The sequence below is a fragment of the Capsicum annuum genome, chromosome 7 (assembly GCF_002878395.1).
Source record: "Capsicum annuum cultivar UCD-10X-F1 chromosome 7, UCD10Xv1.1, whole genome shotgun sequence".
Lineage (NCBI taxonomy): Eukaryota > Viridiplantae > Streptophyta > Magnoliopsida > Solanales > Solanaceae > Capsicum > Capsicum annuum.
The window spans coordinates 100,912,728-100,984,816 of NC_061117.1; the positions used below are offsets into that span (position 1 = coordinate 100,912,728).

At 35.2% G+C, this 72,089-nt stretch overlaps 1 protein-coding gene across 1 annotated transcript; it reads left to right on the plus strand.

Moving 5' to 3' along the window:
- The first annotated feature begins 25,632 nt into the window (after positions 1-25,632).
- Positions 25,633-33,638, plus strand: LOC124885752. Its single transcript, XM_047394002.1, has 3 exons — positions 25,633-25,755; positions 26,977-27,136; positions 33,427-33,638. The coding sequence occupies exons 1-3, from the start codon at positions 25,633-25,635 to the stop codon at positions 33,636-33,638; spliced, it is 495 nt and encodes a 164-aa protein (XP_047249958.1).
- The last annotated feature ends 38,451 nt before the right edge of the window (positions 33,639-72,089 follow it).

The window sequence follows — 72,089 nt, forward strand, 5'->3', positions numbered from 1 at the left end:
GTAGGGGCGTGTTCTAGGGTTTCAAAGCTAACTCCAGACCTTCTCTTACCTATTTTGAATGTCTTTACTAGTTTATTGAGACAAATATTCTTATTTCCGTATTTCTGAGTTGTACTAGATGCTCTTAAACTTAAGACACCAAATTTTGGAATTTTATGTATTTCTTCAGATTTATGTTTAATTTATCCCATATTTGGCCTAACTTCTTTCGTGAAGTCTCGCATTATATTTAATGTTGTTAAGTGTTGGATCTCTTCCTTATTTATTTGCATTTCCTTTGTCTTGATGATCGGCTTACTTATCAAGAATAGACTGCAATTAATGTCTTCATGACCTAGTTTATAAATCATGACACGAGTGCAATAGTCAATGACAATATAATCAAGGTAAGTGAAATATCTGAATTCAGCCAAGTAAAAGAATAATAACTGATCGTCTCAAGAATAACATAACAACCCTTACAATATCATAACCACGTAGAGCAGAATGAATTTTAAAAGAGTGCTAGTGTCGAGGATCCGTGCTAGCACTGACCTAATATATGTTTATTTTATTTCAATTTATGTGACATAAATAGAATTTAGATAATCAATTATATTTTAAATATATTTTTAGATATTTTATGTTGTTAACTGTTGTAATTTAGAATATCTTTTATATAATTTTCAAATAATATATGTTATTCTCCTAGTTCAAACTTTTGTAGCATTGATACTAAATTATATTTTAAAAATAATTTAAGTTTTTAATTATTGTAATTTATAATACTTTTTTTCTATTTTAATTTACGTGGCACTGATATAATTACTAGAGTCAACCAAATATTTAATATTTTCAAAAAAAATAAGTTATTAATTATTGTGATTAATATATTTTTTTATGTATACGAAAGATTAATTATTTTTTAGATATTTTAAGTTGTTAAGTATTGTAATTTATAATACTTTTTATGTAATTTTTAGATAATATATGTTACTCTTCTTGTCCAAAATTTTGTGGCATAGATTAAGATTAATTATTTTTTAGATATTTTAAGTTGTGAAGTATTGTAATTTATAATACTTTTTATGTAATTTTTAGATAATATATGTTACTCTTCTTGTCCAAACTTTTTTGGCATTGATTATGTCTATTTAATCTTTTTTTAGTTAAATATTATTAATTTTTTAATATTTAATGACTTATAATAATTAAGTAGTAGTGATATATGAAAATTACGGTTGAAGCAACTAAAATAGACATGTCATAAATGTCTATTTTACTTTTTTTTTATTAAATATTATCAATTTTTCTAATATGTAAATGACATATAATTATTAATTAGGGTGATTTAGTAAAACCACGAGGCAAGCAGGTGAAAGGTCGACAAGCAAGAATGTATAAATGTCTATCTTAAATTTTTTATTAAATATTATTAATTTTTTAATTTATAAATAATATATAATAATTAATTAGATGTGATAAAATAAAATCACGAAATAAGTAGATAATTAATGATGATACAATAATTAATGTAGACGGAATAGAGTGTCCTTGAGCGGCTCCACTCCACTTCTTATATGGGAGTAAATCATAGATTGCCTCGAGAATTATTTCACTCAGTTAATTAAATTTAGCAGTTGACCTTTTTCATGTAAATTAATCCAAAAGGACCGTAAGTAATTTGTTAAATCCTGACCTTTTTCATGTAAATTAATCCAAAAGGACCGTAAGTAATTTGTTAAATCCTGGAAAAGACGTCTTTATCTTTTGTTCTCCTATATAAAATGTCTTTTCCTCCTACAACTCATGATGCCTTGTTTATCTGCATCTCTCAGCTAATATCAAGAATACATCACCAATCTTTATCTCTTGACTAAATTAGAAGTCGGTCATCTACATGAACTCAATGCCTCTATTTATAGAATTAAAGTACAATAAATTCCACCTAATTTGATACGCATAAAGCCTATAAGAATTTTAATAGTAAATAAAATTGCTAAGTACCCAACTTATTTAATATAATTAAATTAATGAAATAACATTTGACTTGAATTTAACCTAAAGAAATAAAATGTCATGAAAGTTGAAGCAAAATATATATTATTCATTTTTCCTTGGATTTTTATTTTATGTTGTTCCTTAAATGAACCTTAAAAGTAGCAGAATATAGAATATCTGTTGAGATGCAAGTATGAGAACAATAAGAAACTATATTATTCTTGAAAATACTAGACAAAGCGATTCCATGCTGACACCAGATGATGGAAAAGCTTAGCATTTGATACTTTGTCCTTTAATAAGAAGTCATATAGGAAGCTATTTTTGAAATTGAATGTATCCGAATGAAGTCATATAATAACTAGCAATTTCTCCCCATTTTTATTTCGCTCGTGCAATTTCTTTTGTCTTTGCTTAACTTTATTCTCTGCTACTATCAAAATAGTGGGATGAATCTTCATTTTTAGCGTCTTTTATATTTTTTTAATTTATTATTTTTTAAATATTGAAAAAATATCTACTACATAATGTATATATAGCTATAAAATATATTATCGGTAAAAATAAAAAGTTTTGTGACTAAATATTTTAGTCATAATTTTGTTTTTTGTAACATTCATAGTAAAAAGTGGCATAACTTAAAGTTAGCTATAAATTTTACATGACATATAGCTAAGGACTAGTACTTATAGTTATAAAAAAAATTATGTTGTAGCTGTGATGATAAAAAAAAAAAATTCTACGAAATTATACTTATAACAAAAAGTTTACTCTTTTCTAATTATAAATAAGATCTATAGTTATTTTTATAATATAGCCACAACATGCTCTATTATAGCAAAAGACGTGATTTATTGCAATGAAAATTTAAATTTTATGGTTATTTTATATTTTAGTATCATGATAACGATATTTGTATTTGATTACAAATTAAAAAATCTATAGATAAATATTTAAGGATTTGCCACAAATATTTTTTCACATAACTAAGATTTCATTCTTTTTGCCATAAAAATTGCACATAGCTAATTCTTTGTATTTGCTAATAAAAATGAAAATGTCTAGCCATATTTTTTATAATTACATATAGGCTTATCCACAACTATAAAAATTTATTTTTACAAATTGAAAAATACAACCATAAACATTATTAGTCACAAAAAATTTTATGGTATAACTTAAAAGAAATCAAAGATATATTTTAACAATTTTATTACAACAAATTAATTTTTTTTTTTACTATATTTATTAGTCACAAAGTTACATATAAATAATAAAACATATATAAATAATATATATCCGTCTGACAATTTCTCTAATGTAGCTAGGAATCCATTTTGAGATTTCAAAACAATTATTAAGTTATATATAATTTCATTTTACAATATAAAACTAGACACAATTAGTTCAAAACAACGTAGTCTTTTCCTATCTCTGCTTCCATGATCTTCAATGGCAACTTAACTTGTTTATTCCTTATGAGGTTGAACTGACCATGTATACAAGTGTGTATGTATAAAATTTCAAGGAAAAAAAAATACATGTCTTACTAAAATTTTCAAGAGATAAAAATAAGAAAAAATGCAAAACACCAAAGAAGCAAACAAACCTATAGACTTTTTAAAGTATGAAGTTATAGATCTCAAATTTCAACATCAATTCTAAGATTCACACAAACAAAACATGACCTTTATATTAACAAATACTTTCTATGTCTCATTTTACTCGTCCCAATTTAATATTGCACATTAATTAAGAAAAATAATTAATAACATGATTACTTTATCATAGTATCTCATTAAATAATGTTTACATTTTAATTTGGAGAACAAACAATTAATACTAAGGGTAAAAAAAAATTATTTTGTCTTGATTAATAAAAAATGACAAGTAAAATGAGAAATCAAATTAGAAAATTTAAAATGAATAAAATAGAACGAAAGGAGTATATGTGTGAGTGTGCACGCGCGCATGTGTATATGCGTACAATTGAGTGATGTGAAAGTATGATTCCACCATAAAAGGACAGCTTAACGTTGTTGACATTAAAAATAACAATTAAATTGAATTTTTTTTAAAATTATTTTTTTATCTTAAATAATTTTAAACTTTATGGTAATAAAACTTGTCATCGCAATATTATTTTGCTTCTCCAATTCTATATAGATAGACTAGATATTGATATTGAAAGTTTTATTTTAGAATCTTTTGTTTAAAACTTGACATTCTAATCCACATAACATACGCATACAATTTTATGTTTTCAATTCAATCTAAATAACAATGATTCAACACTAAGAATAATGGTGATATTTAGAATAATATTTATTTCATAAATAGATGATTTTTTAATTAACTAAAGTAAAGTTTATATTTATTATCAACAAAACCAACAAAATCATAGAGGATAAAATTCAAGTTTGACATTATTTTGTGATAGAACTTTTAATAAAATATCCATTTAATTTTCATTTTTAATATCAATAATGTGAATTTAAATTCATATTGAGGTGTCTTATTATGGTGGAGCCATACATCCACAACATTGAATTGTTTTAATGAATTTCTAAAACAAGTATATGAAGTTTAAAATATATTTTTTTTTGATTAAAAATAAAAATTATATAAATTAAAATTTAAATTTTAAAAATACAAATTCAAATTTTTTTTGTCTATGTTAAAGATTCTATTTAATCTATCCATATGGAATACGAGAAGAGAAATAATATTATAATAATGACAAGCATCATCAACAAAAAATTTTAAATTTGGACATTATTTATGATAGAACTTCAAAAAATGTCAATTTAATTTTTTTATATCAAGAAGGTGAAATTTAGATTAAAGTATTATAATCGAATCGTAATTCAAAAAAAAAAATTAGTTATTTCAATTTGAATGTAAACATACACATGACTTCAGATTCAATAAAGATCATGCATTCCGAGAATACAAACACAAATATTATAATATACATAATAACCCTGCAATTATTATAGTTTTTATGAATATTTTTTTAATATGGGTTCTTACGTATAAAAAAAAAATTGAGCACTTATATTAAAATAATTAAGTACCTAGCATACATAAATATTTTTGCAACTTTTGATAAAGTCGATTCTACATTGTTTTTTTTTTTTTTAAAATACAATTAACATTCAAAAATAAAATGTTAATAATAAAATATATGGGCTCGATAAGTTTAAAGAGTAATTAGTTGACATAGTGAGATGTTATATTTAGGTATTCTTACCATATAAGTGTGAGTAGCAACTGTTGAAAGCAGACAACTGGCGGTTGTCCTGCTTTCAGCTGTCTGCTTGTTACAAAATTACTATGACATTTACGTATTATAGAATTAATAAAATTCTTAAACTATATACAAGTAGACAGCTGGCGGTTGTCATGCCTACTTCCAACTGCCTGCTTGCTTAGTGATTTTACTATATCACCCTAATTAATTATTATATGACATTTACGTATTAAAAAATTGATAAAATTTAATTTTAAAAAAATTAAAATGGATATTTATGACATGTCTGCTTCAGCTACTTCAACCATAATTTTACTATATCACCCCAAAGTAATTATTATAATTCAAGTATTAAAAAATTAATAATATTTAATAAAAAAGGTAAAATAAACACAAAATGATAAATTAACTCTTGATGTTTTAAATTAATTTGACATCTTATATGAGACTGATACGGGACAAACAAGGAAACACCAAAATTCGTCCAACAAACAATCCACAAAATGGAAGAAATCCGTGAACCCTTTTGGAGACCAAGTCTCGGCTTTCTAAGAACACAATAACAAGAAGATAACAAGGTGTTTATTACACAAAATCAGCGAACAACAAGATAGATAAACAACATAAGATGATGAACAAGAAGACACAAAATTCAGATTTAACAATAACAACAATAACACAAGATTACAACACAAACACTAAACAAGATTACAAAAAGGTGAAAAGATAGATAGATAGAACACATGAAGGTATAATCTTAAGAACCCAAGAATTGACACTCTTGGACCCTTAACACTACACACAACAACAAACCTTTCTCTTACGTGACACAAGATCAGATTCCACCTCTTTAGCATTAACGTTTCCAAGCAAGCAACGACAAACAAGAATCCACCCTATTGTTGTATCCTAGTTTCGGTGGTCACTCTTCTTACTAGAGAGAGAGCTTGTTACAAGTCTTACAACACTCCCAAATATCATCCAAAAACTTATCAAAGAAACTCTACATGGTTTTATTTATATCCTATTACAAATAAAAGACAAAAAAGATCAAAAGGCCCCTTAAAGACTTAGGTGCCCATCAAGTGTAATATGTTGACTGATTTTTAGTGCATTTAGGTCCCTTTTTGCACTTCAATTGCACACACTAAGTATCAAACCAAACATGCACTCCCATAAGTCCATATCCATGATTATTTCCGTATTATCCTCTCTTTCTTGAGAGGAATTTCCCCATAACTTCACGGCTTTACCTCGTTCAATCGGCCACTTCAAAAGAAACCACTCAAAACAGCCTGTAAACATGAGATGGCACAAAAACAGTCCACAAAAATTATGAGATGGCACAAAAACAGCTCGCAAAATTATGAGGAACCTGAGAGTACATTAACACAGGTCTCGGCCAACATCTTCATTTTGAATCTCGGCTTTTTATCCATCTTAAACCTTGTATTCAATCTCATCCAAAACAAGTCTCCTACCATCATACAAGTATTGTCGTAGACTCCTTATTTGTTATGTTCCTTTCTACCATTCTCTTCTACATGGACATATCGGTTTTGGTGAAGTAGAGTTTCGGTTGGGAGGATTGATTTGGCAAAGTAGAGCTTCGGTTGTGGAGCTTGGACGGGAGAGATTTAGCTTCCAAGTCCTTTTTATTGGACTTTATCAAATGGAGGAGAGATTGACCTATGCAGGTCTCAGGTTAGAGGTCATTTGGTGGATTGGCTTATGTCTATGTCATTTGGTGGTGATCTTGGAGGATTGATTGTGTGAGGTAAAACTTCGGAAGTAGAATCACGAGAATTCTTGTGATTCTCCACTCGATCCTACCTCTCAAGTATAGTAGACATATCCGAGCTCAATTTGTCAAGACCCGTATTTTCCTTAACTATTCTCGGGCAATAGCATCAAGGTGGGCCAAAATGGTATCCATTGTGGCAAAGGATTTACCTACGAAATAGAAAACAGGTTAGTTATACAAAATATCCTCACTCTCTCTTTTATTTCGTATCTCTCGGATCCATCACACTCAATCTCACAAGTATTGCAAGCTTTCTTGTACTCCGAGAGGTGTTGAGAGGTGAATCCAACGTTGACTACGGCTCCAAAGAGTAAGGAAAAAAGAACACAAGGATGTTACAATGCCTCAAAGGATTAAGACATACAAAGAAAAATTAACACGAAGAACGGTTTCAAAACGAACTTACAATCTAGTGCTATCTTGTAAGTTAGTAATGGAATCAACAAACGAGACTAAATAACAACAAATTGAAATTAGAAGATCAAAATTTTAGCTTAAAAATTCTTGGTAAACAGTAAAAACATGATGTGGCAGCCACGTATTGGTTGCGGTTATTATCAAATTTTATTTTCCAATTCAAGTCTTGGTCCAATTGTAATTTGGAATTGGTGGGAATTGGTTAAGGATGGAAAACAAGTGTTGAAATCCTCTTTCAAATTCAAAAAGCAAGACTTGACTTTTCTCCTTAAAACATAGGCCATTGTTTCATGGAAAGTGGTTGAGAAGTGATTGATATGTCTTTGGTGGTTGTAAAGTCTTCAAGACCAACAAGTCTTACACCTTGTTCCTTTACCTTTAGGATCTAAAACTTCACTTTATATTTTATAATTTATGAAGAAGGTGAAGGAAATAAGAACAATAAAAACATTCACCAAGAACAACAACAATCTCTAAGAACAACCAACAACAAATCAACCAACAAACTGCCAAGTCTCCTTAGTGTTGTATTTTTGGTTTTAATAAGGGATGAATGTTGTGATGAGCTTCAAGAACACTACAAAAACCTTTCAAGAACAAAAACAACACCATAAACGTCCAACCAAAGCCACAACAATAATTTCACACGGCCAAGAGCAACAAAAACAAGGCACGACCCACACCTTGTTCACAACAACAACTTTCAAAAAGTTCAAGCTCAAGTTTTGGATGTAAACTCAAAGTGCTAATGAACAAGAAAACCAACACTTAGAAACAACTAAATAAAAAAAACACCAAGATCTAGACAAGAAAATAAGAAAAATCTTGGCCATGACACGACAAGAACGCATTTTTGGCCAAGATACAAAATGGACAGATTTTCTCCTTTTTTGAATTTTCAGTTTTGAACACTTATTTTTATTATTTTTCCACTAACAAGCCCAAGATTGATCTTGTGGAAACAATATCAATCCATGATTTGATACCAAATGATACGGGACAAACAAGGGAACACCAAAATTAGTCCAACAAATAGTCCACAAAATGGAAGAAATCCGTGAACCCTTTTGGAGACCAAGTCTCGACTTCCTAAGAGCACAATAACAAGAAAATAACAAAAGATGATGAAAAATAAGAAACAAGATTTGGATTTAACAATAACAACAAGAACGCAAGATTACAACACAAACACAAAACAAGATTACAAAAAAGTAAAAGATAGATAGATAGACCACATAAAGGTATAATCTTAAGAACCCAATAATGGGCACTCTTGGACCCTTAACACTACACACAACAATAAACCTATCTCTTACGTGACACAAGATCGGATTCCACCTCTCTAGCATCAATGTTTCCAAGCAAGCAACAACAAACGAGAATCCACCCTATTGTTGTATCCTAGTTTCGGTGGTCACTCTTCTCACTAGAGAGAGAGAGCTTTTTACAAGTCTTATAAGACTCCCAAATATCATTCAAAAACTAATTAAAGAAACCCTACATGGTTCTATTTATATCCTATTACAAATAAAAGACAAAAAAGGACCAAAAGGCCCCTTAAAGACTTAGGTGCCCATCAACTGTAATATGTTGGCTGATTTTTAGTACATTTAGGTCCCCTTTTGCCCTTCAATTGCACACACTAAGTCTCGAACCCATAAGTCCATACCCGTGATTATTCTCGTATCAGAGACCCACTTAAAAAATTTTCACAGGTGTTTTTATAGCAATTTTGTTACATAACTTCTAATTATTTATTATGAGACATTCAAGATGTGCCAGTTTCGCTATTCAATCGTGATATTGATTTGACTATCAAAATTATATTAGTGTCTCTTGAATTGAAATAGAAAAAAATATTATAAATTATAATAATTAAAAAATAAAATTACTTTTAAAATATAAATTGACTATCAATATCACAAAAGTTTGAACAAGAAGAGTGATATATATTACAATAACTAATAACTTAAAATAGTAAATTACAACGTTGAAAAGTATTATAGATTACAATAGCTAACAACATAAGAAATCTTAAAACATATTAAAAATATAATTAATTATCTAATTTTATTTATATTTTATAAATTAAGACAAAAAATAACATATATTGGGCTGTTCTCCTATATGATCCTAAGTTCTACTAGCATTTGTTCATTTGATATGTCATTTACAAAGGAAACTCTAAAAAAAAATTTGGGAGAAATTCTAGGGTTTGTCAAGTCATTAGCTATACCTTTCATTCAAGGATGAATGATCATAAGTAGGGAATGATGTAACGCTCCGTACATCCCAAACATAGACCAACTTAGCATAGATGAAAGTATTTAAACTCGAGATAGGTATTTGAGTTTAAAGTTAAAGGTAAGTGTTAAGTTTAGTGGAATCAAGATTTTGGAAAAATTAAGAGAAAATACGTGAGGTGCTTACTTGACTTAATTAAGATAGTAGGTGACTAGCAGGTGCATCACCTACTTATACTATTGGACTAAATTGAGGCCTATATTATTGGACATATTAAAGGCCCAAATTAAGTAAAAGAAAAAGGGAAAGATAAGCAACCCAACACCTAATTTATTTAAGGCCCAAATGTCCAGCTCAATAACTATTCTATTTAAGGCCCAATATGGTGTGATCCAATTAGAAATAAACCAAGTATGTGCATCACCTACTTGGACTTTTTAAGCAGCTTAAATATCCAAGTAGGTGCATCACCTACTTGGACTAATTTTGACCAATATGTGGCTGGAAATGAGCAAAAAAGAGGCGGTCAAGTGGAAGGATTTATAAGGTCCAATTAGTTCATTTTCTCTTCATTCTTACTTGAAAAAATTCAGATTATAATTAGCTCACACTCTCTTTTCTCTCAAGCCTAAAACAACCGTTTCTTTTCTCTCTTAGGGTTCTTAAAGAAACCCTCCTTATTTCTAGCCAAGATAAGTGAAAATAACTATGTTTTATATTTAATCCTACCATGGGAAGTTAAGGAAATCAAGTTATTATTTTGTTTAAAGTATAGGGCAGCCCTTTTTGCCAAGTTTGGCAGTCCATTTCTCTTTAATCTCCAAGATATTTTCCAATAGTATTTGGTTCAACTTGAAGGGAAACTTAGCATCTTGATGGAGCGCACTTTAAGAAACAAAATTTTAGAAATAAAGGTAAGGTTACTGCCCCAATTTACCCCTCCTTTTGTATAGGCCTTGATAGAGAATTTTATATATGTTGTTGTTAAGAACTCATGGGACGGTGATCAAAATTCGTGAGTTTAATATCTTATATTGTGTTGAAGGATTTTGGGACTTTTTAGGTGATTCTATAGGTGTTGTTGTTGGAGGCAGTGGGTAACGTTATGGATGGTGAAGTGGAGTTGTATTAAAGTATAGAAGGAGGGTGTGGTGATACACCAAGTGTTTGAGGGGCTGAATAGTCTTACTGCCCGTCAAGTATTTAACTACTACTTTACAAGGGTTACATTGTGATTAGTTGCTAATACTAGCTCCATTATGTGCTTATATTGCAGATTAACACCTTAAAGGAAAGAAGGCTAATTCATTGTAATAATCAGGTTGCACAATGAGGTATCTAAGGCTATTCTAGTTCATATTCTTTGGCATAGTGTCAAATACTCGTGTACCAATAAAGTGAGCTTCGTAGATGATCTTTCCTGTTAAAAGATACATTGTGATGGTGTACCAACCCCACTATAGATAATCGACCTTTTATTTACTGCCCATGGTCTAAAAGTGTGTCAAAGTGCCACATGTTTCTCTTATATGAGTCAATAAGATTGAAGATTATACAAGTTAAAGAGTGTTACATGTTGGATTACATTCTGTCCAAACTTGCTTTAATTGATTGTATACTTCCTTTGGCTACACATGTTCTTTTTTTGAATATCATTCCCATCATGTTTGGGCATAAGGTGACCTTATAGAGTCTTTATCTATTTAGTATATAGTTTATATGTCCTTATGTGGGATATACATTTGTTCCTAATTAGAATCTGCCCACGTGCTTCAATTGTACCTATTCTCACGTACCCTTCTATTTGTTATTACCTACTAAGTATTTATTATACAGTCCAAACCTTTACTCTAGGAGTTACGTATCTTAACTTGGTATGTACATATTCTCCCATTTGAAACATCTTAATTTCTACACTTGAATCTCCCCCAATTGCTAAATGCTAGGTAAGATAACTAGAATCTGCCGTAACCTATATATTCTATGTAATATCACTTACGTACTAGTTATACACCTTACTATAGCTTATTTGTTGTAAGTCATCATCTCCTCGCTTGTCACATGCCTTCTTGGCTCATTAGTGAATATGTTTTATGACCCACGAGGCTCATGGTGTCATATAAGTTCCAAAGTATTACCCTTATTTGCTATATCATTGTATTTGTCTTGATCGCATGCCTTCTTCTATTGGTTCATAGCTCTAAAGCACAATAATATTATGACCACCAAAATAACAATCTAAAAGATTAAAGAAGTGATGTAAAATAAATATACTTATGTGTGAGTGGTAGCTCAAGGGCGAGAGCCTATCATGGGCCGATCTTAATTTATTGATTTATGGGTGGTATCCCAGGGGTGGAAGGAACACCTAGCATGGGTCGATCCCATTATTGGGTGGTGTCCCAGGGGGAAAAGGAAAACCTAGCACAGGTCAATCCCGATTTGTGTATTGATGAGGAACATATCCCAGGGGTATAATACCTAGTATGGGTCATCCTATTTTACCACTGATCAGCTGGTCATATGTATCACATGACTTACAAATATTATAAAACAAAGAAGCGTAAAGTAAAAAAAAGCATGTAATGTACAGTCTTCCACAAGTGTAAGTAAAGGTGGTTAGTTCATCCTTATCTATATGTTTATATATATTGACCCCGAGTTTCATTAATTTCTTATTTCACTTTGGTTATCTCATGCCTTACATATTCAATACATTACTTCATACTCGTCCCTCACGGGGGATCAACGTTCTATGTTGGAAGCACAGTTTTTTAGCAAGTAGATCTCTCCAATAGAACACAGGATACTCAGTGGCTGTTGGTGAGGCCCAAGTTGATTCGGGGACTTGCCGATTCTTTATCATATATATTTTGATGATTTTACAGTCATGGATTCCATTAGAGGCTTTGTAGACATTGTAAAGCAGTCATATGTATTCGTAGGTTCACATGTCATCTGTATCTATTTAGCTAATTGGTTGGTATTGTATCTATAGCTTTTTATTAGTGATTCCATTTTTTAGTGATTAATTTTCTAATCTAGTTTATTTTTATAGTATGTGTTCCTATTTGAATATTTTTTTTTGTATTTTAATTCTATTTTGCATTTTAATTTTTTTATATATATATGCACATTACAGTACTTGTATGCTTCAAGCCGGAATCTTATTAAAAATGGGAGCGTATGAATTAATTAGAATCAATATGGAATTATTACCTCATGCCCATTCTATATTTTCTCCTTGGTTGATGATAATTGGTACAATACAAATAATCTATGCAGCTTCAACATCTCTTGGCCAACGGAATTTTAAAAAAAGAATAGCCTATTCCTCTGTCTCTCATATGGGTTTCATAATTATAGAAATTAGTTCTCTAACCGATATGAGACTTAATGGAGCCCTTTTACAAATAATCTCTCATGGATTTATTGGTGCTGCACTTTTTTTCTTGACGGGAATGACTTATGATAGAATCCACCTTGTTTATCTTGACGAAATGGGCGGAATAGCTATTTCAATGCCAAAAATGTTCACGATGTTCAGTAGCTTTTTGATGGCTTTCCTATTTAAATTTAAATGGTTTTATCTATTTACAGAGATTTTAATGAAGCATAAAAAGTTCAAATCACTTTTTAAAGATCCTTCACACCTTAAAATAATAATGTAAACATAAACATATATTTTAGTGTAAGCACATATATATTTTACTATCAGAAGTTTCAAGTGGTTGGTTGATCATCACTTTTACATTTGTCATGCATTACCTCTTTTCCTTGATGCCAGAGGAGAAAGACGCATCAATTTGAACCCTATTTGTACTAAGATTATTTTTCCTTTTTTTTCTATATTTAAATTTTTCTTATTTTTAAAGTCAAATTTTTACAAAATCATTGGTTATACTCTTATTACGTATTTAAAACTTTTAAAAATTTAGTACTTCTTAAAATTTTCTTATTTTAGTGCTATTACATGTATCTCTAGATTTTAAAAATCTTCTTAAAATCAGATTTAGTTAATTTAGAATTCATAAACTAACGAAAAAAGTATCAGTTTTCATTAATTTGATGACTTTTAATAAGAAAAGGTTTTACCATAAATATATTTAATTAATTTTTAACTCTTAAATATTAGAAAAAAATAGTGGAAAGAGGATATTGCCTAAAGTTAAAGACTTTTAATGAAGGACACAAAGTTTAAACAACATTTTTAAGGCCCTTCACATAATATATATATATATATATATATATATATATATATATACATATAAACTTATTTATTTAAATTATATTTGAAACTTACAAGAACATTTTATTTGAAACTTACAAATAAGAACAAATACAAAATTTAATCGAGGCGAATGATGAGGACCTCTTATTTACTCGGAATTAATAAAGACGTTGTCTTAAAAAATCATGTTTGCGTCATATAATAGTTCTTAATATATTTGGCCAAGATAAAGTTGAATGAGACTTATTGAAGTTTCGTTAAAATTATATATGATTAGTAAATTAAAATAAATATAATTAGATATTTACTTAAGTTATATGTAAGATTTACAAACCATAAAATTGAATCAAATCGCATAAAAAATGCCTGCAATCACATTAGATTGATAAATATATTATTTTTCTAAAATAAGTTTGATGTCTGAAAGCACTTGATCAGGTTGTGAGACTTAGAGAAATTCTATTTAATTAACTAATTAAAATTAATTGGATAAATCTCCTATTACTAAAATTATATTTGAAATTCATAAATAGACATGTAGTACTGAATCGAATTGAACAGTTAACATCTCTAATTACTTTAGATTAGTATTGCTATAACAAATTTTAGTTTGTGGTAAAAGATATTACTATCTATGAAATTTAATCACAATAATAAATTTATAACTAAATCACTTGGTCAAAACAAATTATCATGGTTATTATTAAGTCAACTATTGCTACAAAATTTTAGTACTCAAAGGAAAAACAATTATTTAACTACAATATTTTATTTAAATAAGCCTTTTCATGGATGAAAGATCACTTCTGCTACAATAAATTTCAGCACACGAAAAAAGTTAATAATTAGCTATGATATTTTATTGAGCAAAAATTTTTTGTCTATATAATTTGATTCTCGCAATAAGTAGCTTGAAGTAAAAATATTTATTTAGTCATAATTTTTTATTTTTATATTTGTTGTAGCTGTATTACTATAATAAGTTTTAGTTCATGGAAAAAATTAATAATTAGCTATAAAATTTTATAACACATAATACGTGGCTATATCATTCAACTAATACCACAATTTTAACAACTTGAAGCACGAAAAATTATCTATCTACAGTAGATTGCTTTAAATAATTTATTGTGGCTACAAGATAACTATTGCCACAAGTTTTTACAACTTGAAGCAAGAAAAATTATGTAGCTCTGATATTTTGTTTTAAATATTTTATTGTGGCTAAGATTACTATTGCTACAATAATTTTTATAGTGTGATAAAAACTTATGACTAGTTACAAAAATTTATTTTAGCAATAAAATTGTAGCTATTGAGGCAATTATTGTCATGATGTTAGTAATTGTAGCAAAAATGAGAAATTAGCTTCGTCGATTTGATTTTCATAGCGAAGAAATTTTATGAATTTACAAATAATTACTAAATTTGAATTTTTGTGGCAATTACTAAGCAATAGCTACAATTTTGAATGAATAGCTTAGATTTCATAGTTATAGATACATTTTTTTTGTAGTGATGACAATTGATTTATCTCCAAAGTCATACAAAAGTATGCATGGTAGCATTTTGGAACTTCTACATATGACTTCTACATGGTATTTCTTAAAAGAATGAACTGATCTATATCAATATTGAAGAGAAATCAAGATGATGGATCAACTTCAAAAAGTCTAATTTTGATAATAGAAAAGAAAATAACCAAAAAATGATATGATATACGAGTTTACCAAAAAATAGTTATTTGGTTAACAACAGAATTTGTAAAAACAGGTTAAAGAAAAGTGGACAAGATTGACAGGTTAAATAAAATTGGACAAGATTGATCAATTTCATTTCCTTTAACGGAAAGACCAGGGATTTGGATGAACGCATGAATATAAACCATTAAAAGAACCTTCTCCCATGGAAATTCTAAGAGAAGAAGACATAAAAACTAGTTTGACCAAGCTTCACGAACTACGTACACTCGATTCTCCTCTCTCGGGAGTGAGATACGTAGGCGCCAGAAGTTTTGATCCTAATGTACGATGTGCGTATCATTCTGATGTTCAACTAGTATATTGCTCTAAGGGATTTTCTAATGTCTTTTATTCTTTTAAAAGGCATCTTTTATAGGCCACAAAAATAAAACTGTCATTTAATTTCAATGTAAAAAGACAACATGCTTCATATTGAAAAGACTATCTAGTAGCACGTTCCTACATTCTGACACTTTTCTTGAGGTTAATTTGATATAACTGTATGAAGGCCTTCTCGGGAGTAAGATCCTGTAGGTAGACTAGTCACAGAGCAACTTTATATGAGCAAGTGTTAAATTGACTCATTTCACATCAGAATGATCTTTTATAATTTTCATTATAACAAACATATCATCGATCTTGATTTAACACATGTAACACTCTAGTTCGTTCCTTAGCTAGACGTTGTTCCTCCCATATAGAAGGTCCCCACTTCTTATATTTATGTAATGAACCTCCAGGTTAGTTTCTATATTTTCCCACTGTTTTACCATTTAGATCTTTCTCATAACTGCCTCAAGTCATAAAAATAACTTGGTAGAGTTGACAGTTTAGTTATCGGGTTTTGGTTTTTAGAGTCAATTCCTTATTTTAAAGTTTTAACTATTAAGAATTGGACATCGGTCCTAAACTATAAGTAAGCGACCTCGTATTTCATTTCTAAAAGTTCTATTATATTTGAAACATCTATTTTAGTCTAGGGGGACCCTTGGTTCGGGTCTCAAGGCCTTCAAACTCATTTTGGGCTATTGGGTAGAAATTGGTGAAAATGACTCTTTGAGTATGGGACCCACATTTCATCGAAATGATCGTAGATGGAAACTTCGATGACGCTATTGAGTCTAAAATGATGAATTTGATAGGGTAGCACAGTTTATTTACATTCACGGGATTCCGAAGAAATCCTGAGTGTCCGATCAAAACTTGGCAAATTTTGCTAAGCACTAGTGTAGGCCTCAACTTGTGCAACTGCTTTAGCAGACCTTTGGTCTCTTAAGGAGGTCGCTTTAATGACTAGCCTTGGTACCCGCCTAGCTACTTTAGCGGAGTCCTTGCCACTTTAGCAGAGGGTCGCTTCAGTGATACTCATCTGCTTTAGTGGAGGCCGACCATTGGGCTTGGTCGCTTAAACGACAGTTGCTCACTTTAGCCATGACCGCTTAAGCATTCAATTGACCTATTTACATCGTTGGTGAATTTTAATACTCTCTTTTTCTAATTTTTTGGATCATTTACTCCAAGTCAAAGTCCATAAAACCCTATGAGACTCAGAGAATTGGGGAGCTTGATCTTTGACTATTCGAGGTGTGTTAGAGAGTTCGTTGGGGATATCTTCTCATCACAATTTTCGTAAGTTTTCTCTAATCTCTAGTAGTTTTCTGACTTAAAACCCCAATCCCTAATTCTTTATGGCTGATTTGAGGGAGAATTTTTGGTCGAATTTCACCCACTTTTAAGGGTTGATGATCTTTGAGTTTAGAGGGAAGTTTTGACAATTTCAAAGTTGTGATTCCACAAGCGGGCCTCCCATGAGATTTCTAGCTTGAATTTGGACTCAAAGCATTTACATGCAATATGGGTATTGTTATTCTCATATTAATGTGCAAATAATTATTTTAATAGTGTGGTATCTGTAATGCCCCAAGATCCCATCCCAGGACGTCACACGTTGCTTAAGGCCACACACGGCCTCAAGCTAACTTTCTAAGCCTGTCTTCACTTCTATAGCTCACTATGACAATAATGACTCTATATAAGGAAGAATAATCATGTTATGAACATACTAGAATACAAAGAAATATTGTACTTTATAATCAAAATACTGCAGTTCTATACATACTGGTACTCTAGTCTGACAAAGCCTCTACTACATAAGACTGAGGAGCCATTGGGAGAGGTCCCCAACAAACTCGCACTGAACTGAAAGGAAACAACCATCTACCAACATGACAACATCAGGGACCTATGACCTCAAAATATGAGGACTCACCCGCTGCAGAAATGTAGATAAAGGTACTCAAAGATCACCGTCGCTACTGAGACTGAGCACCGAAACCTACATCACAAGGGATTATAAAACACAGAAAAGTATGTGAATCAGTACTTGGGAATGTACTGAGTATGAGGGGGTGCATGCAACATTTAAAAAAAACCATAAATATATAAGAAAATCATGCATGCTAACAATAATGACTCTCTTCGCTTGAATTAATTGAAATATATTCCTTCTAAATCATCAATAGTAATACAAGCATTATAAATATCATAAATCATTATGGTCAGCTTAAAATCTTCAACTCAAGACTTAGAGTGACTCGGTAACTCATGAAACTTGGACTATTATAGACTTGAGAGTTTCTTATAACCGACATAAACCATGTGAGCTTACATGAGTCCAACGTCTTGACCACATTGGGGAGAGCTGTTCTATCCTTGCCATCGGAATAGAACCCTAACTTTAGTGATCACTGTCTTGACCTTTGGCCCTTAATCTTAATCCTACGGTGGCACGTAGTTCTAGGGAAATACCATATTTCTCGCTTGGTGCTAAATACTACTCCCAGACTTAAGCTCAGAGCACGTTATGAGATCCACCTCAATCAACTTAAAGGTCTATAATAGAGACCAAATCATAAATATCTCATTAACAAATCATAAACAACTTGTGGATTCCTAACTCGACTCAAACTTAAAGCAATCTTTCTCAACCTCAAATGTACTTGCTCATTAAATCATATCAAATATCAGAACTTCAGGAAAACATCAAAGAACCCATTCTTGACTCTTAAGCTTAAATATCAATATATACTCAATAATCAAACTTCTCATAGAAAAAGCTTAAATCATGACACCTATCTTAAATCACTTAGAAATCATCAATTCATGGTAACAATATACAACTCATGGCGTAAGTTCTCAATTTAAGAAATAAGATGATGAAATAATCATGTATATTAAACTTGAACAACTCAAATCTCATAAAATCATTAATAAAGTAATTTAGGTGTAAAACCACTTTGCAATTTCATGAAAATAAATAATAAAAATTAAATCTTTGGGCACAAGAATGAAAGGAGTGTTCTTGTTCAAATCCCACATACCTTGGATTAGGAATTTAAGATGAAGAGACTTGTTTTTGAATCCTTCTTACACTCTTGAATTAGGGTTCTTGAAGTCTTTGACCGGGAAAGCTTGATTCTTGAACCACTTTGAAACTCTATGGAAGATTATTGAATTTTTTGGAAGAAGATTGGATTTTGGGTTGGAGAGAAACCCTAGCTTCTAGATATTTCTTAGAAGAGAAATGAGAGAAAATGAGGTTTTCTTATCATCTTGGAAATATATATACAAGAACAAAATGGGTGGAAAAGACCAAAATACCCTTTTAAAAAGAGTTGAAAATTGTTGATCGGGGTCTGTGACGGTCGAATTGATGGTCTGTCAGAGCAACTGACGGTCCACCAGATCATCCATAACTCGAGTGACAAACTGGGACATTATGCCTCAATGTGATGGTCGAAGTGACAATCCTTTAGGAAACTGATGGTCTACTAGATTGTCTGTCACTCGGGGGTCAGAAATGGGACATTCTACCTCGACTTGACAGTCCTCTTGATGGTTCTTTAAATTTTTGGCGGCCTACTATTTTGGCCGTTGCACGATGGCCAGAAAAAGGGGTTACTACCTTGGCTTGACGGGAAACCTGATGGTCCACCAAGGACTTGGCGGTCCTTCAGATCTACCGTCTACCGTTAGGCCTAGGCGATTTCGACATTACTTAGTAAAACGACCATAACTTCCTCACCTGATGTCGGATTTCGATAAAATTGGTATCAATGGAAAGCTTATTCAATGATATATATGAAAAAAAGTATAAATTAGAGAAATACAACATAATATAAAAATAAATCATTTTGGAAGCCACCCTTATTCTCTTAAAAGATAGATTTAGGCTTAAGGAGCGATCGGGGTATTACAGTATCGTGCATAGCTTCTCAAAAGGGAAAACTCCAATTTAGTGGAATTTCTCGGGATTCGTTAGAGTCCAAGTATCTAGAATTAATTTCCCTATAGATTGAGCTTTATTATGGTATGAGTATAGTATTGTGCTAGATTTAGGTGGGAATTTATGGCTTGTTTTAATGTTTAGTGAAGTTTGAAATATTTAGTCGGTTATAAATCCATTTTTAGGTAGAATTGAGGAATTTACCCTTTCCTTGAGCTTATTTGTTTCCTTGGACTTGTTTAGACTTATTTAATACCTAAGTAAAACTTGGAAGCCATAGTCTAGTTTTGGATAGAAATTATCATATTATGGAATATTAGGATTAGTGGTAGGCTCCATCGATCCTCTTCTAGGTCAAATATCCTAATTAAATCCTTGTGGACTTAGGAGACTTTTTTTTCAGCAGCTTACATATACTTTTAAGCCTTAGGACGAATTATACATTTTTTTGACTTTTGACTAGACTTGTTACCTTATGACTACTTTAAAATCCATTTTTAGTCCAAAACTTAGTATTCACTTTTGTGCGAATTGGAGGCATGTCATGCTTCCCTATTTGGAGGCCACTATGTAGGTGACTGAACGGCTAGGAAGGTGTTGTAGAGTGGCTACTATTGGCCAACATTGTTCAAGGTTGCCCAAGAGTTTGTCCTAAACTACGACCAATGTCAGAGGAAGGGGTCAATCTCCAAAAGGCATGAGATGTCTTTGACTAAGATGCTTGAAGTAGAATTTTTTAATGTCTGGGAAATCTATTTCATGGGACCTTTTGTAAGCTCGTATGGGATAAAGTATATTTTAGTTGCTGTTGACTATGTCTCGAAATGGGTTAAAGCTGTTGCCTTGCCTGATAATAAAGGAAAGAGGGTTGTTTCTTTTCTCAAGAAGAACATCTTCTCTCGCTTTGAAGTACTACGTACTATTATAAGTGATAGAGGATCTCATTTTTGCAACAAAGTGTTTTGAGTGGCATTAGCAAAGTATGGGGTGAAATAACATAGAGTAGCCACTCCATATCACCCACAAACTAGTGAGAAAGTGGAGGCGTCAAATCAAGAGATTAAAGCCATCCTAGCCAAAATGGTGAATGCTAGTCAGAAAGACTGGTCTCAAAAGCTTGATGATGCCTTATGGGCATATCAGACTGCTTTCAAGACACCCTTTGGCATGTCACCATTTCAGCTGGTCTATGGAAAAGCTTTCCACTTACCAATAGAGCTGGAGCACAAAGCCTTATGGGCACTCAAAAGGCAGAATTTGAGTTGGAAGAAGGCATCAGAGCTAAGACTGGGACAGTTGAATAAGATGGATGAATTTTGTCTCAGGGAATATGAATTAGCAGACCAATATAAATAAAAGATGAAAAAAATACCATGATTGGAGTATAGATATATGAGACTTCCAAAAGGGTGACTTGGTGCTCCTGTTTAATTCCAGACTCAAACTGTTCCCAGGTAAGCTTAAATCTAAATGGTCAGGTCCTTTTAGAGTTAGTTAACTCTACTCACCTGGAGTGGTGGAACTTGAAAATAAAGATGGCAGTACCTTTAAGGTAAATAGGCAACGAGTACACTTTATATTAGTCCAAAAGAATCAATGAAAAGTGCCACTACTATCTATCTCGATGAAGTCTGAAGTAATCGAGATACCTAAGTCGTGCCACGATATTAAATAAGACGCTGCATGAGAGGAAACCTATGACCCCCAAGATTGATCTATTCCAGGTATAGTCTAACCCTAAGTTTAGATTTTCTTTGATTTTAAGTTAAGGGTGTAGGGTAAATTTTTGTTGTTAAATTTTGTAGTCAACTAGGAGAAGTACTAGTACTTGAGGCAGTTGCATGGTTTTTGTGATTTTTGTACATCTCTTCAAGTGGTCTACTTCTTTAACTATGTGATTTGCATTTAAGTGTGACCACTGTATATCTTTGTATGACATTACTTATAGTATCAAAATAATCATTTCTAAACAGATGCATGAACTGAATGAGTAGTAGATTCTAACATACCTATGTGCCAAGTTTGTGTGAGATATTACTTAGTTCCCTCTGTATGCTGAAGTCAGAACTTGCCCGGTTAGTCTTACCTAGGTTGAAGGATAGGGGTTAGGAAAGGATCATAGGATGTTTTGATATTAGCTTACTTTAGCCTAAATGATCTTCCCTATGTGTATAATATCCCTTAATCCCTGTTTTGATCCTGATAGCCTATTTCTTTTTATGACACCTGTCACCTTCCTAGTTATATCACAATGAACCTGTTTTGGCTATTATAGGGGTGTGTGATACAGAATGAGTATGAAAAAAGGTAAAATAAAAAAAAGAATAAAAAGTTGGGTACAGAGGAAGAGAGCAAGAAAAAGAAAAATAATGAAAAAGAATAAATGATTGTGGAAAAGACTGCACCCATCATAAATAAGTGTGATCAAGAAAAGAGAAGAGTAAAAAAGGCTAAGGAGTGAAATCCCAAAAAACTAGTGTAGTGTCAAGGAGGCTTGGTCACTTTAAATACAATCGAATATCATACTAGCCCCTGACCTACATTACAAGCCTAAGAGAAGGCCTATAGTGATGTTAGCTGACCTATCTGAAGATCTAGGTAATGAAAATAAGGGCAAGCCTATGGTACTTGGCATACATTGGTTGGAACTTTGTTTTGAGAGTGAGTGTTCTGATTGTCCCCATGGTTACATATAGGATTACTGATATGAGATGAGGGGGATTTCTTTGCTGTGAGAGCACATCTGATATGTTGCTAGTTGCTAACTTATTTGGAGAGTGTAATACTGGTCTATGCATGGTTGTTATAGCTGAATTAATGTCGTATATTGATTCCTGTGTGTTGCATTGGTGTTCTTCAATATATACACAGTTGTTCTTAAATTGACTGACCTTGGAGATGGTGAAAGTGTTTTAAGATGATATGGATGATTGACTGCCAAATGTGATTTGTATTCTCTTAGTTGTGCTGAATTGCTTGAGGATAAGCAATTATTTTAAGTTGAGGGAGTTGATGTGTGAGCTAATGCTAACACATTTGAGGCTTTTAACTAAGAATAATTGCAAAGTCTTAAGCAAATTTTGTCATTTTTGATTGTTTTATGTTTGATTTTGCAGAAGAAACTAATATGTTAGAGAACCAACAAGAATGGAATCAAATGAGCTGAAATCTAAAGTAAATAGAGGTAAAGTGTGGCTGATGACATTTGTGATAAGTCGTCAGATCTGTGATAACCTATCAGCTTCATCGTCAGCCATATATAGTGAATTGGCCTAAGTTGAAAGCTGTGACAACATTTTGTGATAGGTCGCCAAGGCGCTGATAAGCCGTTAAGAATGTCGTCAGCCTAAGGCAACACATGAGAACTGAAGAAAAGATTTAATGACATTTGTGATAAGTCATCAAAGAACTGATAGGGCATCACCGTTTGTCGTCAGCATTAGGCAGCAAGTGTTCAAAGCAAAAAGGAAGCTGACAACATTTGTGATAAGTCATCAGCCTCCTGATAGGCTATCACAAATGGCCTCACCAAATCCAAAGAATTTCTGAATTTTATTATTTGGTTTCCATTATTAGGTTCAACTATTTAAAGCCTTGTTTAGGGTTTTCTTAAGAGTTCCAAACCTTGAGTTTTGAGACACGATACTTTGATATTTTCTCTCTCTAACTTCTTAGCTTGAAAAAGCAATTACTTTTAAGAGAATTTAATCATTATTTTGGGATTTCTGTTGTGATCTAATCTGAGATTTACTAGTGATTATTCATCTTGTAGTAAGTTTATCTTGAAAATTATGAATTCATCTAGTTTCTTCGATTATTACATCATGCGTGGCTAAATTCCTTTAACCTGAATTATGGGATCTAGGGTTAGGTCTTGATAAGGTGTTGAGTGTTCAGGATTCGAAAGGTGGTAGGATTTCTTGATAATTCTCTTCTTTTAATTATTGTCTGTTGGTTGCAAACGATAGATAACACCTGATTTGATTTTCTTAAGAAAGAAATCAAATATAGTGGGAAGTGAATTATCAACAGGGACTTGGAAACACTAAACTTCCATTTAATAATTAGCGCTGTAACAAGGTTGGTTAACCTGAGGTAAAATCTGGGCAATGAATATAAATTCTCTATGTCCAAGAGGATTAGGTAATTAAATGCTTAAGTAGGTCGAGAGACATTTAAGCATAACTTTGATAAAGATAACTTGTTGTGCTACCTACCGTGAAAATCTTGAACCACTAGTAGCATCTGTCAAGTACCAAAATCCCTATTGAACATAATTCTGGTTTTTCCATAAACTCTTGATTACAAACTGATTAAAGTGATTGACAATTACTTGTTCAACTAAAAAACCCCCATTTCAGGAAACAACCAGCTATCAGCTGATTAAATTGTAAATGACTTAATTTCACACCATATTCCCTGTGGGGTTCGACCCCAACCTAGTTGGGTTATATATTGACAACGATCACTTACATTCTCATTAGAGAGGTGTAGTTTGAGTGTTATCAAAAATGGCACTGTTGCCGAGGAATACGATTGTAAACTGAATTTTGTGTTCGCAAATTGACTGTTAGTTAAGTTTCCTAGCTTTATGTTTATTTGTTGTTTTAGTTTATTGAAGGATCTTTTTAGTGTATGCCAAGAACCAGAAGTTCTGGAGAACCGTTATTACCATCTAATTCGGAACCACAATGAATTCAAAAAATGGTAGAACAATAAGAGGCAGACAGATTGGCAGCCTTAGCTAGAGCTCAGGTGAATGTACAAAATATCGATCAACAAGCACGACATTAAAATCTTGGGAAAAAAGATTTGGGAGATGAGGAGTTACTGAATCATGCTAACCCAAGGATTGCAGAGCAAATAGCTACACCAGTACGGCGTAATGTTAACCTGAACCGTCCGTTCTAAGAAATGCAAGAGTACCAGTCATTCCAGTATAATCTCAATGATGATGATAATGGAATGGACGAAGCAGGTGCAATGGGTGCAATCATTCCTCCACCGTTGGCACCTGGAGCTAATTTCAACATTATGAGTACTATAATCCAACTCCTCAATCTGAAGGGGTTGTTTGGTGGCCTTCCTAGGGATGACCCGAACCTGCATCTGGTAAATATTGTCACTATTTGTAAATATTTTGACAACCCAGGAGTAGGTCAAAATGCTATGCGTCTGAGATTGTTTCTATTGTCTCTGTATGGGGAGGCAACATTGTGGCTAAATGAGCTGACACCCGATTCTATAACCAACTGAAGGCAGTTAAAAGGATCTTTTCTAAAAAAGTTATTTTCCTCTTCCAGGAGTGTACAGCTGAGGGATGAGATCAACAACTTTAGGCAGCTCCCGACTGAATCCTTGCATGACACCTGGGAAAGATTCAAGAAGAAACTGACACAGTGTCCAAACCACAACATGACAGACATACATTTGATGGAGACTTTGTACATGGCTCTTAACCCTTTTACAAAGTCAATTGTAGACAATGTTGTTGGTGGTTCGTTTGTTAATCTTACATTCCCAGAGGCTTCAGAGATGCTGGATAGAATGATAAAACAAAGTTGGGCATAGCATACCTGAGACTCTGTGGTGGCCAGCCCCACTGCTTCTGTGGATATTACTGTAAAACAGCGCAGAAGAGAAGAGGAGCGTGACCAAGACATGGCTCACCTTAAAATGCAGATGGACTTGCTAACCAAGATCTTGCTATCTGGCAAGGTTAAAAAGGTGAAAGCTGTGGGATCTCGGGAAAGAGTTTATGCTGATGCAGAAGAAGAGGCGAACTATGTTAATAATCAGGTGGTTTCTGAGGCAATAGCCAAGGAAATGAAGGTCGGAACTTTTATGATAAGCCTGGTTATAAAGATAGGAAGCAAGGAAATTGGAGGAATAATAATGATAGAGGGGTTATATGTTCCTCCTGGAAATCGTGAGGCTGCTTCAACAAGTTTTGAAAAGATATCCATGGAGGACATGATGGTTAAGTTGTTAAAGGGAGTGGAGGTTATCAACTATGGTGTGACCACCATGAAGACCGATTTGACATTTATCAGTCAGTTGGTGCACTGACACTCCACAACAATCAAATAGTTGGAGCAGCAGATGAGCCAACTCTTCGCAACATTTAACCAAAGAAAGAGTGGAATGTTACCAAGTGATATGGTCCAGAATCTAAGAAATGATGGCTGATTCATGGCTATTACCACTAGAAGTGGTAAGATATTACCTGGCCTTTCTGTAGTTAAACCTATAGTTGATGATGAACTAGAGGAAAGTAGTTCAGTGGAGTCTGAGAAGTTGCATAGTTTTGATGATGTTCTGGAAAAAGGAAAAGAGAAGGAGAAGGAGGTAGTGTTGAAAACTATCCCAAGACCACCACCTCCCTTTCCTTAATGATTGAAGAAAAAAACTAATGATGCAAAATTCAGTAAATTCATGGCAATGCTCAAGCAATTGACAATAAATATGCCTTTAGTTGAGGCACTTGAGCAAATACCAGGATATGCTAAATTTATGAAGGACCTTGTGACTAAGAAAAGAGCGGTGAGCTACGAATTGGAGGATAATCTCCATCATTGTAGTGCTATTTATACAAGGACCTTGGTCCAGAAGAAGCCAGACCTAGGCACATTCACTATTCCCTGTACAATTGGGACTATGAAATTCGCCAAGGAATTATGTGATCTGGGAGCAAGCATTAATTTGATGCCGCTGGATATATATAGAAAGTTGGGTCTGGGAAATCCCATACCCACCAACATGCGACTCGTGATGGTGGATAGGTCAGTAAAATAACCTGTTGGCATTTTATATAATGTGTTGGTGAAGGTATCTAGCTTCATATTCCTTACAGATTTTATCATTTTGGATTACGAGGTGGAATTCGAAGTGCCCATAATCTTGGGTCGACCTTTCTTTGCAACTGGAAGTGTATTGATTGATTTGAGAGCGAATGAGCTCTTATTCAGGATGAATGATAAAGTGATAAAATTTGATGTATGTAAATCAATAAAGCAGTAGGAAGAAATAAGTGTGTTCTCAGTAGTTGATGGGTATTATGAGGATGAACCGGAGGTGTCAAGAGAAGAGCAACTTGTTGCCAAGTCTTTAGCCGCAGTTCTGATGAACTTCGATCGTGAAGGCATTAAAGAGTATGAAGAAACTGTTTGTGCCCTGTCAGGCATGGGTTCATATCCTTATGCTTCTAAAAAGCTAGACCTTGACCTTGCTAATCGACCAACACCACCAGCCAAGCCATCCATTGAGGAGCCACCAGTGTTGGAATTGAAAGAACTGCCTGGGCACTTATGGTACTTATTTTTGGGCAACAGAAACACGCTACCTATTATTATTGTGGTTGATCTGGGTGAGCAACAGGTAAACACACTTATTTCAGTACTTCAGAGGCACAAGAGAGCTATATGATGGACCATCACAGATATTATTGGCATTCCTCCTGGCATCTGCATGTATAAAATACAACTTGAAGATGATTGTATTCCAACCATAAAGCATCAACGCCGTCTTAAACCACCATGAAAGAGGTGGTTAAGAAGGAGATTATTAATTGGTTAGATGCATGAGTGGTTTACCCGATTATTGATAGCAAATGGGTGAGCCCAGTTCAATACGTGCCCCAAAAGGGGGGCATGACTATGGTTGCAAATGAAAGAAATGAGTTGATTCCACTCAGGCCTATGACTGGGTGGAGAGTTTGCATGGACTACCGCAAGCTAAATTCATGGTCTCTGAAAGACCACTTCCCGATGCCTTTTATGGACCAAATACTTGATCGATCGGCTGGAAAGGGATGGTATTGCTTCTTGGATGGATATTCCGGATACAACCAAATCTGTATTGCTCTTAAAGATCAGGAGAAGATGACATTCACATGTCCATATGGCACCTTTACATTTAAAAGGATGCCGTTTGGACTATGAAATGCACCCACCACTTTTCAATGGTGCATGATGTCTATCTTCTCAGCTATGGTCGAGTACACCATAGAGGTATTCATGGATGATTTCTTTGTGGTGGGATATTCATTTGAGGTGTGCTTGGAAAAACTGATCATATCCTTGCAATGATGTGTTGAATTTAATTTGGTGCTTAATTGGGAAAAATGCCATTTTATGGTAAAGGAGGGCATAGTTCTCGGTCACGAAATTTTAGCAAAAGGGATAGAAGTTGATCGAGCCAAAGTAGAAGTTATTGAGAAGCTACCACCTCCCATTTCAGTGAAGGGATTGCGTAGTTTTCTTAGACCTAATGGCTTCTATCGGAGGTTTATAAAAGACTTCTCAAAGGTTGCAAATCCACTTTGCAAACTTTTGGAGAAAGATGTGAAGTTTTCCTTCGATGATGATTGCTTGAAGGCATTTGAATGCCTTAAAAAGATGCTGGTTGAGGCCCCTATTATTGTTGTACCAAACTGGTCAAAACTATTTGAGATCATGTGTGATGTAAGCGGTGTTGCCCTTGGAGCTGTATTGGGATAAAAGAAGGATAAACTATTTTATCCAATATATTATGCCAGCAAAGCACTGAATGGAGCGCAAAATAACTACACCATCACTGAGTAGGAGCTTTTGGTTGTAGTGTATGCTTTTCAGAAATTCAGGGCTTATCTGCTTGGGACCAAACTGGTGGTCCAAATTGACCATGCAGTCTTGAGGTATTTGATGGCTAAGAAGGATACAAACCAAAGCTGATTAAATGGGTGTTGCTACTACAAGAAATTGACTTTGAAGTCAAGGATAGGAAAGGTTGTGAAAAGCTAGTTGTAGATCATCTGTCTAAAATGGAAGGTGAGCAAGCAAGTAGTGATGAAATGAAGATAGATGATGCATTTCTTGATGAAGAGATATTAGCTACTGCGTTGGAGAAATTTCCTTGGTACGATGAATTTGCAAATTATGTTTTGAGTGAAGTCATTCCAGAAAATCTCTCTTTCCATCAAAATAAAAAATTCCTACATGATGTGACACATTATTTCTGGGATGAGCCGTATCTTTTTCAGCGTTGTGCTGACAATATTTTAAAGAGATGTCTACTACAGGTGGATGTATTGTGCATATTAGAGATATGTCATGCATTCCCATTTGGAGGCCACTATGCAGGTGACTGAACGACTAGGAAGGTGTTACAAAGTGGCTAGTATTTGCCAACATTATTCAAGAATGCCCATGAGTTTGTGCTGAAATACGACCATTGTCAGAGACAGGGGTCAATCTCTAAAACACATGAGATTCCTTTGACTAAGATGCTTGAAGTGGAATTGATTGATGTCAGGGGCATCAATTTCATGGGACCTTTTGTAAGCTCATATGGGATGAAGTATATTTTAGTTGCTGTTGACTATGTCTCAAAATGGGTTAAAGCTATTGCCTTGTATAATAATGAAGGAAAGAGGGTTGTTGCTTTTATCAAGAAGAATATTTCTCTCGGTTTGGAATACCACGTAGTATTATAAGCGATGGAGGATCTCATTTTTGCAACAAAGTGTTTCGAGTTGCATTAGTAAAATATAGGGTGAAACAGTATAGAGTAGCCACTCCGTATCACCCATAAACTAGTGGGCAAGTGGAGGCGTCAAATCGAGAGATTAAAGCCATCTTAGCCAAAACAGTGAATGCTAGTCGAAAAGACTGGTCTCGAAAGCTTGATTATGCCTTATGGGCATATCGGACTACTTTTAAGTCACCCATTGGCATGTAACCATTTCAGCTAGTGCATGGAAAAGCTTGCCACTTACCAATAGAGATGGATCACAAAGCCTTATGGGCACTCAAAAGGCTAAATTTGAGTTAGAAGGAGGCAACAGAGCTGGGACTGGGACAGCTGAATGAGATGGATGAATTCCATCTCTGCGCATATGAACAAGCAGATCTATATCAGAAAAGATGAAAAAAATACCATGATTAGAGGATAGCGAAACGATACTTCCAAAAGGGTGACTTGGTGCTCCTGTTCAATTCCATACTCAAACTGTTTCCAGGTAAGCTTAAATCTAAGTGGTCAGGCCCTTTTAGAGTTAGTCAAGTTTACTCACCTTGAGTGGTGGAACTTGAAAATGAAGACGGCAGTTCCTTCAAGGTAAATGGGCAACGAGTCAAACTTTATATTGGTCCAAAAGAATCAATGAAAAATATCACTGAAATCTATCTCGATGAAGTCTAAAGTAATCGAGATACCTGAGTTGTGCCACGATATTAAATTAGATGCTACATGAGAGGCAACCCATGCCTCCCAGGATTGATCTATTCCAGGTATAATCTAACCCTAAGTGTAGATTTTCTTTGATTTTGAGTTGAGAGTGTAGGGTAAATTGTTGTTGTAAAATTTTGTAGTCAACAGGGAGAAGTACTAGTACTTGAGGCAGTTGAATTGTTTTTGTGATTTTTGTACATCTTTTTAAGTGGTTTACTTCTCTAACTATGTGATTTCCATTTAAGTCTGACCACTATATATCTTTGTATGTCATTAGTTATAGTAACACAATGATCATTGCTAAATAGCTGTATGAACTGAATGAGTAGTAGATTGCGATATACCTGTGTGCCAAGTGTGTGTGAGATGTTACTTAGTTCTCTCTATATGCTGAAGCCAGAACTTGCCCGGTTAGTCTAACCTAGGTTGAATAATAGGAGTTAGGAAAGGATCATAGGCCGTTTTGATATTAGCTCACTTTAGCCTAAATGACCTTCCCTATGTGTATAATATCCTTTGATCCCTATTTTGAGCCTGATTAGCCTATTTCTTTTTATAACACCTGTCACTTTCCAATTTGAATCACAATACACCTATTTTGGCCCTAGTTCTCCTTGGACACTGTGCATGTTGACTTAGGCAAATGGCCTAAGTTGAGGGTTGCTATTATAGGGGTGTATGATACAGAATAAGTATGAAGAAAGGTAGAATAAAAGAAAAGAATAAAAATCTAGGTGCGAAGGAAGAGAGCAAGAAAAAGAAAAATTGTGAAAAAGAATAAATGATTGTGGAAAAGACCGCACCCATCATAATAAGTGTGATTAAGAAAATAGAAAAGTAGGAAAGGCTAAGGAGTGAAACCCCAAAAAACTAGTGTAGTGTCAAGGAGGCTTTGTCACTTTAAATACCATCGAGTATCATACCAGCCCCTAACCTATATTACAAGCCTAAGAAAAGACCTATAGTGATCCTAGCTGACCTATTTGAAGATCTGGGTAATGAAAATAAGGGCAAGCGTATGGTACTTGGCATACATTGGTTGGAACTTTGTTTTGAGAGTGAGTGTATTGATTGTACCCATGGTTACATATAGAATTACTGATATGAGATGAGGGGGATTTCTTTGCTATGAGAGCACACTAGATATATTGGTAGTTGCTAACTTGTTTGGAGAGTGTAATACTAGTCTATGCATGGTTGTAATAGCTGAATTAATGCCGTATCTTGATTCCTGTGTGTTGCATTGGTGTTCTTCAACAATATACACAGTTGTTCTTGAATTGACTGACCTTAGAGATGGTGAAAGTGATTTAAGATGATATGGTTAATTGACTGCCAAATGTGCTTTGTAGTCTCTTAGTTATGCTGAGTTTCTTGAGGACAAACAATTATTTTAAGTTGAGGGTGTTGATGTGTGAGCTAGTGCTAACACATTTGAGGCTTTTAACTAAGAATAATTGCAAAGTCTTAAGCAACTTCTGTCGTTTTTGATTGTTTTATGTTTGATTTTGCAGAAGAAGCTAATATGTTATAGATCCAACAAGAATAGAAGAAAATGAGGTAAAATCTAAAGTAAATAGAGGCAAAGTATGGATGACGACATTTGTGATAAGTCATCAGCCCTATGATAAGCTATCAGCTTCATCGTCAGACATAGACAGAGAATTGGCCTAAGTTGAAAGCTCTGATTACATTTTGTGATAGGTCGTCAAGGAGCAGATAAGTTGTTAAGAATGCCATTAGCCTAAGGAAACACATGAGAACTGAAGCAGAGACTTGGCGATATTTATGATAAGTCATCAAGGAGCTGATAAGGCATCACCATTTATCATCAGCATTAGGATTCAAGTGTCCTAAGCAAAAAGGAAGCTAACGACATTTGTGATAAGTCGTCAGCCTCCTGATAGGCTATCACAAATGGAATCACCTAATCCGAATAATTTCTGAATTTATTATTTGGTTTCCATAATTAGGGTAGACTATTTAAAGCCTTGTTTAGGGTTTTCTTAAGAGTTCCAAACCTTGAGTTTTGATACACGATACTTTGATATTTTCTCTCTCTAACTTCTTGTCTTGAAAAAACAATTACTTTGAAGAGAATTTAATCATTATTTTGGGATTTCTGTTGTGATTTCATCTGAGATTCACTAGTTATTATTCATCTTGTGCTAAGTTTATCTTGCAAATTATGAATTCATCTAGTTTCTTTGATTATTACATCATGCGTGGCTAAATTTCTTTAACCTGAATTATGGGATCTAGGGTTAGGTCTTGATAAGGTGCTGAGTGTTCAGGATTCGAAAGGTGGTAGGATTTCTTGATAATTCTGATATTTTAATTATTGTCTCTTGGTTGCAAATGATAGATAACACCTGCTTTGATTTTCTTGAGAAAGAAATCAAATATAGTGGGAAGTGAATTATCAACAGGGACTTGGAAACACTAAACTTCCATTTAATAATTAGCGCTGTAACAAGGTTGGTTAACCTGAGGTAAAATCTGGGCAGTGAATATAAATTCCTTGAGTCCGAGAAAACTATGTAATTAAATTCTTAAGTAGGTCGAGATACATTTAATCATAACTTCAATAAAGATAACTTGTTTTCCTACCTACCGTGAGAATCTTGAACCACTAGTAGCATTTGTCAAGTACCAAAATCCCTAGTGAACATATTTCTATTTTTTCCATTAATTGTTGATTATAAACTAATTAAAGTGATTAACAATTACTTGTTCAACTAAAAAACCCCATTTCAGGAAACATCCTGCTATCAGTTGATTAAATTGTAAATTACTTAAGTTCATACCATATTCCTTATGGGATTCAGAATGATCGCTTACATTCTCATTAGAGAGAAGTAGTTTGAGTGTTATCATCAGGGTTAGGGTCGGGGGCTAGGGTAGGGGAAGGAAGGGTAAAGGGGATAAGAGAGAATTTAGGTTAAGAGTAGGGTCATGGAACATAGTTTCTTGACCAGAGAAGTTAATAAAGCTAGTTAAAATTCTTACAAAATGGCAAATTATTTTGCCTTGTCTCCAAGAAACCAAATGTATAGGTACTATGGCGAGGGTATTTGATGGTTATAAGTTTTGGTACTTAGGAAGTGTGAGGAATATGAATGGTGTAGGTATCCTAGTAGATAATGAGATTAGAAAACAAGTGGTAGAGGTTAAACGGGTCAACGATAGGATGATATTGATTAAGCTAGTTATTTGGAGTGTTTTCTTGGAATATTATTAGTGAGTATGCCCCGCATGTAGGCTTGGATGAGGAAGAGAAAATGAGGCTTTGGGAGTGTTTGGATGAGATGGTGAGGGTCATCTCCAACAATGAGAATATTTTCATTAGAGGGGATTTCAATGGGCACATAGGGTCTTTTTTGAGGGGTTATAATAATGTGCATGGTGGCTATGGGTCCGGTAGAAGAAATGATGATGGAGTGGAACTTTTGGATTTTGCTCAGGCATTTTGATCGGTGGTAGTTAATTTGAACGTTCCCAAGAAGGAGGTTCACTTGGTTACCTTTCATAGTTTGGGGGACAAGACTCAAATTAAATTTTTGCTCCTTCGAAAAGGAGATAGGGGTGCTTGTAAGGATAATAGGTCTTATTGAGTGAGAATTTTTTGATTTAGCATAGGCTTTTGGAGATGGACTTGGAGATCATGAAGGAGAAGAGGAAGAAAACTATGGAGGACCAACCAAGGATTAGATGGGGTAGTTTTCTTTGGCTAGTGCACTGGATATGGGGGATAAGTTATTGGCGAGGAAGGCTTGGGAGAGTGGAGAAGATGCTAATAGTATGTGGGATAAGACTACTAGTTGCATTAGAGATATAACTATAGAGGTGTTGGGCGTCTTGAGAGGCCTCTTATGCAAGCACCAAATGGTCTGGTGGTGAAATAAAGAGGTGAAAGGGAAGGTGGAGGCTAAGAAGAGAGCGTACACGAAGTTGGATGAGAGTAAGGATGAAGAGGATAATTGGAATAATAGGGCGGAATATAAAATTGCTAGGTGAGATGCGAAGTTAGTGGTCATGATGGCTAAGCATGATTCTTTCGAGAGTTTATACATAATATTAGAGAGTAAATATGGGGATAAAAAGTTATACAGGATAGCCATGGTTAAGGAGATGAAGGATCGAGACCTTGACCAAGTGAAGTGTATTAAGGATGTGGACGACAAAGTTTTGATGGAATAGGGTTGTATTAGAAAGAGATGGTAGTCTTACTTCCATAAGCTCCTAAATGAAGGAAAGTATTCTAGCACTGTGTTGAGGAATTTGGCACATTCTGAGAAGTTTCGCGACAATGGTTATTGTAGGCACATTAAGGTTAAGGAGGTTAATGGGGATATTCATAGGATGCAAGAGGTAGAGCGATAAGGCTAGATGATATTGTGGTAGATTTTAAGAAATGCACAACAGGGAAAGGTATGGAGTAGTTGATTCAGTTGTTTAACATAATATTTAAGGTAGTGGTGATTCCTGAAACTTAGAGGTAGAGTACGATGATTCCATTGTATAAGAATAAGGGTGACAATTAGGATTGCAACAATTATAGGGGTATAAAATTATTGAGTTACACTATAAAGGTTTGGGAGAGGGTGGTAGAGTTGAGGTTATGGAGGATTGTTACTATCTCTAAAAATCAGTTTGGATTTATGCTAGGACGCTTGACTACTAAAGCCATCTATCTCATTAGGAGAATGGTGAAGCAGTATTGGGAAAGGAAGAATGATTTACATATTGTGTTTATCAACTTAGAGAAGGCCTATGATAGAGTTCCCAGGTAAGTTCTTTAGAGGTGTTTGGAGGCTATAGGTGTACGTATGGTGTATGATAGGGAGATTAAGGATATGTATGATGGATCCATGACTCAGGTTAGGATTGGGGGATGGGACTCGGAGCACTTTCTTGTCTTGATGGGGTTACACCAAGGATTGATGCTTACTCTATTTCTTTTTACCTTGGTGATGAATGTTTTGACGCGGAAAATTCAAGGAGAAGTGCCTTACTATTTGCTTTTTATGGATGATGTATTCTCGATTAATGAGACACATAGTGGGGTTAATGCTAAATTAGAGGTTTGAAGGCAAACCCTTGAGTCTAAAGGGCTTAGTTTGAGTAGGTCTAAGATAGAATATTTAGAGTGTATGTTCAGTAAGGTGTCTCATGAGTCCGATATGGTTGTTAAGCTTGTTAATAATTCCATCCATAAGAGAGATAGTTTTAAGTATCTGAGGTCTATGATTTAGGGGAATAGAGATATTGATGAAGATATCACTCATCAAATTAGGGTAGGGTGGATAAAATGGAGGCTCACCTCAAGATTCTTGTGTAATAATAAGGTACCTCCAACTTAAAGGCAAGTTCTATAGAGTGGTGTTTAGACTGGCTTTGATGAATAAGGTAGAGTGTTGGCATGTCAAGAAAGCCCATATCCATAAGATGAAGGTGGCAAAGATGAGAATGCTTAAGTGGATGTGTGGGTATACTAGGAAAGATAGGATTAGAAATGAGGTTATTCAAGATAAGGTGGGAGTGGCTTCTGTGAAATCTAAGATAAGGGAAACGAGGTTGAGATAGTTTAGTCATGTGATGAGGAGGGTCACGGATGTCCCAGTATAGAGGTGTGAGAGGTTGGCTAGGGATGGTTTCAAGAAAGGTAGAGGTAGGCCAAAGAAATATTGGAGGCAAGTGATTAGATAGACATGGAGCGACTCTAACTTACAGAGGACATGACCTTAGATAGGAAGTTGTAGAGGAGGTGGATTAGGGTAGAAGTTTAGTATTAATTTAGGATGTTGTATCATTTGTTGTTGTACTTGGTGTATGTTGTATATGGTATTACTGGATGTGTTGCTTTCTATTGTATCTTGTCCTTTTACTATTCCTTGTCTAGACTGTTTTATTTTGAGCCAAGGGTCTATCGAAAATAACCTCTCTATCTCACCTCTGAGGCAGTGATATGGATTGCATATATTTACCCTCCCTACCCCACTTGGTGGGAATATAATGGGTAGGTTGTTGTTGTTTTTGTTATTTATGTCTTCCACCATCATCGTATTACTAGTATTCTAGGCTACGATTACTTACATATTGTTGGGTTAAAGTATGCTCCATCATGACTCGAGAAATTAGGTCATGAAAAATTAGTATCTGAGCGAGGTTTCCTAGTATTGTTGGTAAAAGAGAAACTGTCTAGTAGAGTCCCATGGGTCAAAATAATAACGTATGTTTCTTATCTTTGGGAGGCTATAGGACATTCGTAGGAGAACTTCACTTTCTTCACTCATTTCATGCGTTGAGTCTGTGTTGGTTTCTAAAATTCATGTTGTTTCACTCTTTACCAGATTTTCATGATGCGAGATATGATGACTAGAGATGTGGAAATCATGACCATGGCTAGGGTTCCTATTAAAGGTCATGGCCGACCTAAGGGCTGAGGTCTGGTGAGAGCTACATCCCCAATTAAGGGTCAGGGTAGGGAGCCTTTGCTAGATCTTGCTATTGCTTCTGAAGTTGAGATTTCACCACTCCAACTATTGGTGGGTGTCTCAACCTAAAATAGGCACATGATAGCACCTGTGCACCCTTCAGTACAGGTAAGCCTATTCCAATCCAAAAACACAATTAAGAATAAAGAAGCGTAAGACTAGAGAAATAAACACAAGATATAAATAAAGAAGAAATACTATTCGCAATACATCCCCAGGTCTAGTTGCAACTAATATAAGCTTCTAATATATAATTGTAACAGGTATACCAAGATATCTTGTATGATAAAGTAAGCACAAGATAGTAAGGATGAAATCCAGGTAAGCTTGAAGTCCATCCTCCCCTACCTTGATCTCCGTAACATTAATGCAATAAGAAATGATTTGCAAACTACTACTCGATCCAATACCTATACGGAGTGCAGAAAATAAGAAAAAAAGAAAGAAAAGTAAGGGTGAGTACAAATATCCACATGTACTTAGCAAGCATCATCAATAACCAACCGTAACCCAAAGCAATATCGAAAACCTCCACACCAGCTACCTAAGGTATCAAATTAATCTATAGCTCACCAAATCATAGTACTTAATCCTACTAGGGTAAGCCAAAACAATGCTCAACAACCAAATCCAGAATAGGATAGGTGTATATCCTAGGTGAGTCAACACTAGACACTTCATGATCCACAATTAGAGAGAAATACTTATACAAAAGACTCACTACAAAACATATACATTTCAGGATTAATCATATTATATCAACCAACGATACATGATTAATCACATGATATCAACCAACAATTATGGGATCAAATAAGAAAAGAGTATATAAAGATTCAATAATATGCTATCAAAAGTGCAATCCAACGATCTCTCAGATTAAGCCATAGCCTTATCCCAAGTCTCATAATATCTCAAAACCAAATCCACATAAAATAATGAAAAGTAATGCAACAAAATTAAAGGTATTCTTAAAACATAATATCACAAACAAGTTTCTAACACGATAATAGAATATAATAGTAAACTCTAACATAGTATCAATCATATCAAGAAGGATAATCCAATGCAAGTGATACAATACAATGTAGTGATGGTAATGATGATCATGATGTGGTATGCTTGAGGTTGTCACATAACCTCCATACACAACGACTGAGCATCAATGCTTCCAGGTAGGACTCATGGGGGATTCACAAACTTTATAGCATCTCAATACTCAATCCTAGTATCATATCCATATCTCCTCTTCGACTCGTGGGATTTGACAGAGCATTTTACAAATGTAATGACCTGACCCTAGGCCTAGTTGTGATGGGTATCTCAATCCCACCATAGACCAGAGACACCTTCTTAGCCTAACCTCAGGAGAATAATAATAAAAATAAAGATAAAGCAGAAGCTAATCAAAACAGTAATAAAAGAAGAGTGGATAACTCCAATGAAACTAAGAGTCAAAACATCAACCGACCAACCCACATCTATCCACAATAGCCTCGAAAACCAATTATATCAGGACATGCCCCTGACTATGACCAAAAGAATTCATAAGTACTGAGTCAGTAATGAAAGAATAATGAAATGATAAGGCCTTCCAAAGGAAGAAGGTTCACCACTTCATAGTAACTCAACAGATGTGCTAATCCACTTAACACTACATAGGAGCAACAAAAAAGTCTTCGGACCCTACATCATGAAATGATGTAGTGTCCTAGGAAGATCAGTGGGATAAGTACTGGTATGTAATTCAGGTAAAGTGATAACAAAATACCATGTCAAAAATCAGTCAAAACCACATGTACAAATTTATATATACATATATAAGATGCTGGGATAGGGTAAGGATCATGAACATAAGACTCTTAAGATCATTAACCTGGATTGTGTAGCTCTATTCTTCCTAAGGGAACCCATGGGCTATATAGGTTCAAATCCTAAGATCATTAACCTGGATTGTGTAGCTCTATTCTTCCTAAGGGAACCCATGGGCTATATAGGTTCAAATCCCCCGACTGAAAAGGCCTAGTGCATGTTAGCCACATGAACCGAGGAAAATTAAGGGAAAACTAAAGCCACCATGGGAAATAGTCATCGCAAATATATATATCAAGTATCTCTCAAGCACACGGTCATATAGAGCCCCAATATCGGCAAACGTAGTTTTCAGTGTTCATTCCCCCGACACTTACACCTTTATTGTGAGATACACAATCCCTTTTAAGCCCAAATTAAAACAAATTGCACATAATTCCAACCATTTACCCAAGACTCGTTAATTAAGGCACTTACCACTTGGTATCGTCCTACCAATATTCTTGCAAGCTAAATTAAACATGTCAAACCAATTCACACAATCATATTGGACTCCCAAGTTCCATTAAAATCCAAACCACAGACACCAAGGCCATCCAAACCCATTTTTATATCCGTTTATCCATTAATGCAATGCGTTGGGTTCAAAAGCAAGTTAAACCAAGCAATTTTCCATACTAAAAATTAAATTTACAAAGTGGGTTGAGGTTCATCCAATTCCAAGCAGAAATTAATTCAATTTGGGGAAACCCATATCCCTCATTCCAATTAAATAAAGTACTAATTTAGTCCCAAAAATATCAATTTAAAGCATGAATAATCAATTAAACGCATGAGACAAGTAATTCAATCAATAACAACCAAAACCCCTCAACCTAATTTCAAAACACACAATTTAAATCACATCAAAATCCATTCAATTCATGCCATAATATAAAACTAAAGTTTAGGGAAGAGAAACATGCCTGAAACACACAAGAAATTGAAGTCAATTTGGAGTTTGGAGCCTGGAGTAGTTACTTTTTGAAAAAACCTTAAGCTTTCTTGGTTTAGGTGTTAGAGAAGAGAATAAGAGTGTTTGAGCTTTTTAAATGAAGGGAAAAAGTTCATTTTATGTTTATAAGTCATGGAAAGGGTGAAAAGACCAAAATCCTCTCACCTCTAAGTGAAAAAAACAAAACTGGACAAATTTTGCACCTCAGCGTGGTACGGTCTTATCGCAGAAGTTAACCTCCGTGCCACGCCAATATTGAGGAGTCTAACCTCTATGGCACGGTGATATCACCGAGGCACACTACCTCGGAGTGCCAAAATAGCCCTGAACCCTTTAAAAAAATTCCAAAACTTTCCCAAATTACCCTTTTAATACCCCTAAACATAATTCAAGTCAAAAATTTATATTACTAACACGGGAGGGTCAAAATTAAAATGATCAAAATTTTAAGGGTTATTGCATTATCCCCCCTTAGGATCAATCGTGCTTGAATGATAAGTTAGGACACTTTTAGCATGAGGATAGCAAGAATACTCGAAAACCAAATGACAAACTCAAAAGGTGACAAGAGGAAAATAAAACTCATACCTTAAGCATTTTCATCCAACTCAGGGAACAAGAATGGGTATTTAGCCTTCATATCTTCTTCAGCTTCCCATGTAGCCTTTTCTATCTTTTTATTTCTCCAAAGCACTTTTACCGAGGCCACATCCTTGATCCTCAACCTACAAATTCGCCTATCCAATATTCCAGTTGAAACATTCTCATAAGATAAGGAATCCGTAACACCAACATCCTATGCAGGAATAATTAAAGAGGGATCACCTTCACACTTATTCAATATCGACACATAGAAAAAAGGATGAACAGAACCTAAATTCACAGGCAAATCAAACTCATAAGTAATATTTCCAATTTTCCTCAAAATTTGATACAGTCTAACATAACTGGGACTAGGCTTCCCTTTCTTCCCAAATCTCATGACTCCTTTCATAAGATACACCTTCAAGAATACCCTATCATTAACCTTAAACTCTAAATCTCTTCTCCTCACATCCGCATAAGACTTCGGGTGACTCTGAGCAGTCTTAAGTATTTCTATAATCACTTTTACCTTCTCCATGGCTTGGTGAACTAAGTTATGACCCAAAAACCTAGTCTTACTAACCTCAAACCATCAAATAGGAGACTTACACCTCCTACCATAGAGATCCTCAGAAAGAGCCATATGAATGTTAGAATGATAGCTATTGTTATATGTAAACACAATAAGAGCTGAGTGATCAACCCTACTTTCCTTAAAGTCAATCACATAGGACCTTATCATATCCTCTAAAGTCTAAATAGTATGCTCTACTTGCCCATCTGTCCATCCATCTAAGGGTGGAAAACAGTGCTAAGGTTCACCTATGTACCCAAACCCTTCTGAAATGAATGTCAGAAGTGAGAAAAAACTATGTACCTCGGTCTAAAAGAATGGACACTGGCGCACCATGGAACTTCACAATCTTTTGAATGAACAACTTCGCATAATCCTCTCTTGAGTAGCTAGTCCTCACAGGAAAGATGTGAGCGGACTTAGTCATTCTATCCATAATGGCTTAACTTAAATTGTACTGATTGGGAGATCGTGGAAGATCCATAATGAAATATATATTGATTATCTACCACTTATACATGGAAAACTCTATCTGGTCTCAAGTGTTTTACCTTAACTTGCTGACAGACCATACACTTGGCAACAAAATTTGCCACATCTTTCTTCATGTTATTCCACTAGTAGATTTTCTTCAATTCGTGGTACATCTAAGTGGAACCCCAATGAATTGTCTATCTAGACTCACGAGCCTCAGCCAAAATCCTTTCTCGCGGCCTATCTCATTAGGAACATTCAACCTACCTTGATACCTTAAGATGCCCTCTCCCCCAATCTCAAAAGCCATAATCTTTTGCTGTACCACATCATCCTTATTCTATATAAGTATGGGATCCGAAGCCTGCTTCTCCTTGACCTTAGTACACATTGATGATTTGACCACTTCCTGGATAATCACTCCTCCATCCTCAAAGTCCAAGAGACAGACTCCCAGGTTAGCCAACCTATAAATGTCCTTTACTAATCTTTTTTCTCCTCATCAACATGGGACAAACTCCCCATGGAAAACCTGCTAAGAGAATCATCAACAGCATTAGCTTTATCTTGATAGTAGTGAAAACTCAGGTCATAATCCTTAAGCAATTCAAGCAACTGGCACTGCGTAAGATTCAATTCATTCTGAGTAAACACATATCACAAGCTCTTATAATCTGAATAGATATCCATATGCACACCATATAGATAATGGCAAAATATTTTTAATGCTAAAACCATAGCTGCCAACTCTAAATTATGTGTTGGGTAATTTCTCTTATGAATCTTAAGCTGCCTAGAATCACAGCCGCAACCTTACCATGCTTCATCAAGACACAACCTAGTCCCACACGGGATGCATCACAAAACACAACAAAACCATCAATACCCTCATATGGGGTCAAAACTGGTGTAGAGGTTAGATTATACTTCAACTTATCAAAGCTACCTTCATAAGAATCAGACCATAAAAACATAATCTTCTTCTGCATTAACTTCGTCAACGAGGTAGAAATAGAAGAAAAACTCTCTAAAAATATCCTGTAACACCCAGCTAAACGCAAGAAACTCCTAAAGTCAGTTGGAGTCATGGGTCTAGGCTATTTCTTAACTACCTCAACTTTGTGTAGATCCACCTTAACCATTTTACTAGAAACTACATGCCCCAGAAAGGTCACAAGAAATAACCAAAATTCACTCTTAAAAAATTTAACGTGTAACTCCTGATCCTTAAGGGTCTGCAATAAAATTCAGAGGTGATTGGCCTGATCCTCCTTACTCTTAGAATACACCAATATGTAATCAATAAAGACCATAACAAATAAATCTAGAAATAGCATGAAGACCCAATTCATAAGATCCATGCACGTATCAAGCATTAGTCAACCCAAATAACATCACAAAAAACTCATAGTGACTATACCAGGTTCAAAAAGTAGTCTCAGGAATATCCACTCCCTAATCTTAAGATGATGATAACCCAAACGAAGATCAATCTTAGAGAAACATCTTGCACCCTAAAGCTGATAAAAAGGTCATCAATCCTAAGAAGAGGATACTTTTTCTTCACTGTCACCTTATTCAGCTGATGAAAGTCTATACAGGTCGGAAGAGTCCTATCTTTCTTTCGCATAAAATAATATGCCCCAAAATTGGGCCATGTCGTATGGGCATCTCAAGCCTAACTTTGAACGGAGATCACCCCGTAAACCTAACCTAACCATCTATTCAATTCATAAGTGTCGTATGAACTTTGATCAAATATCAAAGTAGCGGAAAATAAGGCTAATAGTCAATACTTAGACAATATCTAACATTTTATTAATGACAATAATATATCCAATGTACCTAAGTCCACAGTCATCCATAAAGCCTCTACAAATCCAATGTCTAAAAAATGTTAGGACAAGCCCCTAAAAATAGCCAACATTAAGTCAATACAAATCAAGTCTATGACTTAAAGTAAAAGACTATAAAATGTATATCTTCTGGAGAATGGAAATTCACTACTTTAATATCAACACACGATCCGCCCAACCACTTGGTCACTACATAAAAAAATAAGAAGCTCTGGAACCTATGTCGTGTGGGGATATATCATCTGGAGACGGTTAGCGATTGGAGAGCTAGCATGTATCTAGAGGATAAGGATTAAATAGCCCAGTAGTTCAATCCAAGTCAAACCATCACATGAAATCACATTTATATTAACATAAGCATGTCTAAAGAGACCCATACACATGTTTATATATAGCATACCAAGTCATGAAAAGAGTCTTAGGAATCATTCTTAAAGCATTCATTCATAATAATAGAGAGAAGAACTTTCCACCTTTCACCTTACCAATTTTAGAACCTTAACGTTACCTATTATATTAGTCAAGGGGATCCAAACCTTAAACTAACTCAACCAATTTCTTTAGACAATTGACTCAAACCACAAACCATTTATTGGACTAGGGACTCGAACCACTAGTATATTTATTGGGCGAGGGACTCGAACCACAAGCCATCTCATTGGACTAGGGACTCGAACCACTAGTCATCTTATTGGGAGAGGGACTCAAACTATAAGCCATTCAACAAACTAGGGACTCAAACTACTAGTCATTTCATTGAGCAAGGGACTCAAACCACAAGCCATTCATTGGACTAGGGACTCAAACCACTAGTCATTTCATTTTTATTATTAGATGATATTTGAACTCTTAACCCCTTTTTGTTCAGGCATTAACATCCATTCAATCCATTTCACATTTATGGGCTTTAACCATTTACCCTCATCAACACCATATGGGACCATATGGTCTTCATGAAAGTATTCATCAATTAACCACTTAATTAGTCCAATGCCTTCATTCAAGTCATCATTCAGTTCAAATTATAGTGATTAAGACCCTTACAAGCCATTCAAGCTTCATTAGCCTTTCTATACTACACTTTAGTTCTGGACACAATTCAAGTTCATGTTTAAGGAAATGAGCCCCTTTCTTAGCCATCAACCAACATGGTCATAATTTAACTAATTACATGGCTAACAATATAATTACAATACCATTTATCAACTATTCATATTTATTGGGCCATCACACCATCTAAAGTCATAAATTAATCCTTTACATGATTAACAAGGTTCTTACCAACTATTTACCAAGCATTTAAATTCATTATGACTCGATACATGGCCAGCAATTCCTTTACCAACCGCTTATCATGTATTCACATTCATTATAACAGTATCGTACCCCATTCATGTTCACTAGAATAATACCATAGTTCAATACACCATTAACACATGACTAGACATTTCATGTAGATATTTTCACAAACACCTTGAATGTATACCTTTATCATGGCCAAGTTCATTGTATAATTCATTAATATTAGGGTTAATCAAGATCCATTTGTTAAAATACATACAAAAAACATCCACACATGCAAATCATCATCAATAATATGTAAAAACACAAGTCTAAGCAAAAGTCAGCATTATCCATCATTAGGAAACAAAACTCTTTTTATTTGATTTCAAAATCACCATTTACACTTACTAATCCAAGTATAAATACAAGGGTTTAGAGTTATTTAACAAGGGAGAGAGATACATGATTTAAAAAGGATTGTCCACGAAGAAAAACTTAATTCCTCTTGCCCCCTGGGTTGAACTCCCTTAAAATGCTAGCGTCAAAATCTTCCAAAGTGTTTGAGAGAGTGTTTTGGATGTTTGATCCACTCAAAATATGTTTTAGAAAGCCATATACACTTATATAGTAAAGGGAGTTAGGGTTTTGGGGTTAGGAAATAACCATGGGGCCCTTAGTTAAAAGCTAGAAAATAGCAACGATATTGAATAAGACTCACTTGAGTTAACCATAACCTAGGGTATGAGTGGTACCCTAACTCATACCCAAGGCTTCACCTAGGTCCCATATACTGGTTAGGGTATGACTACACTCCATTGAGTCGTATCAAAAGGGTATGAATTCGACCCTAACCGTACCCATGAGCCATATAAAAAATAGTCCACTTTTGATCAAGTGCTAAGCACCTTACGAGTTACCTAGGTACGAATTATACCTTAGTGTACGACTAAGAGGAGGCAAAGTCATACTTTGGATAGTATGCTACCCTCCTAGAATGCTCAAGGAACAAGAGAGGAGGTGAGAGAGGCTATGACTCATACCCAAGCATACGAGTGACACACCTAACCGTACATTAGTTAGAATGCACCACTCAAGAGACTTTTCCTAAGGTCCAAAGCCTAGGTGTTTCAATCCTCCCCCACTTGGATCATTCGTTCGCAAATGACAGGTTAGGAAAGCATAAATACAAGTTAACATATTGTCATCCATCAAACCAATCTTTAAACTTAGAACAAAGCATACAAAAAGAATAAAATATCATGATCATCATCGATCTACTATTCATTTCATTAGCTTTGGGATTCCAACCCATCGTTTATCAAAAACACATAGTCAATTCAAAGTTAAGGGACTTGACCTCATTATCTACCAAAGACATACATCAAATCAAAATGATTAACACATACCTCAATCACGATTTTCTTAAATGGGAGACGAACACGCATAGTTGGAGTTCATGTCCTCTTCTACCTCCTAAATATCATTCTTAGACTATTGGTTCCTCCATAAAACCTTTACCGATGCCACTTCTTTCATTCACAACCAGCAAACTTTCTGATCCAAGATCCTTATCGGGATCTCCTCATAGAAAATGCCAACATACTCCAAGCAAACAACCTAGGAAGGGTAACCCACATATTTTTGAAATATAGAGACATGGAAAACCACAGAAATGAAGTTCAATCCAGAAGGCAACTCCAACTCATCGTCAAAATTGGCAATCCTTTTCAAAATCAAATAGTTACCAACACAACAGGAACTAAGCTTCCCCTTTTTACCGAATCATATCACTCTCTTCATGGGATACACCTTCAAGAATACCTGATAGCCAATACTAAACTCCAAATATCTTTGCCTTACATCCGCATTGAATTTAATTGGTTTTTCAACCTCTCATAAATAACTTTCACCTTCTCTGAGGCTTGCTGAACTAAATCAGGGTTGACAAACTTACCCTCACTAACTTCCTACCACCTATTTGGAGAATGACACCTCCTACCATACAATGCCTCAAAAGGTGCTATGCCAATGCTAGAGAGAAAGTTCAATTAACCTTATAGCTTTACAAAGATACACCACTATGAGTGCTTGAGTCTATTCATACAATACTTCTATATTCAAGCCTTTTCAAAGCTAAAAGGAGTTAACTTAAGCCACCGGCTATATTCTTTACATCCATCCCAAAAACCACTCAGTTTCATTACTATTGTCATATGCAAATCACCACTAGGCAACATGGGAAAACTATAACCAACTATTATATCCAAAATCAACAACATAAGACTGAAAATTCAAAGCCATAACACAACTATGCCATAAAACAATTTATACACATGCCTTCCCAACCCTCTTAAGCATATAACATGGCTATTGGTATACCTACCAACTGCATCATTCAAGCCTACCACTTTTATACCCACGGTATGATCTATCCTTCCCATGATCTAGCTCCCTCTATAATTTTTACGAAGGTTTTTACCATCCACTTTTTTCCAAAACCTTAGTTTTAGAAGTCTCCCTAGAATCTCCCCCACTTAGGGACCTTAATATTTCCCCATTTCAAAACATCACCATGTTCCCAAAGGTCACGGAGGAACTAAAGCACATGAACAAATTATGCCACTCAAGGCACTACCCCTAAAAGATACATGACACCATAGGCACAAAGGGTTTCATAGAAAACACCTAGGTTATAAATGAGACCCATCCTGACACAATATACCAAAGAAGGAGTCCTTAGGGTTGTAAACCAAATGACACACTGCAGCATATACCATTGTTAACACAATGTAAGTTTAAGACTCTTATCTAGGGAACAAAACATATATAAGATACAAATATTAGGTGTAAGTACGAATAAAATGCATTTCACACTAGTCGAGCACCCTCTTGATTGAGGTAGGAGAGAATCACTAGAGTATGCAACCTGTCTTTCTGTCCATTATGCCAACGACCACAATACTCTGCTCTAATGGGTATCGCCAGAGAGGTACACTAGGGATACTTGGTCTTCCTATACCCAAAACCATTCTACAAAGAAGGAACAAGAGTTGGACAAATGTCTGAAAGAAGACCAAATCTACACTCAACCTACCTATTTATAAAATTAATGAATGCCAAGAGGGCATTGGTCAACCCAATGGGCAGGACTAAGAAACTCATTGTGACCATACCAGGTTCTAAAGGCAGTCTTAGGGATATCCACTTCCTTAATTTTAAGCTGATAACAACCCAACCTAAGATCAATTTGAGAGAAATACTTCGTACGTTGAATTTGATCAAACAAATTGTCAATTAAAGGGAGAGGAGACTTATTTCTTAGGGTCTCTTTGTCCCAAAATCAATAATTAGTGCACTAACAAACAGATCCATCCTTTTTGCATACGAACAACATGGGATCACTTAAAGGAGACAAATTCGGATGAGTGTCTGGAACAAGATCAACCCAGAAATTTAATTCCCTATTAGGACGAATACTAGAAGGATCATTGGGAAAAATATTAGGAAACTTACTGATGACGGGAATGGGCTCTAGGGAAGAGCATCTTGTGTTATAACTTTTAACTCAGACCAAACAATACAAATGCCCTTTTGAGATTAACTAATGTACTCTAAGATATAAAATGAATTTCCCTTTAGGCACAAAAGAACAACCTTCCCATACAATAACTGCCTCATTAGGAAAATATGAATATGACCCTATGGATCAGACAATCTAAGGAAACATATCATAGATGTAACTAATCCATCATTAGGATAACAAAATCAACCAAACCTAACTCTATCAAGTCTACAAGAGTACTTTCTACCACTAATAGATACCACACATCCCCTATAAACCCTCTTAACAACCACAGAGTCTCTTACAGGGGTTGAAATAAAAAAAGAATGAAGAGACTCTTAGGACCAGAAAACAAGATACATAGTCACATACGGTGTCATATAAGAAACACTAGATCCTAGTTCAAATAAACATTACAAATCACAGTAGAAAAGTTTTAACAGACCTGCGTCAGCATTAAAAGATGCCTTGAGCGCCCAAGAGATAGTAAAAACATTGAGACGGTCCTGACCAATGTCGGATTAGAAATAGCACCCCTAGGTGCAAGAGTAAGAGAAGTGGCAACCGATACCCTTTTTTTCCAAGCGACAATCATTATGACAACCGATACCCTTTAAAACACTGATTCTTTCCTTCCTCACAACAACCACGGTGTGATTGACAACAAAACTAACATAGAGGATAGGTGAGTGATGATTGGGCCCCTCTGAACTGATATTGGGCACCTTGTGCCCTATGACCATTGCTAATTTAATAACGCTCGCCTCCCAATGGGTTCAGGTAGGGAGCAATAATCGTGAAATAAAGGATAGAACCCACCTAATACTTCTTCTTGGATTCCTTTCCACAAAACTAAGCAAGTAGAGTAAAGGAGCAGCAGAACCCAATATCTTGAGGTGACTGAGAAGAAGTATTACCCCCAATAGTAGGGTTAGTAGGAACAGGTGGAAACCCCTGAGGACAGTTAGATATCACGACCCTTACTCGGGTTTGAATCCCAGAAATTGGATGATCTTTATCCATATTGCCCTCAGTCGGGATAGAAGAGCTCGCCTGAACATCAGATCTTTTGGGATATATGATCTAAAAGATGAGCAGACAAAAATCAGAGAAACCTAAGACCTTAGACTCTATATAGCTTGATACTAAAACATAAGAAAGGGAAACATTCCTAAATTTCTCATTGCCACTATTTCATAAGTGTGGCGTACTGCACACCCATTAAAGAGATTCTACTTGACATGACATTGTGGATGCCCAACTGAAAATAAACCTAGGCTTTAATACCCACTTGACACGCCCTAAAACTGGGCCATGTTGTGCAGGAATCTTAAGCCTAACTTGGATCGGAGATCTCCCTATCAACTAAAACAAACCATCTATTTAATTCATAAGTGTTAGATGAACTCTAATCAAATATCAAAGTAGCTGAAAACAAGGCTAATAGTCAATACTTAGAAATATCAAACATTTCATTAATGAAAACAATCTAGCCAATACACCCAAGTTCATAGTCATCCATAAAACCTCTACAAATCTGGTGTCTAAAATATGTCGGGACATGCCCCCAATAATAGCCAACATTAAGTAAAAATAAATCAAGTCTATGACTTAAAGTAAAAGACTATGAAATGTATGCCTTCTCGAGAATGAAAACACACCACTTCACTATCAACACACAATCCGCCCAAGCACTTGGTCACTGTGTAGAAAATGAAGAAAAAGCTCTGGAACCTATGTCGCGTAGGGAGATAGCATTTGGAGACGGTTAATGTTTGAAGTGCTAGCTTACATCTAAAGGATAAGGATAAAATTACAAATTAGTTCAATCCAAGTCAGACCATCGCATGAAATCACATTTACATTAGCATAGGCATGTCTGAAAAGAACTATACACATGTTTATATATAGCATACTATGTCATGGAAAGAATCTTAGTAATTAATCTTAAAGCATTCATCCACGAGATTAGAGTGAAGAACTTTGTACCTATTACGTAATAAATTTTAGAACCTTAACCTTACTGATTACATTAGTCAAGGGGATCTAAACCTTAAACCAACTCAATAAATTCAACCAAATTCTTTTGGCAAGAGACTCGAACCACAAGACATTGATTGGACTAAGGATTCGAACTACTAGTCTTTTTATTGGGTGAGGGGCTCGAACCATAAGCCATCTCATTAGACTAGAGACTCAAACCACTTGTCATATCATTGGGAGAGGGACTCAAACCATAAGCCATTCATCAAACTAGGGACTCAAACCACTAGCTATTTTATTGGGCAAGGGACTCAAACCAAAAGCCATTCATCGGACTAGGGACTCGAACTACTAGTCATTTCATTGCTATTATTAGATGACATTTGAACTCTTAACCCCTTTTTATTCATGCATTAACATCCATTCAATCCATTTGACATTTATGGGCTTGAACCATTTACCTTCATCAACACCATAAAGGACCATATGGTCTTCATGGAAGTATTCATTGATTTACCACTTTATTAGTTCAATGCCTTCATTCAAGTCATCATCTAGTTCAAATTATAGTCACAAGACCCTTACAATCCACTCAAGCTTCATTAGCCTTTCTATACCACACTTTAGTTCCGCACATAATTCAAGTTCATATTTAGGGAAATGAGCCCCTTTCTTAGCCATTAACCAACATGGTCATAATTTAACTAATTATATGGTTAACAATATAATTACAATACCATTTATCAAACATTCATAATTACTGGGCCATCACACTATCTAATGTTATAAATTAATATATTACATGATTAACAAGGTTCTTACCAACTATTTACCAAGCATTCATATTCATTATGACTCAATACATGGTCAACAATGCCTTTACCAACTGCTTATCAAGTATTCATATTCATTATAATAATATCATACCCCACTCATGTTCACTAGATTAATACTATAGTTTAATACACCATTAACATGTGACTAGCCATTTCATGTAGACATTTTCTCAAACACCTTGTTTGAATACCTTTATCAAGGCCAAGTTCATGGTAGAATTCATTAATATTAGGGTTAATCAAGGTCCATTTGTTAAACCACACACAAAAAAACATCCACACATGCAAATCATCATCAATAATATGTATAAACATAAGTCTAAGCAAAAGTCAACATTATCCATCATTAGGCAGCAAAACTCTTTTCATTTGATTTCAAAATCACCATGTACACTTACTAATCCAAGAGTAGAATACATGGGTTTAGAGTTATTTAACACGGAAGTGAGATACATGTTTTTTACAAGATGATCCACCAAGAAAAACTTGAATCCTCTTTCTCCCAAGATGAACTCCCTTTAAACCCTAGCCTCAAAATCTTCCAAAGTGTTTGAGAGAGTGTTTTGGATGTTTGATCCACACAAAATATGTTTTTGGAGGACATAAACAATTATATAGTGAGGGGACTTAGGGTTTTGGGGTTAGGAAATGACCATAGGGCCCTTAGTTAAAACCTAGAAAATAGCCACAATGTTGGGTACAACTCACTTGAGTCAACCACACCCTAGGGTACGAGTGGTACCCTATCTCGTATCCTAGGCTTCACCTAGGTCTCATTTACTAGTTAGGGTACAACTACACACCCTTCAGTCGTATCAAAATGGTATGACTTGGACCCTAACTGTACCCATGGCCCATACCATAAATAGTCCACTTTTGATCATGTGTAAGAACCTTACGACCCACCTAGGTATGACTCATACATTAGTGTACGACTAAGAGGAGGCCAAGATATATTGTTGACAACATACTACCCTCATAGGCTGCTTACGGTACGAGAAAGAAGGTAAGAGAGGGTATAACTTGGACCCAAGGGTATGAGTAACACACCTAATCATACTTTGGTCAGAATGCTCCATTCAAGAGACTTTTCCTAAGGTCCAAAGAATAGGTGTTTCAATCCTTCCCCACTTGGATCATTCATCCATGGATGAAGGATAAGGAAACCATAAACATAAGTTACACATTATCATCCATCAAACCAACATTTAAGAAAGTTAGAACAAAGCATACAATAAGGATACAATGCATATTATGATCATTATTGATCGACTATTCATTTCTTTGGCTTTGGGATTCAAACCCATTATTTATTAAAAACACTTAATCAATTCGAAGCTTAGAGACTTGAACTCATTATATACAAAAGACATACATCAAATCAAGACTATTAACACATACCTCAATCATGAGTTTCCAAAATGGGAGATGAATGCAGATACTTGGAATTCATGTTCTCTTCTGCCTACCGAGTAGCTTCCTCGAACTATTGGTTCCTCCATTGAATCTTTACCGAAGCCACTTCTTTCATTCACAACTGGCAAACTTGTTGATCCAAGATCCTCACCAGGATCTTCTCATAGGAGAAAGAGTCCAAAATGCCAACATCCTTTAAGGGAACAGCCAAAGAAGGGTCACCCGCACATTTTCACAACATAGAGACATGGAAAATCAGGGAAATAGAGTTCAATCTAGAAGAAAGCTATAACACATAGGCAACATTGCCAATCCTTTTAATAATCAAATAAGGGCTAACATAACGGGAACTAAGATTTTCCTTTTTACCAAATTGCATCACTCCCTTCATGGGATACACCTTCAAAAATACCCAATCGCCAATACTAAAATATAAATCTCTTTGCCTCACATCCGTATTGGATGTTTGGCGACTTTAAGCGGTTTTCAACCTCTCACAAATCACTTTCACCTTCTCTAAGGCTTGGTTAACTAAATTAGGGTCGAGCAACTTACCCTCACCAACTTTCTAGCACCTATTAGGAGAATGACAGCTCCTACCATACAATGCCTCAAAAGGTCCCATGCCAATGCTAGAGAGCAAGTTTGATTCCACTTATAGCTTCAAGAAGACACACCACTTCGAGTGCTTGAGTCTAGCCATACACTACTTCTATATTCAAGCCTTTTCAAAGCCAAAAGGAGTTAACTTAAGCCATAAACTATATTCCTTACTCGGCTCCATTACCATTGTCATATACAAATCACAAATAGGGGACATGGGAAAACTATAACCAACTATTATAGCCAAAATCACAAACATATGATTGAAAATTCAAAACCACAACACAACTATGCTATAAAATAATTCATACACATGCCTTCCCAACCCTCTGAAGCATCCAACACGAATACTGGTATATTTACCAATTGCATTATTCAAGACTACCACTTTTAAACCAACGGTATGATATATCCTTCCCAAGATCTAAAACTTTCTATCATTTCCACAAAAGTTTTTACCATCCCCTTCTTTATAAAACCTTAGTTCTAGAAGTTGCCCTAGAATCTCCTCCACTTAGGGACTTCAACATTTTCCCATTTCAAAACATCACCATGTTCCCCAAGACACTATCACCCCACTACAAGAAAGGTCACAGAGGAACTAAATCATAGGAAACACTTATGCTACTCAAGGAAAGACCCCCAAAAGAGACACAAAACCATAGTCATAAAGAGTTTCATAGAAAATACCTAGGTCATTAATGAGACCCATCCCGACACAACATACCAAAGGAGAAGTCCTTAGGTTGGACACCAAATGACACACCACCGCATATACCATTGGTAACACAATGTAAGGTCAAGACTCATATTCAGAAACAAAATATATGCAAGATACAAACCTTAGGCGTAAGTGCTAATAGAATGCATTTCACACTAGTCGAGCACCCTCTCGACCGTGATAGGAGAGAATCACTAGAGTACGCAACCTGACCTTCCTACCATTACACCACCAAGTACAATACTCCATTCTAATAGGTATAATCGGTGAGTTATACTTAGGACACTTGGTCTTCTTATACCTAAAACCATTCTCTAAAGGAGGAACAAGAGTTGGGAAAACATTGGAAAGAAGACCAAATCCGCACTCAACCTCCCTACTCTTTAAATCAAAGAATGCCACGGGAGCATCGGTCAACCCAAAGGACATGACTAAGAAACTCATAGTGACCATACCGGGTTCTAAAGACAGTCTGAAGGATATTCGCTTCCCTAATTTTAAGCTTATTATAACCCAACCAAATATAAATTGAGATAAAAACTTTGCACCTTGAATTTGATCAAATAAATCATCGATTCTAGGGAGAGAAGACTTAATTCTTAGGGTTGCTTTATTCCACGGTCAATAATCAGTGCAGATACGAAGGAAGCCATCCTTCTTATGCATGAACAATATGGGAGCACTTCAAGGAGAGATACTTGGATGAGTGTACACAACAAGATCAACCCCCAAATTGATTTCCTATCAGGAGGATTACCGAAAGGATCATCGGGAAAAATATTAAGAAACTTACTGACTATGGGAATGGGCTCTAGGAAAGAACCTTGAACTCAGACCAAATAATACAAATGCCTTTTTAAGATTAACTTATGGACTCTAAGATATAAAATAGATATCCCTTTAGGTATCAATGAATCACCTTCCCATACAACAACTGACTTATTAGGGAAATATGAACATGACCTTATGGGTCCGATAATCTAAGGAAGCATAACACGAATGTAACTAATACATCCTAAAGATAATATCAAAATCAACCATGCCTAAATCAATAAAGTCTACAAGATCTCTTTCTACTACTAATAGATACCATACATCCCCTATAGACCCTCTTAACAACCACAGTATCTTATCAGGGTAGAAACCAAAAAAAGAATTATGAGACTCTGAGGACCAAAAACAAAGATGTGTAGTCACACACGGGGTCACATAATAAAGAGTAGACCTTGGGTTAAGTCAATATTATATAGCATAAGAGAAAAGTTTCAACATACCCATGCCAATATTAGAAGGTTCCTCAAGCTCCCAAGGGATAGTAAGAGCATTGAGATGGCCCTGACTAATATTGGATCTAGAAGCGGCACCCCAAGATACAAGAGTTAGAAAAGTGACAACCGATACCCTTTTTTCCCAAGCGGCAATCATTATGGGATATTACCATTGCATATGACCCAATTAACCATATTTAAAAAACTAATTATTTCCTTCCTTACAGTAACCAAGGTGTGATCGACTATAAAATGGATAAGTAGGATAGGTGAGTGAGGATGGGGGCCCTCTGACCTGATATTAGGCACCTTGTACCTTATGAACATTACCAATTTAAAAATACCCACCTCCTAATGGGTTCAGGTAGGGAGCACTAGCCATAAAATAGAGGCTTGAACCAAATCAATACTTTCTAGTGGAACACTTTCCACCAACCTGAGACAACAGAGTAAAGGAGTGATGGAACCCAATATCTTGAGGTGACTGCGGAGAAGTGTTACCCCTAATAATTGGATTAGTGGGAACAGGTAGAAACCTTCAAGGGTGGTTAGATATCATGACCCTTGACTGGGTCTGAATCCCAGAAATTAGATGTGCTTTGTCCATATTGCCCTCAGTTGGGATAAAAGAGCTCGCTTGAACATCAGATCTTTATGGATACATGATATGAAAGTTGAGCAAGCAAAAATTAGAGGAATTCAAGACCTTAGACTCTATATAGCTTTATATGTGAACATAAGAAAAGGTAATATTACTAAATGTCTCATAGCCTCTTTTTCATAAGTGTGGTGCTCTACACACCCATAAAAGAGACTCTACTTGACACAACTTTATGGAATCCCAACCAACCATGACCCTAGGATCTGATACCAACTTGACATACCCTAAAACTGGGCCATGTCATGTAGGCATCTAGAATCAAACTTGGATAAGAGATCGCCCTATCAACCTAACCTAACCATCTATTTAATTCATAAGTGTCAGACTCTAATCAAATAACAAAGTACAGGAAAATAAGGCTAATAGCCAATACTTAGAAAATATCTAGCATTTCATTAATGATAACAATCTAGCCAATATACCTAAGTACACAGTCATCCACAAAACCTCTACAAATCTGATGTCTAAAACATGTCGGGATATGTCCCCGACAATAGCCTACACTAAGTCAAAATAAATCAAGTTTATGACTTAAAGTAAAAGACTATAAAATGTATGTTTTTCGGAAAATGAAATCTCACCACTTCAATGTCAACACACGATCTGCCCGAACACTTGGTCACTGTGTATAAATCATCCTGTACCTTCTATATATAAACTACAAGCCTCGAGATGTCCATATCATTATTCAACATCATAGTCTTATACTCCTACACATAATCATGGGACAAACTAAAAGCAAACTTCCTCATCTTGGACCTAATGTTAGAAACCAACTCTAGAGCATAGTGAGACAACTGCTGAAATTTGAAGGCATACTCTTTCACACTCATCTTGCCCTACTTTAAGATCACAAACTCCTCATCCTTAGCTTCCCTCAACTATTGAGGAAATAAGTGATCAAGAAAGACACCTAAAACTTATCCCATAATACCAACTCAGCATCATCACTTCTCAATTGCTCCCACTCTGCATACCGCTGATAAACTACATCTTTCAACTAATATACAACAAACTCTCCACCTTTACAATTAGTAGTATGAATCACTCTAAAAATCTTATCTATATCATAAATAAACCCTTGAGAATCCTCCTCAACCTTATATCATCTAAAACTTTGGGGATTCAACCTCATAAACTAGCCAAATTGAGTTACATCAGATGAATGAGCAATAAAAACAATAATTTGACTAATGAAAATAAGATGTCACAAACTAATTAAGAAAATAAATAGATTGGTGGAACTCAACATTACCCCGCACTTTTCCTAGCTTAAATTCATTTTTAGAATATTAAGAAATACCTTCCAAAATGAAAAATATTTATTTCATGCAGAATTTTTAAGAATTAGACCTCCCATTGTGTGGTAAATTGAATAAGCTTTCCATTGACACTAAATTTGCCTAATTCCAACACTCGGTGAAGGAGTTATGGAGTTTTTAAGTTTACAGTGACACCTGGGTACTCGGCGCATCGCGAAGAAGGATAAAATGATGATTGTAAAATTCCAGTTGCCCTCCACAATAGCCCTGCACTACGGAGAATCCCAAATTCCCAATTGTCCCATTACAATAGACTGATACGATATTGGCGCATCATGGAGAGGGCTAATTTCCCAATTGTCAATCTCCAGTAATCTGATGCAAAATTGATGTGTTGTGATAGGGGACAAAATGGCATTTTAAAAGGGCACCACGATGGTGGAACATCACGGATAATGCCCAATTTCCACTCATCCATTTTCAAGTAAGCCACCACAATAGTGGCGCATTGTGGTGGCCACCCAAATCGGAAAAAAAGTTATGTTTTCAGTTCCTTCCAGAAGTTTAAAGAAGGAATTTTGGTCAATTATCAAGGCCCTAATTCATCCAAAACAAGGATTTAAACCCATTCTAAGAACTTTATGCCCAATTTTATCCTTTCTCTCCAAAAGCAAAACCCTAAAGCTCCAAAGCTTCTTCTCCAAGAAATCAAAATCCTCCATTGATTCTCTAAGAAAGCTTAAGAATGAGGATTAACAAGGAAAGATAAGCAAGAATCCATCTCCAAGAACTCAAATAGGAATCAATAATTCAAGTTTCCCCATTTAATCATCAATCAAGGTATGTGGGTTTTATGAACAAGGATCTTTTTCCATCCTTGTCTCCAAAACCAAGTTTTCATTAAAAAGTTATATGATTTTGAAAGATTATTCATGAGATTTGAATTAGGGTTCATACCCATTATTGCTCTTTGCAAGATTTTGAGATTTCAATTATTTTAGAAGTTGAATTTCATGTCTATTTTTATATTTTTATGCCTATTGCAGTAATTTATTAATTTTGAGATGACTTATCATTGTTTTCAATGTCAAGCATGATTGTTATGACGTTTTGACATGAGATTAAAGCATCGGTTAATACCCTAAGATTGAATATTATTATTTTAAGAAAGATGATTCCTTAAGCTTCCTATTATCATATTATTTATAGATTTTTAGTAAATCTTTGATCCTTTGATCATCGGATTAGCTATGGAATCCACTTTTTAGATTATTATAGATTGTAGAAATTAGATCAACTTTATTTATAGATTTTATTAGATGAATGCATAATTAGCTTTAGATAAACCCTTATTCTAGTTTTAAAGTTGATTTCTAACAGAATGAGCATAGCAAATAAAAAAGGAGTAGTATTTAGCATCAAGCGGGAAGTGTGGGATTAGCGTGCCCTATCTTCCATAGAACTATATAGCCAATGTAGGTACAAATTATCAGATTATTCCTATTCCAATATGGATGACAGATTTAGCTTGTGATCGATCATATGGAAAGTAGGTTATACTCCCTGGAAAGATTATGAAACCTCTCCCCAATGTGAGGTTTCTTTCTTTAGAGGATGAGACATTGGACTCCATGTAGCTCGCATGGTTTATTTCGGTTAAGAGAACCTCCCTTAAGATAAAGACTTTTCCCTATTAGTAAAGATTTTTAGAACAATTTTAAAGTATTTTTCCCTGCTAGTTAAAGTAAAAGATTTACAAAAAAGCTTTTAGAAAACTATGTGTAACGGCTCATGAATTTATTCAAACTATGCGTTACAGAAAGACTAGCTACAATTTTCAGCTTTCAGATCTCAGATTTAAGAGTGAGTCTGTTACACACATAGATAGTACAATTTAAAGTGACAATATAAGGACAAATTTTAGAACTAAATATTATGGCTCATGATATTTTTAAAGTGTTTTTTACTCCTTATTGCTATGTATTTCAGTATTTCAAATATTTTAGCTTATATGAGTCATTTACATTTAGCATGCATTATTTTATAAATTATGATTATGAGATAATGTTTTACCTATGAATTTTACCCTCATATACTCAGTACATCCTCAAAGTACTGATCCATATATACGTCTATGTGCTATATTATATCATAATATAGGTTCAGGTGCCCAGTATTAGCTGCGTGTGTAGTTCGAGCATCTCTGTCTACATCTGACAGTTGGTGAGTTGTCATAGTTGGGGACCTAATACTCAAATTTTTCAGTTTATCAATTCATTAAATTTTAGCATTTGTTTCAGACAATTTGAGTTAGCTGGGGGTTTGTCCCAATGACTCTCTAGTATTAGTAGTAGAGGCTTGTCAGACTGCTATTTTTGATTTAGATTATTCGGTATTGATTTTTCATATTTTATTCTCAGATAATTTAGATAGTTTTTGTATTCTAGTTTGACCTTTATATCTATATTTCCATCATTATAAGATTTAGGCTCAGTAGTATGTAGACAGGGTTAGCTTAAGGCTACTTGTAGTTTTGAGCATTGTGTGACATCTCGGAACCAAGTTTTGGGGTGTTATGAACTTGGTATCAAAGCCTAAGGTTTCTAAGAGTCCTAGGGAGTCAGATAAGCCACTTTACATAGAGTCTTGATCATGGGTGTGAAGCACGTCACATTTATGAGCATAAGGCTAAGAAACGTTCTTAGGAAATCATCTCTTTCTTTTATGATCTATCCCTCTTACAGTATCTCTATATGCTTTTAACTATGAATATGTCTCCTCATCATGATAATGCCCGTAGAAATGATAACCAGCCTCCCCAGCCCACAAATCCTTTGAATGAGAATGTATCCTATGCTGAGTTTAGGGCTGCCTTTCAAGCATTGGACCAAGCAGTGACTGCTAATATTTAGGGAAACCATCAGAATCAGGTTGTAGTCCTACTCCCACAGAATGGGGATTTAACAATAGCTAGAATTAGAGACTTTATGAGAATAAATCAACCAGAGTTCTTTGGGTCAAAGACAGGTAATGGCCCATAACTTTATTTAGATGAGGTGAATAAGATAACCCAAATTATGCATGTTTCTAAGGAGGAGAGTGTAGATTTAGCATCCTATAGACTGAAGAATATTGCATATGATTAGGTAGTGATGCAGAAGAATAGTAGAGTTGAGAATGTTGTTCCTATGAATTGGCAGGTATTTTAGGATGCTTTTCTAGACAGGTTCTTCCCACGTAAGATGAGAGAAACTAAGATAGAAGAGTATGTAAATTTGAGGCAGCGCTTGATGACAGTGAATGAGTACTGCCCTAAGTTCAATCAGTTGTCTAAGCATTCCCCTAATACGATAGCTGATCCCAGGGCTAGTATGAGTAAGTTTGCTACTGGAGTGTCTGGTTTGGTAGTCAAGGATTGTAGGACTACCATGCTTATTAGAGCCATAGATATTACTAGATTGATGATGTATACTTAGAAGATTGACTTAGAGAAGTTGAAGGGAAGAGATAAAAATAATAGAGGGCTAGAACAGGACAGTTTGAGTATGGTAAGAATAGGTCTGAAGGAGGAAATCGTTCATAATTTCAAAATCATTCATCTATGCCAGCACCATCTTCAACTAGTGCTTCGACTCCTATAGGTAGACAGAAGTAGTGGGATAAGTCTTCTATGTCCAAATCTTAGAATAGTATAAGTGGAAGGCCTTATTATCGTCCATGTTCTAGGTGTGTTAAAAGTTATCCCGATGAGTGATTGGCTGGATAGAAGGGTTGCTTTGGTTGTGGTAAGTTGGGTTATGGTATTAGAGATTTTTCGAATGCTATGTAGGAAAATAGAGATATTCATCCCCAGAATCTAGCTATGAGTGCTCTAGATCCTTGCAGCCGCCCAGTTCTTTCTCAGGGCGCATCATCCAGTATCGGTGGCGGTCAGAGCTAGAATCGGTTTTATGCTTTACCATCCTATTAGGATCAGGAGAATTCACCAGATGTTGTTACTGGTATTCTTTGTATCTTTCACCTTGATTTTTATGTGTTGTTAGACCCTAGGTAGAGTCCCCATTAGTTGCAATGAATTTTGAGATAAGTTCTAAAAATATTCTGAGCCTTTCTTGGTGTCTACCCCAGTAGGCAAGTCAATTATTGCTAAATAGATCTATAGGAAATATCCTATCACTATCCTTCATAAAGTCATGTTAGCATACCTAATAGAGTTAGATATGGTGGACTTTGATCTTATTATTAATATAGATTGGCTCCATTCTTGTCATGCCTCTATAGATTGTCGCACCCGAGTGGTGAAGTTTCAATTTCCAGATGAGCTAGTCTTTAAGTGGAAAGGTAATTTAGTGTCTCCCAAAAGTCATTTCATATCTTATCTTAAAGCCAGAAAGTTGATCTCCAAAGGGTGTATCTATCATCTTGTTTGAGTTAAAGATACTAAGTCTCAGGCTCCAACTGTTCGATCAGTCAGTGTAGTTAATAAGTTTCCAGATATCTTTTCCGAAGATTTGCCAGGGGTACCTTCCGATAGGGAAATAGAATTCGGTATTGACCTTCTTTCAGATACTAAGTCTATTTCTATACTTCCATATCATATGGATCCCGCCAAGCTTGAAGAGTTGAAAGAGCAACACAAATATCTTTTAGATAAATGTTTTATGAGACCTAGTATTTCTCCATGGGGCGCTCCCATCCTATTTGTGAGAAATAAATATGGTTCTTTGCATATGTGCATTAACTATCATCAATTGAATAAAGTTATAATAAAAAACATATACCCTCTTCCTAGAATTGATGAATTGTTTGATCAACTCCAAGGTTCTAGTTATTTCTCAAAGATAGAACTTAGATCCGGCTATCAACAGCTTAAATTAAGGAATGTGTTATTCCAAAGACAACTTTCAGAACCCGTTATAGTCATTTTGAGTTTCTATCCATGTACTTTGGACTAACAAATGCCCCAACAACTTTCATAGACTTGATGAATAGAGTGTTTAAATAGTATTTGGACAGGTTTGTTATTGTCTTTATCGATGATATTCTTGTCTAGTTTTGTAGTGAGGATGATCATATAGACCATCTTAGAATTGTGTTGCAAACCCTTAGAGACCACCAGTTGTTTGCCAAGTTCAGCAACTGTCAATTTTGGCTAAGGTCAGTAGCTTTCCTTGGTCATATCATTTTTAGTGAAGGTATTAGAGTTTATCCCTAAAAGATAGAAGCCGTAAGGAATTGGCCTGGACCTATTTCCCCGTCAGACATTAGGAGTTTCTTGGGTCTAGATAGTTATTACAGATGTTTTATTGAGGGTTTCTTTTCTATTGCGTCTCCTATGTCTAGATTGACCTAAAAAAATTTAAGTTTCAGTGGTCAGATTCCTACGAGAAGAGTTTTCAGGAGTTGAAAACTCGACTCACTTCAGCCCCAGTTTTAGTATTTCCTGATGGTACAGATGGTTTTGTGGTTTATTGTGATGCCTCCAGAGTTTGTTTAGGTTGTGTTTTGATGCAGAGAGGTAAGGTCATAGCGTATGCCTCTAGACATCTTAAGCCTTATGAAAAGAATTACCCAACCCATGATCTTGAGTTACATGCTATTGTATTTGCTTTGAAAATTTGTACACATTATATATGGGGAGGGAATGTTGAGGTGTCCACGGATCACAAAATCTTACAGTATGTGTTTACTCATAGGGAGTTGAATCTTCGGCAGAGAAGATGGTTAGAATTGTTGAAAGATTATGATATGAGTGTATTGTATCATCTGGGCAAGGCTAATGTAGTGGCAGACATCCTTAGTAAACTTTCTATGGGCAGTGTTGCCCATATGGAGAGTGATAATAAAGAGTTAGTTCAAGAAGTTCACCGGTTAGCTAGATTTAGTGTGAGATTGGTTGATTTAGTTGAAGGGAATGTTTGGGTTCAGAGTAGTTCCGAATCTTCTCTAGTTTTGAAAGTGAAAGAGAAGTAAAATGAGGATCTTAGTTTGGTCAAACTGAAGGAGTCAGTTGAAGACCAAAATATAGAGGTTTTCTCCCAAGGGGGAGATGGTGTATTGAGGTACCTGAGTAGATTGTGTGTGCCTTGTGTTGATAATTTAAGGTAGCAGATTATGGTAGAAGTGCATGGAGCACGTTATTTTATCCATCTTGGAGCCACCAAGATGTATCGTGACTTACTAAAAATTTATTAGTGTAGTGGTATGAAATAAGATATAGCAGAGTTCTTAGCTAAGTGTACAACTTGTCAATAGGTTAAGGTAGAGCAACAAAGACTTGGTGGTGCATTACAAGAGTTTGGTATCCTCACTCGGAAGTGGGAAGATATGAATATGGATTTTATGATTGGCTTACCCTATTCATATCGTCAACATAATTTGATTTGGGTTATTGTAGATAGACTGACTAAGTCAGTGCATTTCTTGCAAGTTCACATGTCTTACAAGACTGAAGATTATGCTAAGTTGTATATCTGAGAGATAGATTGCATGAAGTTCCTTTGTCCATCATCTTAGATAGGGGTACTCAGTTTAACTCTCAGTTTTGGGGGGGCTTTCAGAAGGGTCTTGGTATCCAAGTTCATCTTAGTTCAGCTTTTTATCCGCAAATATATGGTCAGGCAGAGAGGACCATTTAGAATTTGAAGGATATTTTGAGATCATGTGTTCTTGATTTCAAAGGTAGTTGGGATGATCATTTTCCATTGATTGAGTTCACTTATAATAACAGTTATCATGCTAGTATTCAGATGGCTCCATTTGAGGCTCTTTATGGGCAGAGATGTAGATTGGCAGTTGGTTGGTTTAAAATGAGTGAGGCTGCTTTAATTGGGTTAGACATGGTGTTTGAGGCCATGGAGAAAGTTCAGTTGATTAGAGAGAGATTGAAATCAGCCTTGAGTCATCAGAAATCCTATGCCGACGTGAGAAGAAGAGACCTTGATTTTGAGGTTGATGATCTTGTGTATTTGAAAGTTTCACCCATGAAAAGGGTGAAGGGGTTTGGAGAAAAAGGGGAAACTTAGTCCTCGTTATGTAGGTCCCTTTCGTATATTAAGTCGTGTTGGGAAGGTAGCGTATGAGCTTGAGTCACCCATAGATTTATCCTCAGTCCATCCAGTGTTCCATGTGTCCTTGTCAAAGAAATGCATGGACGATTCAGCTGTTACAGTTCCTCTAGAAGTACAGATATTTAGAATAGCCTTTCTTACGAAGAAGTCCATGTAGAGATTCTTGATCATCAGATTCGTAGACTAAGGAACAAAGAAGTTCCCTTGGTTAAAGTTCTGTGGCAAAATCAGTTCGTTGAGGGTGCTACTTGGGAAGCAAAAACAGACATGCATACTAAGTATCCACATATCTTCTCCATGAACTCAAATTCAACTGAAGGTAATAGTTTTCAGTTTTCCTTCATTTAGTCTTTTCCCATTCTCAAATTCACTATATAGTTATTTTTATGAGAATTCATGTACTTATAGATCAGTTCAGTTCAATAGCTTATCTTAATTGAGATTCAGTTATTCAGTTTATTTTAGTTGTGCATGATAGCTTATAGCCTCAAATTCCTCAGTATTTTCAGCCTATCTAGACACATTCGAGGATGAATGTTCCCAAGGGGAAGATATTGTAATATTCCACACTTTTCCTAGCTTAAATTCGTTCCTAGAATGCTAAGAAATAGCTTACAAAAAAAAGAATATTTATTTCATATGGACTTTTCCAGAATTAGACCTCCCATTTTGTGGAAAATTGAATAAGCTTTCCATCAACACCAAATTCGCCCAATTCCAACATTCGGTGAAGAAGTTATTATGTTTTTATGTTGATAGTGTGCCACCTGGGCACTGGCACGTCGCGAAGAAGGGTAAAATGATGATTGTCAAATTCCAGTGGCCCTCCACAATAGCTCTGCGCTGCGGAGAAGCCCAATATTCCAATCATCCCATTCCAGTAGACCAACGCAATATTGCCGCATCATGGAGAGGGCCAATTTCCCAATTGTCGAGTAGCCCGATCAATATTGGTGCGTTGTGCCAGTGGCCTAAATGGCATTTCAAAGGGGCATTGTGATTGTGGCACATCACGAAGAATGTCTAGTTCCCACTCATCTTTTTTCTAATAACCCACCACGATAGTAGCGCGTTGCGGTGGCCACCCAAATCGAAAAAAAAAGTTACGTTTTTAGTTCTGTCCAGAAGTTTAAAAAGCGCATTTTGGTCAATTCCCAAGGCCCCAGTTCGTCCAAAACAAGGATTTAAACCCACTCTAAGCACTTTATGCCCAATTCCATCCTTTCTCTCCCAAAGCAAAACCCTAAAGCTCCAAAGCTTCTTCTCCAAGAAATCAAAATCCTCCATTGATTCTCCAAGAAAGCTTAAGATTGAGGATTCCCAAGGAAATATAAGAAATAATCCATCTCCAGGAACTCAAATAGGAATCAATAATTCAAGTTTATCTATCTAATCATCAATCAAGGTATGTGGGGTTTATGAACAAGGATCTTCTTCCATCCTTGTGCCCAAACCGAAGTTTTCATTAAAAAGTTATATGATTTTGAAAGATTATTCATGAGATTTGAATTATGGTTCATACCCATTATTGATCTTTGCAAGATTTTGAGATTTCAAGTATTTTAGAAGTTGAATTGCATGTCTATTTTCATATTTTCATTCCTATTGCAGTAATTTACAGATTTTGAGATGAATTATCATTGTTTTCAATATCAAGCATAATTATTATGATTTTTTGACATGAGATTGAAGTATGGGTTATTTCCCCAAGATTGAATATTACTATTTCAAGAAAGATGACGCTTTAAGCTTCCTATTATCAGATTATTTATATATTTTCAGTAAAGCTTTGATCTTTTGATCATCGGATTAGCTATGGAATCCACTTTTTCGATTATTATAGATTGTAGAATTCAGATCAGCTTTATTTACAAATTTTATCAGATGAATGCATAATTGATTTTAGATAAACCCTTATGCTAGTTTTAAAGTGGATTTCCAACAGAATGAGCGTAGCAAATAAAAAGGGTGTAGTATTTAACACCGAGCGGGAAGTGTGGGAGTAGCGTACCTTATCTTCCACTGAACTACATAGCCAACGTAGGTATAGATTATCAGATTATTCCCATTCTAATATGGATGCTAGATTTAGCTTGTGATCAATCAGATGGAAAGTAGGTTATACTCCTTGGCAAGAGTATGACACCTCTCCCTAACGTGAGGTTTCTTCCTTTCAAGGATGAGACATTGGACACCATGTAGCTCACATAGTTTATGTCGTTAAGAGAACCTCCCTTAAGATAAAGTGTTATCCCTATCAGTAAAGATTTTTAGAATAGTTTAAAATATTTTTCCCTGCTAGTTAAAGTAAAAGATTTACAGAAAAACTTTTAGAAAACTATGTGTAAAGGCTCACGAGTTTATTCAGACTATGCGTTACAAAAAAACTTTAGCTAAGTTTTCAGCTTCCAGATCTCAGATTTAAGAGTGAGTCCTTTCTACACATAGACAGTACGATTTAAAGAGAGAATACAAGGAAAACTTTTAGAACTAAATGTTATGGTTTACGAGATTTATAAAGTGTGTTTTACTCCTTATTGCTATGTATTTAAGTATTTCAGATATTCCAACTTATGTGAGTTATTTACATTTAGCATGCATTATTTTATAAATGATGATTATGAGATGACGTTTTACTTATGCATTTCACCCCATATTCTCAGTACATCCTCAAAGTACTGATCCACATATACGTCTATGTGTTACATTGTCTCATAATATAGGTTGAGGTGCTCAGTATTAGCCACGTGAGTAGTGCGAGCATCTCTGTCTACATCCGACATTGGTGATTCCTCATAGTTTGGGGACCTATTACTCAGATTTTGCAGTTTATCAGTTTATGATATTTTTGCATTTCTTTAAGACAGTTTAAGTTAATTGGGGGTTTGTCCCAGTAACTCTCTAGTATTAGTAGTAGAGGGTTGTCAGACTGCCAGTTTTGATTTATATTATTCAGTATTGATGTTTCAGATATTATTCTCAGATAATATAGATAGTTTCTGCATTTTAGTATGACTTTTATATTTATATTTACATCATTATGAGATTTAGGCTTAGTAGTATGCAGACAGGGTTAGCTTAAGGCTACTCGTAGTCTTGACCACCGTATGGCATCTTGGAACTAGATTTTAGGGCATTACCCATCACTACCTGGAGAATCCCAAGAAGGACTAGTGGGGATAGGTGGAATTCCACGTAGAGAAGGACAACAAAGAGCAGGGACCCTAGATCGGGTATGCACTTCATAAAAAGGGAGAGTCCCCTCTATATTCTCCTCAGGTGGAACAGAGTTCCTAGAGAATTTCTACGATGTCAGATCTGTCGGAAGGCATGATCCAAAATGCGAGGAAGCTAAGTGCTAGAGAAGTTTCACAACACTAGATTCCATAGCTCGTAATATAACACAAGAAAGGGAAACATTTCTAAATGCCTTGTAGCCTCCTCCTTATAAGTGTGGCACGCTACATACTAATAAAAATTACTCTACTCGACATGGATTTGTGGACACCCAATGATTTTAAACCGTGCTCTAATACCAAGCTTTTCATGTCCCAACACTGGGTATAGTTGTGACAGGAACCTCAACCCCATGGATTGGACACCACCCCCTTAGACTAACCTTAAGCGTAAAATAATTTCAATAAAGATAAAGCGGAAGCTAATCAAAACAGTAATAAAAAGAAGAATGGATAACTCCAATGAAATTAAGAGTCAAAACATCAACCAACCAACCCACACCTATCCACAATAGCCTCTAAAACTAGAATAACAACTAAGTTGAGACATGCCCCCAACTATGACCAAAATAGTCTATACATACTGAGTTAATAGTGAAAGAATAGTGAAATGATAAGGCCTTCTAAAGGATGGAGGATCACCACTTTATCGCAACTCAACAGATATGCTAATCCACCTAACACTTTACACGAGCAACAGAAAAGTCTCCGAACCCCACATTATGAAATGATGTAGCATCCTTGGATAGTTAGTGGGATAAACACTGGCATGTAACTCAGGGATAGTGATAACATTATGTCATGTCTAAGAATAGTCAATATTACATACACGTATTTATATATACATATATAAAATGTTGGGATAGGGTAAGTGTTATGAACGTGAAAGTTTTAAAATTATTAGTCTGGACTGTGTAGCTTTATTAATCCTAAGGACACCCATAGGCTATATGGGTTTAGCTCCCCCTACTGAAAGAGGATAGTGTGTGTTATCCACATGAATTAAGGAAAACCTACCATAGGCAATAGTCATATATATATATATATATATATATATATATAGTGCTTCTCACGCACACGATCATATAGACCCCCAACGCCGTCAAATGTGGTTTCCAGTGTTTGTACCCCCGGGACTTACACCTTCATAGTGAGCTACACAACCCCCTTTAAGCCTAAATTAAAACAATTTGCAGATAATTCCAATTATTAACCCAAGAGTCATTCATTAACGCATTTACCACTTGGAATCAACATAATAATATGCTTGAAATCTAAATTAAACATACCAAACCAATTCACTCAACTAAATTGGACTCTCAAGTTCCATTAAAATCTAGACCATGGCCACAAAGGCCATCAAAACCCATTTTACATCCGTTTATCTATTAATGTAATGTGCTGGATTCAAAAGCAAGTTAAACCATGTGATTTTTCATAATAATAATCAAATTTATAAAGTGGGTTGAGGTTCAAGCAATTCCAAGCCAAAATTCATCTAATTTGGGGAAACCCATGTCCCTATCCAACTATTTAAATAAAGTACCAACTTTGTCCTTAAAACATCAATTTAAAGAATGAATAATCAATTCAAAACATGGGACGAGTAATTCAATCAGTAACAACCAAAATCCCTAAACGCAATTTCAATACCCACAATTTAAATCACATGAAAATCCATTCAATGGTACAATGCAAGATTATAGTTTAGGGAAGAGAAACATGCTTGAAACACACAAGAAATTGAAGTCAATTTGGAGTTTGGAGCCTGGAGTAATGATTTATTGAAAACCCTTAAGATTACTAGGTTTAGGAGTTAGAGAAGAGAATGAGAGTGTTTAATATTTTTAAAGGGGAAAAGGTCTATTTTTGTTTATAAGTCATGGAAAGGATGAAAACACCAAAATTCCCCCACCTCTAAGTGGAAAAAAAAATTAGACAAATTTTGCACCTCAGCGTGGCACGACCTTATCACAAGGTTAACCTCCTTTCCACGCCAATATCGTGGAGGCTAACCTCTATGGCATGGTGTTATAGTGGAGGCACAATTCCTCGGAGTTCTAAAATAGCTCGAATACTTTCCAAAAATTTCAAAACTTTCCTCAATTATCCTCTTAACATCCCTAAACATAATTCAAGTAAAAAATTGAGATTACAAACATGGAAAGGTCAAAAATAAAACAATTGAAATTTTAAGGGTCATTACAACAAAAGCTCACATTTTTGTAAAAACCAGCATTTCCACAATGCTACTAATATTTTATAAATGTATATATGATATGAGGATGTAATGCTCACAACTAAACCAGAATAAGGATCTCAAATCTAACTAATATGCAAGTGAGCTAAAATCCACTCAATAGGTCAAGCATCCATGATTTAATATAAGCAATGTACCATTGGAACAGTCATGCATGCAAGGCATAATTAATGTTATTTTAAGCCTCCACTCGGGCATTATGTCAATTGCCCAGGCACAAAATGCACCTACAAGCCAATAATATCAGATGCAGCCTCCACATGGGCAAAACACAACAAATATCTTCTCAAGTCACCAACAACAATAATATAATTCCCCACATGGTGTCACAATAGTAGTAATAGATGAATACCCCCTCACGGGTATATAAACCTAATTAATTAGTCAAGTCCATAGATATTTCACATAAGTTCAACATGGAAACACAAAATAAATACAAATCCCAATGACAAAATATTGCTAAACTACCCAAACCTAGATCGTTCATACATTAATCCTTAACAACCAATACGATCTCATTTATACTCTAGGCATCCGCTATAGGAGGAGGCATGTAGTGGGCCTTCTTAGATTTTGAATTTGGCAATTTTTGAAACTTTGAAATTAATTGAATACCCTTATTAATACTAACTTGGTTTCACAGATTTATGTAGCACTACTAATTTTATGATCGATAATAAAAATAATGCTCTCTTTCCTTCCATTGATTTCCTGACTAGAACTATCAGTGCAGGTACTGAGACTACTGGAAGATAGCTTTTTTACTATTAGAGGGTTTATGACACAACTCAAACTAGGGCCTAGTTAAGTTGGGTAATTCAAATCCCAAAAAGATCAGAGACCCCCTATACCAAATCCAACCCACCAATATACAACCCATGTCCGATGAATTTTGAACATATAATAAACTATTTAGAATTCAATGACTTTGGGATAAGTCTAAAACCAAGTCCAACCCAACAAAGTCATGCAGTCCAAACCAAACCCAACAACCCATAATGTACCCAAGTCCATAGTTGTCTATACAAAGCCTCTAAAATAATGTCAAAGAATACCTAGTAGGGACATGCCCCCGACCATAGCTAAAACCCAATGTCAAAGAAATAGTTAACACTTCAGATAAACCATAACATGAAATAGGACTTCCAAAGAATGGAAGCTCACCACTTTAGTTTGACTCAAGCTATCCCCGAATAACCAAGTAATTGAGAAAGAGATATGACAGTATGGCCGGTTTTTGCATCACATGGGGATACATCGCCCGAAGACAGTTAGCAGAGTGAATGCTAACATATGCTCATGGATAAGATAATATAATACTGGTAATTCAAAATCAAGGTAAATAACCATATGCAATCACATATATACATACTATGCTGGGATAGGGAACTATGTTTAGCATGCATTTAAAACCTTTACTTATACTGTGTAGCTTTGTCGTCCTAAAGCCACCCATGAGCAATATAGGTTAAACTCCCCCTATTGAAAGGTCCCCGGTGCATGTTAGACACATGAAACTGAGAATAAGAACCTAAGATGACCAGTAAATCTCCCCAAATAGAAATGTTACATCATGCATATGGTCACCAAGACCAAACCTTACATCGACAAATATGCGTTTCCTATATTGGTTCCCCTAAAACCTCCACCTTCTATGGATTTGATAACGCAACCCCTTTTAAGAAAATATTAAAATCAATTACATATTCCAACAATTTACCAAGGAGTCTTTTTATTTAGGTGTTAACCATTGGTATCGTCATACAAAAATTAGAGCTTGCAAGTATATCCTTATATACCATGCAAAATCCATTAAACCAAATCGATTTTGAGTTTCCAATTAAACCAAAACCATGGACATCAAGGACTTTCCAAACTATTTAAAACCAACCAAACCAATTTAGGCTCCATTACTTTTTATACAATGCAAAGATTTAAAGATTAGTGATACTATGTGACAAAATCATTCTCATTGGCATTTTAACAAAAAGGTTGAGGGCACATAAGTTTCAAAACCATAACTAAGTAATTTGGGGAATCCATAATATCCCAAAATCCATTTACCATTACCATGCATTCCACAATGTTAAAATCATATCAAAAGCATGAAAGAAATATCATTAAATCATTACAAACATTGTTCAACCATGAACATCCAAACCCCCAACCATTATTTCAAACCATAACAATATCATGATAATCATACATTAAACACATGCACTTTGTAAAATAATAATGAGGGAGGAGTAACATGCCTAAGTTATGAAGATTCATGGAGAGATTTTAACCCTTAAGCCTTTAGATGATCTCCTTGAAGAAACCCTAGCCCAATCTTCTTAAGAGGTTTTTAGAGAGAGTTTAGAGAGTGTTTTTAATCTTCTAAAGTGTATAAGGAATACACAACTAAGGTAATAAGACGTGAGGTCTTAATGGATTGGGGAGGGAAATATCCAATGTACCCCCAGCTTAAAGTGCAGTAAACACGCATGAGGTTACAAGTTGTCCAACTTGTCACCACTACCTACGACTAGTACCATGAAGTTATCACCAAGACCGAAGGTTGGACACGACACCCCTTCTAAATTATGGCTCTCTTTTCCTCACTCATTACTATACCCTATGACTGATATGGTCCATTCATACCCAAGATAGAACACCGAAAGATAGATGTTGGACAACATACGATGGGACTAAACCATTTTATCACTTCAATATATGACTAGTATGGAGTCTCTCATAAACAGGATAGAACTTGGCCAACAACGCAATAACAACATATGACTTGGGTCCCTAAACTCATCACTACACCATACGACTCACACCATGAGTCGTATGATGATCATAGAATTCAAAACTGGAGAAATTTTCAAGGGTAAAGGTTCGAGGCATTTAAATCTCCTCCACTAGGATTATTCATCCTCGAATTAGGTGTTTAAGGCAAACACAAGCATGATTTAACAAATTACTACC

Excerpts from the sequence above, each read along its gene's own strand:
- LOC124885752 (XM_047394002.1), top strand. The coding sequence starts at position 25,633 with ATGCAGATGGACTTGCTAACCAAGATCTTGCTATCTGGCAAGGTTAAA. Across the intron at positions 25,756-26,976 it reads CGAACTATGTTAATAATCAG|GAAGAAATAAGTGTGTTCTC; the intron begins GTGGTTTCTGAG and ends ATAAAGCAGTAG. Across the intron at positions 27,137-33,426 it reads AACTGTTTGTGCCCTGTCAG|GCTTGGATGAGGAAGAGAAA; the intron begins GCATGGGTTCAT and ends CCCCGCATGTAG.